Here is a 72,089-nt window from a genome sequence, read left to right on the forward strand (position 1 = left end):
ACATGTGTCTATATGCAGTACTTTTTTGCATCTCCTTCAAACATTTTCAGGTAGAGACGCAATCTAGGAGTAAATATTGCATAGAAATGAAATAGTTTTAGAAAGTTTTAATTAAGAACACAGAGGTACAAAAATAGCAAAAGCAAGCTATACAGAGAATCTACATTGAATGATATAAATAAAACAGTTATTTGCAAAAGCTACTAAATCCAATATCTAATCTGATATCAGATTTCATGAACACACTAAATTTGCGCTACACAATAATCCCATATCTAAGCTCTGATATCAGAGTTAATAAGCACACTAAATCTGATCCATGCAATCCTGCCACTTTTTTTGAACATTTCAAGCTGCTGAAGGGCACTGTGCACTTTTGGGTGGACTGAGGTTATCCTCCGGGACAACTGCCGGCTCCTTTCCTCTGGGTTCATCCCCACCAATTGCCTGAAAAGAAAAAGACACATTTAGAGGCTAGATCATCCTGCTTACACCTGCAGAATTTTAGGGCTAATCTAAATGCATAGCTGCCTCTTTTAGTACTGCCGTTAGGTTGAGTTTGATTCCCAACAGTCCAATGCTCTCTTAGCGCGACATCTGTGGAAATAACGGTGCATATTAACATCATTTACATGGTTATACCAGCATTTCAAGCAAAACAAAGCAACACAACAATAAAAGCACACAGATTAAGGCATGCTGTGATGCCAAGAGAGCAAATTACTCCAGTATTAGGCAGGCAACAGTAACTTGTTCCAGACACTGCAGTTACTCAGTGCATTCTGATTTGGAATTCTTTATACAACCAATTTCTCTCCCGAGAGATATGCCTTGTGCATAAGCCACAGCGCAGTTATTGCCATATGCCTCAGCTTCTAATTTTGGCAAAAAATTTTGAAATTTGTGACTTGCAAATGAAGAATCTGCAATATTCTGGAGGACGGCTCCCACACATTCACGTACACAGCCTCACACACAGCAATGGCTCGCATTCCATCGCTTCCTGTCTTAATGCTTCGCGGCTTGTACAGCACAGTTCTGTGCTTATTCAGAATTTTTTCGCTTCCCTACTACTCAAGGCTCTTTCAGCAGTTCTCTCTTCTTTCTCAGTAGTCTTCACGGTTTTCTTTCCGCGTTTCTGGTCATCAAAAAGTTCGCTTTTCCTCACAGCTCATGAGCCTGTCGTGTGAGCTCGCTGTGGGTGTATCAAAGTGAGAAAAAAAATTGCGCTCTATTCATACCTTGGCTCCAATAAACGCGAGGTGCTTTCTTAAGCATACGATTTTGAAAAAAAAAAAAAACTCGTTCGATTCATGCATATATGGTAGCGCTGCTTTTGGCAGGTGCCCGTACTGTAAATTTCTCATACAAATATGTGAGAGTGCTGCTGCCAGAGCCGCAGCACTTGTTGTGCTGGCTTGCATGAGCAGAAGAGTAGCAAACATATCAAGGCATCAGCAGAACTTTGTTCATTACCAGGTTGTACCCTTCCTAAAAATTCACATGAAAAACAATCACATTCGTATCGTTCTGTCATTGTACTGGTTTCTACAGACACATCGTCCAAAAAAGACAATGTGGCTGCTAGCGCACCATTGCACAAAAATGCTGAAATCATAGGTTTTTTTGAACTAGGGATCTTACGCATGACTAGACAATACAGTCAAGCTCTGATTTTATTACTCAGCCAAATGATTGAAAGAGCTGAAGAAAATTAATAACCGAGCCATACTCACATAAAAGCTAGCCTTCAAGACTTCTATAAAGCCATGAAGAACAGCCCAAAGAACAATACACAGTAAGCAGACAGGTTGAGCGCACGTGTGTGCATGTGTGAGGCATGATTGGTTTTAACACACGAAGTACCATTGAAGGATTTTATTAGGTTTTTAGATCTTTCGCTTCATTTCACTCCATCTCATGTTTGTTGGGCTTATGGACCCCGTGCTGTTAAGCCCATCATGCCGTTTTCATCAGCTCACTCCAAGCTGGTGAAGAGAGCAATTGTACATACCGTTTCCAGCAACACAGTGAACAAATCCTGCGAACACAGGTTGGAGCATAGCTTCAGCAACCAAGTAGACCGCCTGGCAAAGGCAGGCTACCCGTCTGAATTATTAGTTTCCGTGGCAGGAAAACTACAGGAAAAGTTAAACTCAAAGGCAAAAAGTGATTGTACGAAAGAGACGAAGAAAAGGAAGATTGTTGTGTTGCCATATCTTCACAAAGTGTCGCACAATCTAAAAAGAATCGGAAAAACATACAGTCGTTGATGTCGTCTTTTCGGCGCCCAAACGACTGTCCAGCCTGATTAAGAATGTAAATTCAGGGATTAAAGAATCGCGCAAGTGCCCGATAAAGCACGCAAAACAATTTGTGCCTTGCCAGGAAGGGGTGGTATATTCGCTGCCACTATCTTGTGGTAAGCGATACATCGGCCAAACCGGCCGATGTTTAAACGAAAGACTCAAATAGCATGAGTATAATGTCTCCCGTGTCGCTATCTCTGGCCACGTGGCGAAACATTGCAGGCACTGCAAAGGCAATGAAGATGACGATGATACCTACGTCTGTACGCCAAATTATCAGGAAAGTGCAGTGTTAGGAAAGAACCGTGACTCGTTAGCAAGGGAGATCATAGAAGCTCCCTTAATAGGTAGGCTCTCGGAAGAATGCATCAGTGCTTCATCTGTCGCGTTGTCAGAAAAAGAAAGACGATACCTTGATTGCGAATATTGACAAGTGCATGCTCACTGATTATATTGTATTCTCGCGCATGTGATTTGCTTGGTGGCACGTGGCTCGTATATTTGTAGGTCAGTCACGCATGTAAGTGTGGACTGCATTCTTTTCTGGCCGTCAGGGAGGTATTTATACCTGCTGGCATCCAATAAAACTTTAGTTGTGAGTCAGCGCTGTGTGGTGTCCCTTCTTCATCTCTGTCCTGTCGTTTGCGCTGTAGTTATGGATCATCGAAAACACCTACTCGCCCAACTAATGCTATTGTCGCCAGCTGATGCAAGGTGTGAAGGACCAATTCTTCGCTGCTTTGGTCCGAAATCCCCCGCAGACGGTAGCCGACTTCATCAAACAGGCGATCGCAATTGAGCGGGCCTTGCATCAGCGCTGCCACCGAAATGACTCCTTGTGCGGTGAGCCAAGTGCCAGTGCGGCTTCTTTGAGCGTGTCCACCGACAATGCGTCGCTGCGTGAGCTCATACGCGCGGTGGTCTGTGAAGAGCAGCAGAAACTGACCCTTGCCTCGTCTGATCCGACGGCTGCGGCTCTTACCGAGGTTGTGCGCGGCGAGATTCGGCAAGCATTTTCACCACCTCCTCCGGTCATGCCGGAGCCACGTCCCATGAGCTACGCCGCGGCTCTCCGTTCCGAGTTGCCACCTGTGCAACGCTTGCCGTACCACCCGCCGCCGCCAACCGCTCCGCCACCGTCATTCTACCAGCGGCCTCAGCGAGGACCTGCCATGCGTCCACCGGCCCGGAAGGCGGCTGTTTGGCGCACTTCTGACCAGCAGCCGCTCTGTTACCATTGCGGTGAAGCCGGCCACCTGTATCGCCGTTGCCCCTGCCGTGAAATCGGCCTCCGGGGTTTCCCACGTGACGCTCCCTGTCCCCGTTTCGGTGATCGACCCCACGAAATGGAGAGTATCTTTCTGCCCATGACACCACCTCTACCCGCCGATCCCGATCTCCGTATCCCGCACGCATCACGTCGCCCAGCCGCCAGGCTTTATCAGATGGACTGTGGGGCCGGTCTCCATGCCCGCGCCGGGGAAACTGAAAGCGGCGACCTCAGGGGGGAAGATTGCTTACAGCGGATATAATGAAGACCACCGAACGCCGCCGGAGCGTGATGCCGAGATCCCAATGCCGCCGCAGCTCGATTGTGGGACACCGAGTTTCCCTGACACCGATGCAGTTAGCGCCGACCTCCGCATTCACGTTGACGGGCACCCAGTGACTGCTTTAGTCGATTAAGGCGCGGACTTTTCGATAATAAGCAAGCACCTCGCGGATCGCCTCAGCAAGGTAAAGACAGAATGGGATGGACCTCAAATTCGTACTGCTGGCGGTCACCTCATGATGCCTGTCGGAAGATGCACTGCTCGAGTCACCATTGCCAATTCTGCTTTTGTTGGCACTTTTGTTGTTCTGCCGCACTGCTGCAAAGGCCTGATCCTCGGAATGGACTTCTTGCGCGAGCATGGTGCCATCATAAACCTTCCTGGTCGTCTGGTAACATTTTCGACCCATGGAACAATTTCAGCCGACACCGAACCACGCAGAGCGCCCCTGCGCATAATCGACGCCGATGTGACCGTGCCTCCGCGATCCTGTGCCCTCGTCACCGTCATTTGTGACGACCGGTGCAGTGATGACGGCGTAGCAGAACAGAACACTGCGCTTGCGCTTTCTCATGGGGTCTGCATCGCGAGGGGTATCGTTACGCTACGGAACTGCCTGGCAGATGTCCTTGTAACGAATTTCGGGACCTAACGGCAACACATCGCCAAGGCCACTGCGGTCGCATACTTCGAGGGCATCTCCGAAACTTACGACTGCCTTGCCCTCCAGAGGGAAACGTCCACTTGTTGCACACCTCAGTTGATCCTCGACGTGAACCCAGGCTTACCCCTAACCGATAGGGAAGGCCTAGTCGGCCTTCTGCATCAGTTCCAAGACTGTTTCTCGTCCACGTCGGTAGTCAAACAAACGCTTCTCGCTAAGCACCGCATCATTACGCACTACAGTACCCGACCAATTCGACAAAACCCATACCGTGTCTCATTGCGGGAGCGTGAAGTCATAGCTGAACAACTCCAAGAGATGCTGCAGGATAGTGTTATTCAGCCATCGAGGAGACCGTGGGCTTCGCCTGTGGTTTTGGTTAAGAAGAAGGTTGGTAGTCTGCGATTTTGCGTTGACTACCGGAAGCTTAACCAGGTTACCGAGAAAGATGTCTACCCTTTGCCACGCATTGACAACTCTCTTGACCGGCTGCGGCACGCGCGCTACTTTTCTTCGCTGGACTTAAAAAGTGGTTACTGGCAGATTGAAGTTGACGAGCGGGATCGCGAGAAGACAGCGTTCGTGGCGCCGGATGGCCTTTATGAGTTCAAGGTCCTTCCTTTCGGTTTGTGTTCGGCTCCGGCAAGATTTCAGAGAATGATGGATGCTGTTTTGTCGGGCCTGAAATGGCAGACGAGCTTGGTATACCTGGACGACGTTGTTGCATTTTCGCCAACGTTCGAAGAACACCTCCAGCGCCTCTTGATCGTGCTACAGGCTACAAGATCTGCCGGCCTTACGTTGAAGCCCGAGAAATGCCACTTTGGTTATGAGGAGCTCCTTTTCCTGGGCCATGTCGTCAGCCATCGTGGAGTCCGGCCGGATCCTGCTAAAACGGCTGCCGTCGCCAACTTTCCCACTCCTTCGGACAAGAAAATGGTCCGGCGTTGTTTGGGCCTTTGCGCGTATTACCGGCGGTTCATTGCCAACTTTTCCCCACTTGCTGCACCGTTGACGCCTCATACAAGAGAGGACGTCCCATTCGCGTGGACAGAACAGCAGCAGCAGCAGGCATTTGATGAATTACGCGACGCTTGCAAACCACGCCTGCCCTCGGTCATTTCGATTCTCGTGCGGAGACTGGTCCACACAGATGCCAGGAACGTGGGCCTCGGTGCTGTACTCGTCCAGGGGCAGGACGGCGCTGAGCGCGTGATAGCATACGCCAGCCGAACTTTGTCTCGTGCTGAATCTAATTATTCCACGACCGAAAAAGAATGCCTTGCCGTGGTATGGGCTGTGACGAAATTTCGACCCTACCTGTACGGCCGGCGCTTTCAAGTCGTCGTAGCCGACCACCACTATCTCTGCTGGTTGACGAACTTACGGGCCTCTGGCCGCCTTGCGCGTTGGAGCTTACGTCTTCAGGAGTTGGACATGTCCATCGTGTATAAATCAGGGCGCCAGCACAACGATGCCGACTGCTTGTCCAGATATCCAGTCGAGGCTGCGCGCGACGACGACGAACCGGACTTTCCTCTCATCGCAGCCGTACACGCAGCGACTATTTCCAGTAAGCAATGTGAGGACCCGGCGCTGAAACCTCTCATCGACTTCCTGGAAGCACGTACCACGAAGGTTCCCCAGTCCTTCGCAAAGAACCCAGTCCTCCTTTTGTCTGCGCAACAACGTGCTGTACAAAGCCAACTTTTCTCCAACCGGAAGCGACTACCTCCTCGTTGTTCCAGCGAATCTCCGTGAAGAAATCTTGCAGGCGTGTCATGACGAGCGCACCGCCGGTCACCTCGGCTACGCCCGCACTCTGGCTCGGATCAAAAAGAGCTATTACTGGCCTAAGCTCGCGGCGACTGTACGACGCTACGTGCGCACGTGCCGTAATTGTCAACGACGAAAAACGCCCCCTGTCAAGCCAGCTGGACCGCCGCCACAGACTGATGACGTTCGCCCCGGACGACAAAGTGTGGGTATGGACACCCATTCGACGCTGTGGTCTTTCCGAAAAACTGCTCAAGCAGTATTTCGGCCCCTACAGAGTTCTCCGTCAGCTAAGGGACGTAACCTATGAAGTTCGCCCGGATGGGGCTTCCCGGACTACTCGCCGTCAGCTGAGACCAGAGATTGTTCATGTGGTGCGGATGAAGCCCTATTTTTCGCGAGACATTTAGTGACTAAGTGCTACGCGTTACTTTGTTTTTTTTTTCTTTCACCCTCTTTTCTTCTTAAAGCATCAGGCCGATGCTTTTTTCCGAGAGGGCGGGTAATGCCGCGTCTGCAACAATAGCCGCTCGGCGGCTGTTCTGCACGCAGCTCGTGCGCCCCGCTGTACGCTGCTGATGAAGACGACACTGGGCGCTCCATCCTGGCCATCGCGGTGTACGTTCGCATCTTCTCGGTGTTGGCGTTCCTGTGCCGTCTAGACGCGGCGCTACCTGTACCAACTACTACGTGACAACATATAAGAGTTATTCTTAAACCATTATGACTCCCTGGCAGCCGTCATACCACTCCTCGCACAATGATGTAGCGATTAAGCGGTGCGCCAATGTCCTGGGTGGCAGGTGCTGCCTTCGGTGGGGCTTTCAGACCCAAGTTGGTGTTGCCAGCATTATTTGCACGACCCTTCATTATGTTAACTGCCACCTGCCACGGTGGCCAGTTTTCTCAGAATCCGGCGGGCAGGTTCTGGTCACGCCAAAAGGTGACGAGACCCCTGTGGCCCACCGAGTTGCTTCTCCGGAGATTTGTCGCTTACAAAGCTGACCATGACGACATCGTATATTCTGCAGAACGGGAGCCTTAGCTTTCGCGCTCTCGAGCGCATCGTCCTCTCTCCACGCGCGTCTTCCTCTGCACTTCAGAGGCGGAACAACGCACAGTGCGATCGCTGTGAAAACCGCACTGCTGCTCCAGTTGGATTAAGACGCAAAGATCGACCGCGATTGAACGACAAAGAAAATAAACCCAGAGGACGAATGCGCTACACGCATACACTGAGACATTATTCGTCATTGCGGAAGTAACCAAGACCTTTATACCCCGGAGACGAAGTTTTGTCAGCGAAAATCATAACTGCGGGCGAGGAAGCCATCTGCGCAGCTCAATTACTAAATCTTCAGCCGTCCGTAGCAAAGACAGCAGCGAACGGACGAACGACATAATTTTTACTGCCCCCTTTAATTGCTTTGCTCCATTGTAACTGACCAGCTTTGATGTCATGTTTGCTGCTGATGAAACAATGCACTTTTGTAGTCGATGTACGCGATAGTACTCAGCAAGTTAAAATAAAAATGAGATAAGGTTGTTGATGAACACGAGCACCTTCGCTGTAAGTGCGCAGGCCAAAACTGCTTCTTCAAGACAGGCTTAGGATATCGCAGGATCGGTAACTGAGAAAGCAGGAACATGTATCGGACGCTATTATAAATGTGTATGAAGGCGACTTGCGTGCTGCACGTAAAGGACAAACGGAATTCCCTTTCGTTCTAGTGAGTTTATGTTTTTTCCCTTTCCTCCCGAGCTTGGCCCAGAACCTTTCACTTTTCTATTGGGGAGAAATTTCAGAACGACGCTTAGCTTACACGATGTGCTTGCCTGAAATCAAGAGCCCTTCATGCTTCCGTAACTCAAGGAGGCACCGAAGGGAAAAAATTGAAATCAAGGTTTTTGAGGCAAAAAAATGGCGCCATAATTGCCTCACATCTCGGTGGGCACCCAAACCGTGGAGTATGGGAACGGAGGAAGGTGGGAGTGAAAGAAGAAAGAGAAAGTGGTGTCGTCGTGAAGGTCTCTGTAACCATTTCGATCACCAGGTGATATTTTGACGTGCGCTGACAATCAACAGCACATTGGGGACTTTTAGCGTTTCGCTTTCACCAAAACGCCGCCGTGAGGTCGGACCAAAGCCCTGGAGCTCCCGCTGAGCGGCCACATAATTTTCGTTCCGTCTGTAGCCGCACCTTGGGCAAGAAGGGACTCAAGCGACAAGTAGCCGTTCGTAAGCGTCTGCTATTGGGAATATGGACAAATAATAGAAAAATATCTAATTTGCAAAAAAAAAAGCAATAGCACTTGCCTAACATAGTATTTATTTTGAAAACGAGCCCGCATAGGGCTCGTTTTCCATTTTACGCGCATTGTTTCCGTGCTCTTGATAGCTTGCCAGTAAAATATGGCCTCAATATATTCGATTGTTTCCAGTACACCTGTGGTGTATAGAGGGAGCAGTGCAGCGGCAGTAGCGAATGTTGGCTCTTCCGTTGTGAATTCGGCGTCGCCGCATACACCAGAGACGCCGTACTGCGCATGAGTAGAACCAGTTGTGCAGTGATGCTCCTGCACGAACCTGAAATTTTGCTTTACTGTGCCTATATTGATCTCCCTCTTGATTAATATTTTTAAAAACAGGTAACGAGTCACACAGTTATTCGCGACGAGCTGGTCACTGTTGGAGGCTGCCTATTTAGCTCTCATTCACGGCCGCCGATACACAGCAGGACGTCGTTATGCCAGAAAGAAACTTTGGAGAAATATTGAAAACATTGCCACTCTGAGAAAAAAAAAAGTTTTGGTGTACCATATAGTGCCCTTCACAACTAGGCACAAAACCTTCCTTTCGTCAGTAGTTGCTACGCAAAAATCCTCGCTACGTGCCTGCAAATAGTGCAGGTGTATAGTGAATTTGCATCGCCCGACCCTGTACGCAACAATTACTCGGAACAGTCCTAATGCATGGACAAACACGCTCACACCTATACACGGTCTCTTGTGTACATAAATGGAAGCTCAAAGAGCGTCAGAGCTATCTAGGGTGGAGTTAGCGCTCTAAAGAAGTGCCTCTTATTATTGTCTAAGCTGGAGACAACTTGTAGTGGGTACGCAGTACACGCTACCATTATGTGGCAATGGCTTCTGAACTAACCTGATTCACGCGGGGTGCTAAACTTCCGGTGGAAGCCGTTGCCCCGTCCTTGTAGCGTTTACAACATAAACACGCAAATTTATCCTGATGTCTGAACATCTCGATATGTACAAATTCAGGTGAAAAAAAAAAGACAGCATTAATACTTCGCTGTTATTTGAGGGAAATCCACACAGATGTCGCCTAAATGAACTCCCTGACACAACCCAGTGACGAGCGGCGCAGCTACGATCCTCTTTCTGCCAATAACCTCCAAAAGAGCGCAGAGTACTTTGAACAGCACACGTGCGCTTCAGTATAGAGTGGCTAATTTCTAAACAGACGGATGGACCCAAGTGCACCATGACCCACAATATTTTCGTGCTCTGACTTTGCGTAGCAGGAATATATATTGTACTTCCATGTGAGGCTGTCGGTGCCCGAATGGCTATTAAAAGTGTTCATGAAATATCAAATAAACCAATAACTGACGGAAAACACGGAATAAACATCTCGTATTGCTCACGGTTCACATTTTTAAAGGTTTAGACAGAGACGAGTTCAGCACAGCATCCATGGCCTAATCCGTAAATAAATGACACGAGAGGGAAAACAAGAGGAAGGCATTTCATAAATGCGCCATCACTTACGGGAAATGACTACCGGAGTAGTCAGCTTATGAAGGAAAATAATGCATTTGGCGGAAGCGTAGCTTATTGGTCACGGACCAACGACATATGCACCAAGGTTCTAACTTTTCTAACCATGAATAAACGAAGACAAAGAACGCACTTGCACTAAAGACGAAGCATGCTCAATTCCTTCTGAAATGCGTTGCAACAACTTGGTCATATTTTAAGTCAACGTTGGCACCTCCTTAGAACTGTCATCTTCATTAGCGCGATCAAGCAGCAGTATTCATTCCGTGGCCTCCTAATCGAATCCGCGGAAGCTCATGGGCTGGCGCAGAAATTTAAGAGTGGTACAATCCCCTTTTTTAGGCTGCTGTTTCTCGCATCGATTGCGGTTTAAGGACTAAACTGGAGCAAGTGGGCTCTTAAGGTGGTCATGGGTTACGTGAGCTCAGACTGGCCGCTCTCTTCAGTCGTGTGTGCAATATGTGCTCTGTGGGATGTGGGATCATGAGGGATGTGGCTTTCGGAGTTGATAGTGCTTCCATACCCCTAATTCCTAATATGTTTTGCTTGAAATGAACTGCAGGCAATGTCCAGAACGCGGTCTTCTGTACTGTGGTCCAGGGGCCGTAATTTGAAAGGATTTCGTTTTCCAGTCATTTGAATGTGCCATTTCTCGTACAGTTCCTGGTGAGTTAGGAATTATCGACTCCCATCGAAGCCATTGCCAAGCGCAGCTACTCTACGATTTTTAGCAAGCAGTGTTATCAAATACATTTTGAGTTGATGAAGGGTAAGAAGTCTAAAAGAATAGAAAATAGCAAGATTCCTTCCCTCACCGCCGACCGGCGCGGAAATGACCGGCCCAACGATGAATTTCGCATCCCAAGTTGTTCCTTCCGGCGCCACTTCTATTTAAAGAAATCAGAGCGTTGTTGTGCAATGAAATGGTTGAGTTAATATTAAAACCTGGGCAAGTGTCATCCGTTTTCAGCCTATAGACTAGGACTTTCTTTTATAGAGTAGTCCATTTAGTGTCGAAGACAGGCCTCCCCACCAGAGAGACGTGGTATTTAACGCTGCAGAAGTGTTTCGCATTTTCAACAAGTTCACTGAAGAGAGTCGTGGGTTAAGCAGCTACCGTCACAGATTCTTGGACACACATGCATGACCACTGTGCTTTGCGGACATCATTACAAGAAAAACCAACAGTTCAAGCCGGAAAAAAGCATACTAAGAGGGGAATTTTTTTATTATTGATGATTTATTGTTTATGGGAGCTTAACGTCCTAAAGCGACTGAGGCTATGAGGAACGCCATAGTAAAGACCTCAGGAAATTTCGACCACCTAGGGTTCGTTAACGTGCACTTACATCGCACAGCACAAGGGCCTCTAGCATTTTTCCTCCATCGAAACGCAACGGCCGCGGCCAGGATCGAACCCGTGTCTTTCGGGTCAGTAGCCAATCACCATAACCACTGAGCCACCGCGGTGGCCCTTATTGAAGGCGCAGTCAAGAACTCAGTAATAAAACAGCGGACGAGTGTTCAAGATCAAGTGTTCGAGAGCAAGCCAGTGTTCAAGATCACTTGCTAAACGCTAACGTCCTCCAGCATGGTCCACGCGGTGGTCCATACCTTGGTCTTTATTTGCCGGCTCACAGCGAAGAATAGAAAACAGCTCTTTCTTCTCCATTAGAAGCGGAAGTTCAAGAGAGATATACTAAAGCCACGATACCAAGGTGTGGCGGCGCCGTCGTGTTCGGGAGCGAAGTGTCTGAATGAGACCAGCTTGTGAAATCTAAGCATTTTCTTTCCTTTGTCGTTTTCCCTCTTCCGTAGAACTGAAATTCTAGGAATGAATGCGGAAGTATCCATAGCAGTGGACAAGGCTCTCGGCAAATTTTGGCAATGTTCGAGAACGGAGAATTCCATGCGCTACTCATACAGTACTTGCGCTCATTCACTCAATAACTAGTGGCGACTTTCTGTGAAGAAATTGTCGTAGGTGTAGCTTTGTTTGCAAATAAAACACTTTTATGAGAACTTTTTTCTCGGCAGGTTCGGATCAAAGCTCTCAAATGTACTTTGATGTTGTGTTGCCGCAACCAGGATGGTCTCAAAAAAATGGGGATGAAATATATTGACGCTGTTGTATTAAAACGCGGCTACTATATCTCCACAAAATGCCCTTACATCCTTGAATAAAAGCACAAATGCTGTTTATGCCAGATCACACAGATTTTATTCGCTTAGGTTACCATTCGAAACTAACATTTTTTAACAAATAACCAAAATTAATGAAAGAAGGCGCCCAGAGTACCGCCTTCACCCAAGGCGCCAGTCCAGGGCCCGTCGGGAACGCTGAGAACGGCCAGCCCATCCACCTCCTGCGCAGTACACATAGAAGAAAGGAGAATACTTTTTTCTGTATTAACGACTCGCCCTACACAGGTCGCAGTAGGCGGACACTGGCCGCTCAGGTTACAAAGGCTGCCGGAGTACCGTCAAGAATGGCGCCTGCATGGTTAAACGTACAGTCAATGCCCCTGTGGTTACTCAAACAGCTTTATCAATATCACCTGCGGAAATAACACTCTGCCGCCCTTGGAACACCCGCAGTAGTCGATAAGGCTTGCTCCTGAACATTGCAGCCGGCGGGTTGTATTTTTCATCCGCGGCAGCCACGGTGGTTGCGCTCCGTAGAAGTGCGAGTGCTCATTTAGGTAAATTTTGTTCTGCGGTTATAATTCATAAGTGTGCCTTGAAGGAAAACGAACCCTTTGCGGAATATTTACTCAGGAAATTTAGGGTTTGAGGGGGTTCCTCCCAAAGCGATCCGAGCTATGAGGGACGCCGTAGTGAAGGGAAGCGGAAGTTACGACTGTCTGTGGTTCTTTAACGTGCACCGACATAACACGCAGAAGAAAGAGTCAAAGCAGGGTTTAACATCAGAATTAAGGCAAGGGCTGTGAAGGCCACGATGGTGCAAATGTTCCTGGGCTGATAGAATTTGTAGATTTGAGAAATTGTAGATTTAAGGCTCCCTTTCTGCGGGAGCAGGCCACGTCTGTGCCGTGACGAGTAACGCATGTCATATGTTCAACTTTGAGATCAAAACACTATAGAAGCGAATTTTTAACGTGAATTAGAGGGCGCGGCGCATGCCTCGATCGACAGATGTTCAGAACGTAATTGGTTTTGGGTAAAAAAATAAATCTTCGTATATTTTAGTCCGGATTCGAATCAACCACTTCCGTCGCCACTAAAGCACGCTACCGACTTGGCCAAAAAGAAATATTTCCACAGCTTGGGTACAAGCGCGATTTATATATATATCGTGTGGCCTTTAATGTAAAGTGACACCTTACGACTATGGCCATCAGTATGTGCGTATGTGTGCAAGCTTTAATTACGGAAGTAGTAATTAATCTAGCAGCAAAGTGCTTGTTAACTTTTCAAAGCCTCTTCGCTTCACGTGCCATAGTTGTGCCTGCATGCACCAGCCACCGGAAAACCCTCGCTAAATGATTTGCGCCGCCTCCCCAAATGATGGTGCACGTGCGGCGAAAAACCTGCGTCCATGTAGAACCCTGTCTTGTGGCCTCGTAACTGCCAGTGTAGTGCAGTCAGTACTAATCGATGTGTGTGTCTACAGAAGGAACATCGTGCGCATAAATTGCACAGTGGAATAGTTCTAGGAAAAACAATGGTTAGTTTAGGTGGGCTTAATGTCCCAAAGCGGCTGGCTCAGGCTATGAGAGACGCCGTAGTGAAGGGTTCCGGAAATTTTCACCCCTTAAGGTTCTTTAACGCGCACTGACATCGCACAGGACAGGAGCCTCTAGAATTTCGCCTCCAACGGACATCGACCACCGCTTCCGCGATCGAACCTGCGTCTTTCGGGTGAGCAGAAGAGCGCCATATTCTCTGAGCCACAACTGAGGCGCTAAGAAAAGAACGTGAAGTTTTTATAATCGGGACAAATGCGCGAATCCGACCAAAAATAGTGACCGCGTGTGAAGAGATACCGCTGTAGGGAGCCATCAACGTTATCGCTTCGTGCCTTTATATAGGCGGAGCTTAACGCAAGCACTCCTCTATTTTTTTTTACACGTACCCTGTGCTGCATGTTCAATCTCTAACTACGGTACCCCTCGGTGCCCCTCATTCTTCAGGCATGACTATGAAAAAAAAATATTGCACTATATATTAGTCTTCCACAGGCTTATTTTTATGCGCTGCGATTTGTCCTGGACAGAGCACTTGTTCTGGGCGATTTTTCTGTTTCTGTTCCCGAAAAACTCGGGCCGGAGCCATAACAAGGAAAGCGAATTTGTGAGAGCGCATTTCGCGACAAACTAGTGCCTAGACTACAGTAACGTGCGGCACCGAAGTCTAACTGGTTACTCTGCTTTCTAGAGGGCGCCCTAGACCACACGAATAAAATGCTGCATTGCCAACAGCTCAGGAACTCTGTGTGGAAGGGAAAAAGTGAACATACTCATTCAAATCATACGGACATCACTAACACGAACCTGATGCTGTGTAATAAACATTCAGCAGCAGCCTCAGCGTTTTAGGGTGTCCGTCGGAAAGTTCGCATTCTCTTCAAGCAGTCTATCTTAATGAAATTGAAAATACCTATCCTTCGTGCTGCTCGCCTATCTAAGCAAGATGCCAGCGTATACTAACATATACGCGATCTACAAGCAATACAGATGCTCTGCCGTATGACTAACGTCAGCGGAGTAGAGTCGACAACGTAATGCTCCCCTTGGCTGCACGCGTCGCAGGAAAGAGCGGGTTGAGATGCGCGTGGTATTCGAGCGCCTCTAATATTGTCACGTTGTAGTGACGGCAGTCCAGTGGTCAGGAAGACACTAGCCAGTCTTGGAAACGAAGCTCTTTATTTGGGCTGACTTGCGCCCGCAAAATAACTGAATCACTCGGCGGCAGCGTAAGCAACAAGCGTGCTCGTCAATCGTCGATCTACGAATGTCCGCCGCTCGCGGCATCGCTCAATTTAAAGCCGGCAAGGAACTTTCCAGATAACAGGTCAAGATCATCTACGGTAATCTGGAAAAACCTAGATGCAGCCTTTCATGGCTGCGAACAATCGAGATTAGTCTGGTCGCTTCTCGCGCCACGAACAAAAGTGATAACGACCCTTTCCTGCTGTCTTGAGCGTGAACGAACAAACACTGCAATGATACGTGGCATTACCCCCCTTCCAAAGAAGCATCGTCTCGATGCTTTAAAATGAAAATAAACACGGACAATGAAAACTTCCAGTCCTTTAGCGTTCATAATATGGCTTCAGGCGTACGACATGTACGACTTCCGGGCGTGTGCGGCGTCGCTGAGATGCTGTCGTGCCGTCGGGGATGACTTCGTAGTCGAGGTCACCGATGCGACGGAGAACCTTGTACGGGCCAAAGTAGCGTCGCAACAACTTTTCACTCAATCCACGGCGGCGAACTGGCGTCCATATCCAAACACGATCACCTGGCTTGTAATGCGTGTCTCGTCGGCGCAGATTGTAGCGTCGGGCGTCGGTGTGCTGCTGGTCTTGAATGCGAAGCCGCGCAAGTCTTCGGGCTTCCTCGGCGCGATGAAGGTAGGCGGCGACGTCGAGGTTGTCTTCGTCAGAAACGTGCGGGAGCATTGCGTCGAGTGTTGTCGTGGGCTTCCTGCCGTATACCAGCTCGAATGGGGTAAACCTGGTTGTCTCCTGGACGGCAGTATTATAAGCGAAGATCACGTAGGGCAGAATGGAGTCCCACGTCTTGTGTTCGGCGTCGATGTACATGGAGAGCATGTCTGCGATGGTCTTGTTCAGACGCTCTGTGAGTCCGTTGGTTTGTGGATGATAGGCAGTGGTCCTCCGATGGCTTGTCTGGCTGTAGTTTAAAATGGCTTGCGTCAGCTCCGCTGTAAACGCCGTTCCTCTGTCTGTGATGAGCACTTCCGGGGCGCCGTGTCGCAGCAGAATTTGTTCGACAAAAAATTTTGCGACTTCTGTTGCGGTACCACTAGGCAACGCTTTTGCTTCGGCGTAGCGGGTCATGTAGTCGGTGGCCACGATGATCCACTTGTTTCCTGATGAAGAGGTCGGAAAGGGGCCGAGGAGATCCATCCCTATTTGCTGAAAGGGCTTAGTTGGCGGTGGTATGGGGTTCAGGAGTCCGGCTGGTCTGGTCGGAGGCGTTTTGCGTCGCTGACACTCACGGCACGTTTTCACGTAGTGGGAAACGTCGGTAGCTAGCCGTGGCCAATAGTACTTCTCCTGGATGCGGTGCAACGTGCGAGCAATCCCGAGATGCCCTGCAGTCGGCTCATCATGACATGCCTGCATAATTTCTTGCCTAAGATTCTTGGGCACGACAAGAAGATGTACTGTCCTGTTGGGAGCGAAGTTCTTCTTCAGGAGGACATTATTGTTAAGGACGAAGGACGACAGTTGGCGCTTGAACCCCCGGGGAGGCGAGGCGGTCTTGCCTTTCAAATAATCAACTAGGCTTTGCAACTCAGGATCCGAGCGCTGCTGCTGCGCGAAACTGCTGGCGCTTACCGGTCCTAGGAAAGCATCGTCGTCTTCCTCTTCCGGTGCTGCGTCTACGGGGGCTCGCGATAGGCAGTCAGCATCGGTATGTTTGCGGCCAGATTTGTAGACTACAGTTATGTCGAATTCTTGAAGACGCAGGCTCCAACGAGCAAGGCGGCCGGAGGGATCTTTCAAATTGGCCAGCCAGCACAGAGCATGGTGATCGCTCACAACCTTGAATGGTCGTCCGTATAGGTAGGGGCGAAATTTGGACGTGGCCCAAATAATGGCGAGACATTCTTTCTCTGTCGTCGAATAGTTGGCTTCGGCTCTCGACAGTGAACGGCTAGCGTACGCGATAACTTTCTCCTGTCTGCCATTTTTCTGAACGAGGACCGCTCCTAAGCCCACCCCGCTTGCATCGGTATGAACTTCGGTTTCGGCGTTTTCATCAAAGTGCCCGAGCACAGGAGGGGACTGTAAGCGGCGCTTCAGCTCGTTGAAAGCTTCCTCTTGTGGCCTTTCCCATTTAAAAGGCACGTCAGCCTTGGTAAGTTGAGTCAAAGGTTCAGCGATGCGCGAAAAGTTCTTGACGAATCGTCGGTAGTAAGCGCACAATCCAAGGAATCTGCGTATAGCCTTCTTGTCATTAGGCTGTGGAAACTCTGCGATCGCAGCCGTCTTCTGGGGGTCGGGGCGAACTCCATCCTTGCTTACGACGTGACCAAGGAACAGCAGCTCCTCGTAGGCGAAGTGGCACTTCTCTGGTTTCAGTGTCAGGCCTGAAGACTTGATCGTTTCCAGCACTATCCGAAGCCTTCTGAGGTGGTCTTCAAAGCTTGAGGAGAAGACAACAACGTCATCTAAGTAGACTAGGCAAATCTGCCACTTCAAGCCTGCGAGCACCGTATCCATTACTCGCTGGAACGTCGCTGGGGCAGAGCAGAGGCCGAATGGCATCACCTTGAACTCGAAGAGTCCGTCTGGCGTGATGAACGCAGTCTTTTCGCGATCTCTTTCGTCGACTTCAATTTGCCAGTAGCCGCTCTTCAGGTCCATCGATGAGAAGTACTTAGCGTTGCACAGCCGGTCCAATGTATCGTCGATGCGGGGGAGGGGGTAGACATCCTTCTTCGTAATTCTGTTCAAGCGGCGGTAATCGACGCAAAAGCGAAGGGTGCCGTCTTTCTTTTTCACTAGGACGACTGGTGCTGCCCAGGGGCTCCTTGATGGCTGGATAACGTCGTCACGAAGCATTTCCTCAACTTGCTTACGGATAGCTTGGCGTTCTAGCGGCGATACGCGGTAGGGGCTCTGTCGCAGTGGTCGGGCGTGTTCGTCTGTGACAATTCGGTGCTTGGCAAGCCTCGTTCGTCGCACATTCGATGCTGATGAGAAGCAATCGCTGTACTCTTGAAGAAGACTGCGTATTTGGTCTTGTCTGCTCCGTGGTAATGCTGGGTTGATATCAAACGTTGGTTGATGGCATTGGTCAGATGGTTCTACGGGTTGGTCGGGTAGGGCAAATATGTCTCTGATGTCTGCCAGCTCGTCGAGGAAAGCGATCGTCGTACCTTTGTTTAGATGCCGGTATTCTTCGGTGAAGTTGGTTAGCAAGACCTGGGCTTGGCCATTTCGGATTTGGGCGACTCCCCTTGCGACGGCCAGTCCTCGATCCAGGAGTAGCTGGGTGTTCCCCTCGATGACGCCTTCGGCAGTTTCGATGTCTCCAGTACCTATGCAGGCGACGACACTTGATCGGGGCGGCACGCTCAATGCTTCGTCGAGGACGTTCAAGGCAACGGGATGAGTCGCTGTCGTCGCTGCAGATATGGCTTTGTCCGTGGAAAGCTTGATCGACTTAGATCGAAGGTCGATGATCGCTCGATGTTCATTCAGGAAGTCCATTCCCAAAATCACGTCTCGCGAGCATTGCTGTAGGATCAGGAAGGTTGTCGCATAGGTTCTCCCGTTTACACTAACTCTCGCGGTGCAGCGTCCAGACGGCGTAATCAGGTTGCCACCTGCGGTGCGGATCAGCGGGCCATCCCAAGTTGTTGTTACCTTCCTGAGTCGGACAGCGAGTGGCCCACTCATGACGGAGTAGTCAGCTCCGGTGTCCACCAAGGCAGTAACCGCGTGATCGTCGATCATAACTTTAAGGTCACTTGTTCGCGTTTTCGCATTGCACGTTGTCTTCGGTGTACGATCTCGGCTTCGTCGAGTAGTGGGGCTGCGGTGGGCGTACTGCGACGTTACTTCACTGGGCAACGGTAAAAGCTTCAAGTCTGGCCGCGTCGTCGTCGTCGTCGTCGGTGTCGTCGTCGTCGGTGTTGTCGTCGTCGGTGTTGTCGTCGTCGGTGTTGTCGTCGTCGGTGTTGTCGTCGTCGGTGTTATCGTCGTAGTTGAGGCATGGTCTTGAGTACTCGTCGATGGAGGATCTTTATCAATGCGCTTAGAAGCAACCTCACCTCCAGAGGCTGCTTTATTTAGTTTAACCTTCGGGGGCTGGGGGAGCGTCCACGCATGGCGTAACCTCGGCTAGGAGAAACAAAGCGCGGGGACGATGGCGACGGGGAACGTGATAGGCGGCTCGGCGATGAGTATTCTTCCCGACGCAAAAACTCCTCGATTTCGGCTGGTCGCTGGCCGGGTCGGGGTCGTGGAGCGTCGTAAGAGAACCCTCGGATGCCCAGTCTCCTGTATGGGCAGTGCCGGAGGACGTGACCGGCTTCGCCACAGTGGAAGCATAGTGGGCGGCGCTGGTCGGGAGTTCTCCACTCGTCGCATTTCCTCGGCTGCGCGCGTCGCTCGTAGGATGGGCGGGTTGGGGCGAGTGGGCGGCGGTCCAACGCAGCTGGCTGAGGGCGATAGGGGCTTGGGTCCCGTCGTCGAGGTGCAGGACGGCGCACAGCTGCGGCGTAAGTCATGGCTGGGGGCTGCAGAGGCTGCGTGGGTGTCGGCGTCACACCCAAGGCCTGTTGAACTTCGTCCCGGATTACGTCAGTAAGTGGTGAAACCTGCGGCTGCGTCCCATTTGGCAGCAATCGTCGGAGCTCTTCTCGTACTACTTGGCGTATAACCTCCCGCAGGTTATCGTTGTTAGCGGCGTCCAGGCAGTTTGCTGAAAAAACGCGCTGCTGGCGCTCATATTGGCGGGCTCGGGCGTCAAGTGTTTTTTCCATCGTGGAGGCCTCTTCTATGAATTCCGCCACGGTTTTCGGTGGGTTCCGTACGAGACCGGCAAAGAGTTGTTCTTTAACTCCTCGCATAAGCAGCTTGACCTTTTCTTCTTCCTTCATGTTCGAGTCGGCACGCCGGAAGAGACGCTTCATCTCCTCAGTGTACACTGCAACGGTCTCGTTTGGGTGTTGTATGCGAGACTGTAGCAGCTGCTGGGCTCTCTCCTTTCTCACGACCTTTGTGAAAGTCTTGAGAAGCTGCTCTTTGAAGGTTGCCCAATTCGCGAGGCTGGCTTCCTCATTCTCAAACCAGACTCTTGCTGGTCCCTCCAGGGCAAAGAAGACGTACCTAAATTTCATGGCATCGTCCCAGTTGTTAAAGACAGCCACTCGGTCGAACTGCTCCAGCCATTCTTCGGGGTCGGCGCCAGGCGAAGCGTCGAAGGTTGGTGGCACCCGGGGCTGCTGCAGAATGATTGGAGTGGTCGTCTGGGGCAAGGTCATGATGGACGTTGGTACTTGCTTTCGCTTCCGGGTAGGGTCCGGCAGGGTCCCGAACTCAGGTGCGTCCCCTTGCAGGCGTCGGCTTGCGCGGTGGACTGGACTCAGGTCCTGCGGTAGATGACTCAGAGGGCTGGCGTCACGACTTGTTGGGGGTGTCCGGAACATGAAAGGCTACCCCGCACCTCCACCAGATGTCACGTTGTAGTGACGGCAGTCCAGTGGTCAGGAAGACACTAGCCAGTCTTGGAAACGAAGCTCTTTATTTGGGCTGACTTGCGCCCGCAAAATAACTGAATCACTCGGCGGCAGCGTAAGCAACAAGCGTGCTCGTCAATCGTCGATCTACGAATGTCCGCCGCTCGCGGCATCGCTCAATTTAAAGCCGGCAAGGAACTTTCCAGATAACAGGTCAAGATCATCTACGGTAATCTGGAAAAACCTAGATGCAGCCTTTCATGGCTGCGAACAATCGAGATTAGTCTGGTCGCTTCTCGCGCCACGAACAAAAGTGATAACGACCCTTTCCTGCTGTCTTGAGCGTGAACGAACAAACACTGCAATGATACGTGGCAATATGGTGCACGTGTTTCAGACCTCTCTACGCATCAACCTGAAAGCAAAAGAAGCGCATCATACTTTCTCTACCCCCGCGCACGCAACTGCGAAAAAAAAAAGTTAACGCACGAAAGGAAAACAAAACAGGCCGGCATGGAGCACCACAACGATAACTAGAGAGATATCGATAACTAGACAGCCCATTTCCTTCGCAATGACGGCCATATTCAAGCAGCCTGAGTGACGTCATAAACCGACAGCGCAGTCGTCTGCTGCAGAACTGCGCGTGCACGGTCGGTGCGGTGACCGTTCGTGACACATTTTGGTGAAGCCACCGAAATCAGGCAAAAACTGGACAGAAATGGAAGGGCATGGCCCTTTTTTGCCTTTGTCCCGCTGCTGTGACTACCCCTCACCCCTCCGCACCCCTATAGCTCGAACAACGAACCCACTCCCCTTTGCTTCGCTAACTACGCGCCGTGAGCAGTTCAGTTGTTCAGTCCTCCGTCGCGAGCAAGCATGCGACCCTCATGGAATGCGAGCAAGCTAGTGTTGCCCGACTACTACACGTTCAGGGGAACTTTTAATAGTTTTGTTATTAATTACTCGCTGCTCTAAATGAGGTATTTTGCCCAGTTGCTCTCAGTTACATAGCGAACAAAATTCCATAAACAACTTGAGTACAAAAAATAGTGTTACTCCCCCTTTAGTTTCTGCCAACATTGTTTTTAAGAAACTGCATATTTAGCCGCAGGCCTGCTGTTGGCTGAATCATTTTCTTCCTAGCCATCTTCATTTTTGCTGAGTCATCCTACATACGGCGCCTCCCTCCTCTCCCCTGCAATTGGCAGTGGGGAAGGGTAGAGGGGCAGGAGAAGAGGGAGACGGTTGACAGGTGGAAGGTGGAGAGAGAAAAATCCCCCCAAGCACACACTAGTAGGTGGATGCCTCCTACAGTGGCCGCCGCACAGGACACAGCCGGACAATGTTAACCTCCATGATTCTACTTAGCAATGGCATTACAAAACTAAAGGAGCTATGTATTCGTGAAAACTGACTTTATTTAGCCAAAGGGCTCTAAATTTAAGCCATTTGCACTGGAGCCCAATGCTTGAACTTTGTGTGGTTTTGTGACAAACGTTAGGTGAGGCATGAAGACGACGCTGCTTCTAAGACGTATTGGAGATCACGAATAACATGAATTCTCAGCAAAACCCATTTTTTATTTCTTCGAACAGCATTTGAGAGAAGGCTTCGATGCTCAAGGCAAAACCACAAACAAAATGCAGGAGGGTGAGCGACGGCCAAAGAAAAATCTTATGTGCAGAAAGCCTAAGGAAGATTCGCTGAAAAGGGTGGACTACTAAGCAGATGTGCGGTGTATCACATAGGAGGAAAAACACTTACCAGTAATTCTGCAGGAAACCAGGATGGGATGCGCAAGAAGGTTAAACGCAGAATCTGAATGGGAGGGGGCACCAAGTGTGTAAATCCTACCCGAAAGGTGTTGGATTTGAAGAGCCATAGAATTGGGAAGGAATTGAACCATGCATGAAGAGATGCCTTCCTCAAAAAATTGAAGTCGTCCCCTGTTGTCTGGCAAATGATCAGCGTTCCATGAAACACACGACCGATCTGCACCTTAAGGCTAAGAGAAATGTGCTCAAAAGATAGAGAAATTGCTAAGTACGATAAACCATCCGGCTTCATCTGGGATGCCCTCACGATGCACACACTCACTCGCTGTGCCTTCATGGGAACGGAATCACGGAAGAGCTACACTGTATGCTCCCTATAAAATACGCAGGCTGCAAGGGACCGCATTCTGTCGGGTTGCTCCCTGTCACTATTCCTGCGAGTGTCTATCAAAACAATGGGAAGCAGTATCCATTTAGGTGAGCGTACGAGATGCTAAGCTCACCGAGGCTCAGGTGAGCAGCGGCAGCAGCAGGGTAGCCGCGAGCCGCGGACGCGGTTCCGCGTGCTGCATCCGAGCGTTCTCAGTGCACGTGCACCTCCAGGCGTGAGGTGCACGTTGTCGTCGGCTGAGCCGACGCTGCTTTCTGCGGAACCACCACGCCGCAGGTGGAGATCCGTGCGGCGGCGCAGTTCAGACGCCTGACTCCCCGTACACCGGTGAGCAGAGCCTGGGCCGCTGGCTGCATGAGACACGTTACGCGACCACGTGTATAGTTACACTGGGAAGACGGAAACGATGCCCGTGTAGCTAACACCCGCTTCGTAAAAGCGGAACTTCAGTTTCGCGGCAAAAAATAGGGTGCAGGCAGTAGTGATGCAAAACTATCGATAGTGCTATCGATACTATCGATAGTTGATTTACTATCGAACAATCGATGGTAAAAAAGACTATCGATAGTACTATCGGTAATGCGCTATCGATAGTACTATCGATAGTTAGTACTTTCGATAGTAGTATCGATAGTACTATCGATAGTACTTTCGATAGTTCTGTTGATAGTACAATCGATAGCCGTATCGGTACCCCTTGTTATATATAGTTCTATTGATTCTATAAAATGAACCACGCGTACCCACTGCATCCTAAACTTGGTTTCCCGAGTGTGTGGTATGGAGGGGATGGTATGAGTATCTGACAGGACTCGCCAATTTTCGCGGCCTACTCGTCACCGAACTCTGGAGACGTTCCGTACACAAAGTTGCTGGATAAAATGCTAGCGTGCGAATGTCCTAGTTGCAAAGCATGCGTTCTAAAAGCATTCTGCAGGGGCTACGTCAACAAGACGACATCTGCTGTGCACGATAGTGTCGTGCAAGCCAGCACAACTTGTGCTGTTTGTTCTTTCATCGGATGCAGTTCCAGGCATTTTTCCGAACTGTCCGTGAGCATGTTAAAAAACCAAAGCTGGTCGAAATTTACCCGGAGACCGCCACTACGGCATCCCTCATAGCATGAGTCGCTTAGGACCGTTAATACTCATGAGACCGTGAAACCAATCAGCTATCGCAAATGTTTTGGTTATATCGCTGGCCAACAAATGCATAATATCAATATTGTTACTATTGATAGTGTTACTAGAGATAGTGTTACTAGCGATAGTACCGCTATCGAAAGCAAGACTATCGATAGCGGTACTATCGCGAGTAATACTATCGATAGCAACATTATCGATAGTAATACTATCGATAGTGATACTATCGATAGTTATACCATCGGTAGTAGAATCGATAGTATTACTATCGATAGTAGACTAACGATAATACTATCGATAGTCTATCGATAGTAGCACTATAGATAGTTAAAAAAAAACTATCGATACTATCGATAGTCAAAATTCCGATAGTTTTGCATCACTAGCAGGCAGTCGTCATTTCCTCAATTATCAGAAATGTGCTGTTCGAGGACATGCATTAATAGAGGAAGAAAAGTACACATTTAACAATAATCAGCTAATGTTGCACATTACTCTTCCCTGTCCTACCCGATAGAAGAGCTTACAAAACCTTTCAAGAGAAAGTAAAAAGAATTGCGGGAATGCTCTCTCCCGTCTTTACATGGAAGCGATTGTGATTCAGCTCGGGACTGAAGTGATCACTTTGATGTGACGTCATCACTCTAAATTTGCGTCATGTAACGTGACTTTGGCGTCACATCATAAGTCTAAATTTTGCAAGTCGTATCACGCGACTTACGTGTGACGTCATTAGCTTGACACATAATTCATTTTTGCAAGTAATCTAATCATGATGCTTTCGTATAACGTAATCACCTTGACTCTGTGAGTATCATTTTTGAAAGTAATCTTTTCCTGTCGCCCTCCCATTACTTCATTTAATTGGTGACGCTAATTAGTAATGACGTCGTTGTTTTTCGTTTAGTTATTTTCAACCTAGCTAAACGTCTCATTTTTACTAATTACATTGTATCTTAACTGTTTTTACTGATTAACAGTGTAACGAGGTCATTATTCATCACGGCATATAACACCAGTAACTTATTACTTGTTTTCGTTAAACTTTCACACATTTTGCGCAAACGTTTTGCGGACAAGTTCTACGGGCAAGATCAGGGAATGCAACTGAGCTATACAATGTTTTCGCGTTAATATATGTAAAGAAGCACGGTCCATGGTCTTGATGTATTGCATCGCAACGCAGGAGAAGCAGCCATAGGAGTTGTGGATCGCCACTGACACACGCGCGTGATCTGTCTCGAGCTCAAGAAAGCTTTCGAATGTGCACAGCTGGCACTCCTGTGCGAATCCCTCGTTTTTAGATGCTTTCCGTAATAAGTACTGAGCACGTTCGGGTTCATTGAATTTCATCTGGAACCATGGCAAAATTTTTTATACGTGAGCCACTGGCTGAACCAGCGGGAGTCCGTGATTTTGTTTCTTCACGCAGAAACCACCTTTGCGGAATGAATCCAGGATAAGGTTGCAGGAGGTTGATGATAGACTGCTTGCTAAGGCTTAGAATGGCGAAATTCCGGACATGCTTTACGCATGTTGAAGGGCCAAGCGGCAGCTCCATGGCGAAGTCTTGACGGCGGAAAGGCATCTCCAAAGAGCATGGCTTCTTAATTGGTTGTGAATAGTGCATATGCGAGACGTCCATTTGCATGTGTTTGCACATGCCACATACTACTCAAGCAAACCACATTAATAAATAATAATAATAATAAATACTTTATTCACACCAAAGAAACAATACAAGACGCGGACGCGCCAAAGCCTCAATTGGGCTTGTAGGGCGCCGTCCGGCAGCAGCAACAACCTGTGTTACCAAATCAATTCATTGTTTTGTGTACTACATTAAAACATATGCACTAGAGCTGTTCAAGCTCGGCAATAGCATCACGTAACTGTCTGCGAGTGTTCAAGTTGAAAACATTATCAGGCATCTCATTGAATATACATGGGATATAATATGACCTCATAGACATACCAAAATGAGTTCGCACTGCAGGGACAATATATCGAGAAACTTTTCTTAATGGGATTGGTTTAACGTTGTGGAACCGAAATTCAGAGTTCCAGAAATATCTGAGTACAGTGACTTGTTTGAACACAATGTCAAAGGAAGGCAGACCTGAAGAAAGGAATACACTTTGCTGTTTATGGGGTATTGAATAGATGACACTCTTAGCCATATTCTTGAGAATACGGTTTATCCTATTTTTCCATGTTGCAGAACAGTTGAAGAAACAGCACATGCCATATCTCAGCAGAGAATACCCCAAAGACTGTGCAATTAAACGTCTTATGGCAAATGGCAGGTAGGCCCTTAGAGCATAGAGCAAGCATGCGACGCCTCTAAGCTTCTTACTGAGGTGTGCCATGTGCGTGTTCCAGGATAAATCACTGTCAAAGTAAATGCCAAGGTATTTCACGGACGGAACACATGTAATGGGGTAGCAAGAACATGCAGTGCAACTGGAGCTGTGCAAAAAAAACCGCAGCGTTTTTCGGGATTGGCTTGTGTGCATTTTTAAAGCACACTAGATGAGTTTTTTGGGCTTATTACTACTAATAAGCCAGGCTGGAGAAAAGTTGCCACAAGTCAAGCTTCAGTTCAAAGCATTAGCAACGGCCGCATTGGGTTCTGGTGTGTAGCAAGCAATATTCACCCATAGACGGCCAGTGCAGTGAAAAATCTGAGTAGAGATCAGGGTAGATGGAGCTGCCGGGTGAGAAGGACGCTGCGTTTTGTCGGGTTTGTTTCGCCCAACAGCTTCAAGTCGGGAGGAGCGCACTAAGGGAACGAAGGTTAGACCATGCTACAAAAATCAGAGCAAATCTCGATATTTGTCGACGTTCGTGACTGTCGGCAAAACTAACCAGAGAAGCTTTCGACGTCAGGTCGCCGTGGTGGTAGCTGGAAGGACACCTTGCAGCGTTGCCAAGTAGGGTGCACTTCCCGTGCATGCGGCCTCGGTGGCCGGCAACATGAAGGGCTGAGCAGGCGGCCGTCTTGTTCTCCGAGATTGCTGTCCTAGCGCCTGACCACGATGACGGAGCGATGGGCGAGCTCGACGACCGGCGCCCTTCCAGGTGAACGATTCGCCCAGGCTGCAGCATGGCCTCTCTTGCCGTGTGAGCACCCCACTTCCTGTAAAAACGCGCGAAGCCACGCACGTTGCAGTCGGTAGCCATGGCAGTGCCTATGTCGTAGCGGGTGGAGGGCCACTCAGGATGGCTATGCGAGAAACGCAGGGCATGACCGCTCATCGCAAAAGAAGGGATCTCCGCCGTGCGCGTGCCGGAACGAAAGCCACGGGGCTATTCTTCGTTTTTTCTTCTCTTCTTTCCTCGTGCAGAAGGAACAAAGCTGGATGGACTTGCGAAGGCCCAGCATTTTTTAGCGGCTGTATAAACGCAGCGCCCCAGGCAGAAAATACTGCGGGGACAAGGTATCAGCCAGCAGAGACTACCAGTAACAAAACTTTGATTTTTAAATGTGTCCGCGTTCATTTTAAATTCTTAGCACAAATCGTGAACATTTCAAGCATGTACTGCAAATGGTTGGCAAAATGCCTCGAACCTACCACAAGCGATGAGAAAGGCTAGCTTAATGCGCACATGTTTCCCCTGGGCGCCTATTGCCGCTTTCTTTATCATTGTGTTCAAGATGCGAATCTCCCTAACATTGTATCGATTGATTCCTTGATTCACAAAAAAGAAACAGGTACAGGCCGTGGAATTTGTCCCAGTTGTTTGGGCGCCAAAATTTTAATATTCTTCGCCGCATACTATGCAAGCCGTAATAAATGGTGTGCCAAACTGCGATCTCATCGCATCGCCAGTTCTCGTTCTACCTTTTAGCCGATATAACAGCATGACCACAGAGCACACAACGTGCGGTTACGCTGTACCTGCAGGTCAATGAGAGTTAAAAGGAAGTACGGCTTTAAATTCACTTGCAAAAAATCTTGCATTACACATACGACTTCGGGAAACGTCTTTGTGCGGGCCGTGTACTTATGATTTGTGCGCGTGCTGTCCGCGTGGTAATTTAACTTCTTCGCGTCAAAGTATCAAGTGGCTTCTAACCCAGAAAATCGCCTCGTCGTTAATACGTGCCCACAAGTGTGAGCACGTGTAATTTTGCGCCAGTGTGAACTTTGCCAATACTCTCTCCTCAACAAGCCACGCCTCCCTCGGTGGACTCGTAAGACACCCACTCTTTAAAGCGCCATTGAATGATGTGGGAACTTCCAGATCCTTCTCTTAAATCATAATTATCTGCAAGACGTAAATAAACCGATTACTCCAGACCATAAACCTCCTTCACACACCGGCAGCCCTGGTAGGACGCTCAACGACCTGGCCGCAGGATGCGCCCAGCCACGCCCGAATCCTACTTCTAACAAAGTACATGTGCGCTGAGTACTTTTATTTGCAATATGAACTTTCAGCAGCTACAAAAACAGTCCTGCTGAAACGCTGGCCAAAGCATTTCTTAACTGCTATAATGTCTTCATCTTACATATATATTACAATGTATGAGAGGTCCAGTCTAATGCTAGAATTAGCCTTGAAATGAGGTGACTTACTCGCCTCATTATGAACAACACACGGCAGCTCGACCAGCTAGGCCTATATCATGTCTGAATCATGGTGCTCTCATTTTTTATCCAGAAATTAAACGTTTACCTGCAGAGATGCAGGCTAACGCTCCCTTTGAGTGGCTACTTGCTGCATAACCTTCAGACTTCTCTCCTTTCTCCGTTTCCTCCTCCGGTCTGTGGTTGTTCTGAATTACGCTAAACTACACGGCGTAATTTTTATCACTCAGATTGCATGTTTGTTTGGTGTTGTCATCTCAACAAAGAGACAGGGAAATCACATGCGCCTAACAGATTTTTTTTCTCCTGGTATTCCGACAACTACCTTGCTAATGTTTTACTTTATTCTTGTATATAAACTTAATGGCCCCTTGTCAGCTATTGTCTTGTTACTGATACGTCCTCGAAGCCGTCTGCGCCTATTTCATTACTGGTCTATCCCCCTAAAATTAATTATTTTGTAGTTAATTAAGCCATCTCCCCTCCACCCTATCCGTGGTAAATTCTTCATGCAGGGAAAAAGGAATTTTCACTTCTTTGGCAGACAAGACTATCGTGTAGTCTTCTTCTGTATCATCGTGCACTCTTGGTTTGGTTTTCTGGTTTATTGGGGCTTAACGTCCCAAAGCGACTCAGGCTATGAGGGGCTCCGGAAGTTTCGACAACCTGGGGTTCTTTAGACGTAATCACTTTTACTTTACACGCCACGGTGGCTCAGTGGTTACGGCGCTCGGCTGCTGTCCCGAAAGAAGCGGGTTTTGATTCCGGCAGCTGCGGCCGAATTTAGATGGAGGCGAAATTCAAGGGCCCATGTGCTCTGCGATGTCAGTATACGTTAAAGACTCTCAGGTGGTCAAAATTTCCGGAGTACTTCACTACGGCGTCCCTCATAGCCTGAGTTGCTTTGGGATGTTAAACTTCCAATAAACCAATGAGACAATCACGTTTATGTGCGACTGATTACCGAGCTCTGTTCCACAAATCCGTGCCAAACCAAACCGGTGACACATTGAACAGAAGAGAAAGGACTCGCTCTTTACCGCTTTTTTGGCGCAGCAGTCCACGAGACCTGGAAAATAACGGAGCAGATGGAGATGTCCTCCAAAAGAGGCGGCCACTTCGCGCTTGACTGCTAAAGGCATCACTTAGAGTTACTATCTTCAATCATGAGCGCTCCTGCCACAGCTAAACGGCGCAGTACGCTGCCAAGGAACTGTGAGCTGGATATGCTGCCACAGGACGCGCAGCAAGTGCCGGCACTCCACCCCTGCGCAGTATATACCCCCGCACCGTGGCACACTGCTCTCTGAACAGAATTCCATGCACGTGGAATTTCTGAGTGTCGAACTGTCATGCGGCTCTTCACAACCATGGCATAATTCGTGGCGGCAGTTGGGAGACCATCGTACAAATGTCCCTTTTTCACGAAGCCCCATTTTGAAACGTAAAGTTGACGCAATAAATTTAAAACAGAAAGTCTTTGCAGTCGCTTGAACGCATATCAGTTGCACTCGCTTTAATACTCTGTTGTCCAGGAAGGAGAGGCAAGGCTGCCAATTCATCAGTACAGGAAACAACTTTTCAATCAGAATTTTTCTCATCAATCTTCAGGATAGACTGGTTAGGAATTCTAAGGAAAACCGTACAGTAAGGAAATGGAATGTGAATGTATGATTTGTTGTTGTAAAAAAGTAAAACCTTGGAGCAATCTGATGAACAAAGAATTTCTGAAGACCAGCTCCACAAGCCTCCACAGGGAGAAACAAATTGCCTCGTCGTATAGGTTCTCGTTGAGAGCGCCTCACAAAAGTCGCAAAAATTCTATGAATTGCCTGTACTTCTTCTCTTGCGCAATGCAACACCTGCATGACATATATAAACTTCGAAACCAAGAAGATATTGCAAACTTATGCTCGTGCATATAGAGGCACCTCCGTGCCCATGCAAACCTGAAATTGTCGCCTAAGTAAGGAGATCCGAGAATGCCAATGAGGCCGACTATTCAGATACTGACGCAAAAGAACCCCCAAGTACTGCAAAGTTTGGAGTCCCACCTGCTGCGGTGCAAAAAATGTTGGTTTTGTTCCCCAGTGGCCTACACACAACCCCTTTCATTTATTTAGGTTATGAGACGCACCTAAACTCTAAAAAATGCTCTGTTACACGCAGAACTTTTAGCACACTCTTTTATCAGAAGCATAAGCTACCATCTTAATTTCAGAGTGCGGTAGAGAGAAGCCCCAATTTGCTGTGTTCTTGAGAATACTACGCGCCTAACTCTGCCGCTCTGTGAAGAGAGCGATCACCGAGGAGGTTAAGCGCAGAGTTAACACTGCAACTGGCAACATTCTTGAATGCCAATCGAAGTACAGCCACACGAACTGGAACGCGTACAAAAAATTTAAGTTCAAACTCCCGACTGGTTCGCCTGTATCTTGTGTCTGGCTGAAGTGGACTGAAATATTAACGGTGCTTGGTGAGTGGTACGAGGTTATTGAAAAAGCACAGTTTTTTACAAAAGGAACGCTGGCAATAGACCGACTTCACTGAAGAGACATCGGAGCGCTTTCTCTGTAGGCGTTGTTTTATGGGATCGTATTTAAGGATCGTTTTGTCGGCCACCGCTTCCGGTCTGCTTCATATACACGTATCCCAGGGTATTTTCACCGTGGACGCATGCGCTCATGCGAGCATTCACGCCGCCGTCATCGCCGGCGTCGAAGTTCATCCGAATAGAGTTTGGGGCAAACTAGCAATGGTCAATCAACCCAGCTTGCCGGCGCCGCTGTTACCGAGCAAACACAGAGGGAGGAAAATTTTTGCGTTTGTCGCCCACCTCCCTTTCTATCATCGTTGTCCGTGGGTGTGTGCAGCAACCTGGCGGTCAAGTAATTGCGATCCCGAAAGGCGGAGGACTCCGGTGCGGTCGGGATAACCGCCCATCTCACCAAAACCTGTCCCTGAGGTGGGCATTTTTCTGTTACTTTCGCTTATGGATGCGCTCACGTCCTTACCAACTTGAAGAAATTAAACAATTGAAGAACAACGCAGGGTACCTGTCGTCCTATATCACTCCGATTCTTAGTAGCAGATCAATTGTATAACGGGATCGTCGTAACCGGCATGCGAGCAGCGCGTCGAGGAATAGGTTGCACGATAAAGCTCAGCCCAAGCACCGTGCCGGTTTACACTGGACCCCTGCATGCGTTGATGAGAGGCATTCATAGCGGTGGCGTTTTCAAGATACTGAACAATCGGCCTTCTTAAATTGCATTCTTTGGCTCTAGGATCGCCGCTGCGCCTAAGCTCCTTTCAACTGTGTACAAAAGACTTATTTCATTACATTTTTCTGTTACACCTGTTGTGTAATCGCAAGAAGAAAATAGTTTCGACTCCATTTTAAGTCCCTACCACTAGTCGCTCAAACTTATTCCTGCCTCTAAGAGCAAACAACATGTGAATTCACTAGTGGCTGCTTAATTGCCGATTTTACCATGCTGGTGTTTTCAGCGGCCAGTGCCCGTACACATTCATCGCACACATCGACGGTGCTACTCGCAAAAAGCAGGCACAGGCAGACGCTGCCGCCTGCCTAAGTAAAACAAAAGACCGTGTAAACTAATAAAGGCGGATATGAATAGAATCCTAAATATTTTAAGGCATCCACATCAATGATACATGAGTACAGCGTGTCTTTGCTTACCGGAGTGCTCAAAAACTACAGTGCACTGCAGCTTCCGTGCACCTTGAAGAACCTCGGGCTGTGAACATGAATTTTACGCTTCAACCACGAAATTTATCAGTTAATGTCGCATTTAAAACGAAAAAAAAACCGTTCAAGTGATATTCATTTCATTTTACTCCTTACATGAGGCGTAATTATGACACAGATGCAGCCCGTTGTGTTAATCATTATTTACGCTCATTCATTCGAACACATCTTTAATATTGTGCGTCCGATATACTCTAGTTGATCAGAAATACTTTTGTTTTGTAAAATCTGCCCCGCCGCGGTAGCTGAGTGGTTACGGTGCTGGCTGCTGATCCGAAAGACGCGGGTTCGATCCTGGCCGCGGCGGCAGTATTTATATGTAGGAGAAATTGTACAGGCCGGTGCACTGTGAGATGACAGCGCACGTTGAAAAATCGGTGGTGGTCGATATTTCCGTAGCCCTTCACTACGGCGTCTCCAATAGCTCATGTTGAATTGGGCCGTTAAACCCATATCATCCAATTTTATACACTTTGGAAGCTCTGCTTTGCAGTGCGACCTCAGGAGAGCGATGAATAACCCCTTTTTGTGTTTTTTCAGAATGCATGCTGTGGGTGATCCCCGAAGCGAAGGATACGGTGCCCGAAATATGACAAGAGAAGTTAAAACACAAATTTACGAGCGATTCAAATGTTTTTTAAGACAAAGGAATTTGCAAATAGCAAGTGTCCAGCAATATTTCGAACGACAGAAACGTCGTCTTTCCAGCATCAAGATTTATTTCGCCAATATGATGGGCGCTTCCATGGCTCATATTTGTTGCACAATAAATGTGCCTAATGCACTCGTCCTTCCATAGTACACTAAGATTAGTCCGCGTTCAGTGAAAGTAGTGAGAACGGCGTGTAACTGTACAATGCGTCTCTAAATACTTCTACATGCGGAAAACTTACGTTTAGTTCGTTTGAGAGCCCGCCGTGCCAGGAGTGGTATCGGTACTTCCTTCGAACGACACGTCCTGTAGTGGGTGCGCATGTACAAGCTTGCACCCCAAATTCTGCCACACTCTTAAAAACAACAGGGTTCATGCCAGATTAGGCGAATGATAGAGATATATTTTCCTAATTACACTCTAGACGCAGCGATGTCTGGCGATGGTTAGCGGTTGTCGTGAGAGTAAAGAGCACAAATACGGAATAGAGCAAGGAAGAACCAGATCTACACGCCAATTGTTGTTGTCCGAATCGCTTCTTCCAGCCACCGTCTGACATGAGACCAGAATATGCGACTAAGATGAACGAAAAAAAAAAAACTAGTAGGACACAGTGCCGTAATGAGGACAGCCTACGGAAGCGGAGGTCTCTTCAAGTGTGGTCCGCGTTCCTCTTTTTCTGACCAGGGCTACAAAAGTTGGCGGCGCCTGACGGCCGGCACTCTGTCCTGGCCAACAGAGTGCACCACGTGCTCCCCGCAAGGAGTCAACTTTCTCCCTTGTGTCATTTATGACTTCTGCGAAACTGCGCGGCGTTCGAGCGAACTGTTACACATCACTTTTCATCACTTTTCTTTTTTCGCAGGGTGTAATTAGCGTTTATGACCTCTTGGTAACGTAGACTGATCTAAGGCAGGTGCAGCAACAGTGCAAAGCGGCGGGCGTCGATTGCTTCCGGACAACTGCGCGCCATGTGGCACGTTGCGTTGTCATGGATTAGCATGCGCCCAGGCTGCGTGTTTCCAAGACATTGTATTTAAGTCGTGGCGGTTAACACCCGAAATGCTGTTAGTGATAACCAGAATTTCATCTGCCGTTTTGAATGTAGGCGGCTATCAGTTTTAACGCGACAGGGTTACGAAGCTCGTATCGCAGAAAGGCGATGCCGGTGGGGTTGGCGTTGGCGTCTTAACACGTGAACCTCCGAATAATTAATCGTTTTGAGATACTGGGAATTGAACCCAGATCTTTAAGACTGCGTGATGCGCACGCATTGAATACGCTACGATTGATTGTAAAACATTTTATTCGCCGGGAAGAGCTTGGCAAGAGGTCGCGTTAAGTGGTCGAGAGTACATAGCCCTCGACGACTTTGTCAGCCCACTCCACCGCCAAAACTTGCGTTCTGGGGTCAGAGCTAGCCAGCACGGTCTCCCACCGCTCGAGAGAAGGAGCTGTAACTAGATCACCCGGAGGTGGCTCTATTTTGCAGTCCCACAGGATGTGATCGTAGGTAGCACGTTGGCCACAGTGTTTGCAGTTTGGGTTGTAAAGATCTGGATAAATGTGCGCGAGGAGTGAAGGCTTGTTGGTACGGAGTGAATGAAAATGCCGCCACCGTCTGGAAGACGTTGAAGTAACGAGCGTTAGCTGTTCGGTAGCGCCATCTATTATCCATGTGATGTATTGCCGCGTGATTAGGCTACTTTTCCATTCCTTACAGCGAGCGGGCGCCTATCACCTTGAAGACGGATATTTCTGACCAATTTCGCCTGAAAAAGTTTTTCGACTCTTTGGAGGGCTATTTTTCCTTACCTCAAGGCGGTAGGTGCCCGGTCGGCATTAGGTATGGAATTGTGAGCTGCCGAGTGCTGACGGCATGGCCGCCATGCTATGCCTAACCTTAAGTAAATATTAACCTAATTAGACAATATTAGTGTCTAACAGGTCCTACTCATCGATCCCCTTACGAATATCCATTAGGTAGACCATGACGTTGTCGATTGGTTAATTATAAGCAATTTAATATAAGCATAACCTAAAGAAAATGTTAACTTCATTAGTTAATTTTGATGTCTAACCTGTTCTAATCATATAGAGGATTCCAAATATCTTATTCATTTTATGATCCCTCATTAGTTACTGAGTTAAAATCGATTAAACATGGTCATGTGACTAGCTAATTATGACGCTACAAAAACAGTAACATCAATAATCCCCAATTCGATGTACTAATGACGTCCCCAAACAATCACCAATTGGGTTGCTATATCGATTTAGTATTGGGGCCGCCGTCTTAAATTCCTCGGACAGAGTATTTCACACGGAAAGGAAATGGTAGCAGACCCCAAGAAATCGAGAAACGTGATGAATACGAGCTAACGCTCATAAAAATGAACTTACTGAATGCGTTGTGGTCTTTGACTTCGTAAAGTCTGTTTGTGCACTGATGCTTACATGAGTGATTATGTGTATCCGAGCTTTGAAACTACACCCGATAACAGTCGCGTTCTACTCGATAAAGATTTTAAACTTGCTGCCACGTTGTAGAAATTAAAATAAACGCGAATAGCTTGCGCTCAGGTACGATAGGGGGTATTGTGACCGTATTCTGTTTGAGTTTGGGTTTATTGAGTTTTACGTTCCTACTTGGCTCAGGCTATCATGGAGGGACGACGTAGTTGAGGGATTCGGTGTTTTCGGTGACCTGGGGTTCTCTAACCTGCACTAAGCCCCCACAGAGGTTGTGGATTTGAATTTACAATATCGGAAGGAAACCTTTGAAGACGTGAACTGGTTCGAGCGCGGAGCCCGGTGATAACACGACGGTTCCGTCCCAGCGGGCGTCAGCCTGGGTGCAACCCTTCACGACCCATAGGGGCTTCAGACGGGCAGGCAGCGGCGACCGGACCTGTGTGCGTCATTTTTGTGCGGATGTCAACCACTGCGATGTCATGGAACCCGTGCTGCCCCAGCGCATGTGACGTACGCGTCTGTGCGCTGTTGTGGCCAAGGAATGCGAAGCCAGGAGAGACGTAGATGTCCATTACGGCCTCTACTTCTCTTTTTTTCTCTGTCACTCCAAACTTCCTCCCTTCTCTTAGAGCGTGGTTGACGCGTCCATCTATATGTGAGATAGTTACTGCGCCTTTCCTTTCCTCTAAAGTCACAATCCCAACGGAGATACACAGCGGCCAATTCAGGAAAGAGCGTCACTGCATCCCGTTCGAGATCTCTTCGGGCGGCGAATGGGCTGCTTTAAGAGGTCTTCTAGAGACTCCGAATGATTTTACCAACGGGCAAGGCGTCGCGCCGAGCGGGCGCGACGCCTTGCGCGACGCCTCACGCTTAATGGTGAAGCTGAAGCGTGCTCCGATTTTTTTTTACATGTGACTCAAAAGACAGAAGATGGCTGTTGTCGCAGCATTTTTCGGCGAAGCTGCTACTAGCCCTTTTGGGGGTTGTGCGGCGGTGACGGTGGCGGAGGAAGTGGCGCCGTAGTTCCGCGAGTAGCCGAAGCTACTCGCGCCTGTCACCGAACAACGCATTCGGTTGTGATGCGACGCGATATCCCCAACAGTTCTCATAACACTACTGGCGCACTGGTGCAGCGGTTAAGCGATGCGCCAATGTCCTGCGGTGGAAGGTTGTGCCATTCGGCGGGGCTTCCAGACCAGAGTTGCTGCTGCGAATACAGTTTTCACGACTCTTCATTAAATTAAGTGCCATCCGCCACGGTGGTCAGTTTTCTCAGAATATGGCGGGCAGGTTCTCATGACGCCAATAGGTGACAAGACCCCTGTGGCCCACCCAGGTTGTTTCTCAGGAGAATTTTCGCTCACAAAAATGACGATGACGACGCTGCATATTCTCCTGAACCGGAGCCTTAGCGTTCACACTCTCAAGCGCATCGTACCCTCTCTACGCGCGTCTTCCTCTTCCCTTCATATGTGGAAGAACGCGCACTGCGATCACTGTGAAAAGCGCACTGCTGCTCCAGTTGGATTAAGACGCTGATGATCGACCGCGATTGAACGACAAAGAAAATAAACTCAGAGGGCGAATGCCATAGACGGCATACACTGAGACATTTTTCGTCATTGCGGAAGTAACCGCGACCTATAGACCTCGGAGACGAAGTTTTATCAGCGAAAATACTAACTCCGGGCGAGTAAGCCATCTGCGCAGCCCAGTTACTAAATGTTCAGCCGTCCGTAGCAAAGACCGAAACGAACGGACGAACGACATCATTTTTACTGCCCGCTTTCTTGCTCTGCTCCCCTCTAACTAACCAACTTTGATGTCATGTTTGCTAATGACGACATTATGCACTTTTCTAATCGAAGCACTTGAGAGTACTCAGCTACTGAAAATAATAATGATATAAGAGAAAAAAAAATGAAAATTGCTTTTCGAGGCAAGGAAATGGCGCAGTAGTTTTCTCTCATCCGGTGGACATCCGAACCGCGGAGTATGGGAAGAGAGGAAGGTGGGAGTGAAAGAAAAAAAAGAGAGGAATAGGTTTCGCTGTGGAGGGCTCCGGAATAATTTTGGCCACCTGACGAGATTTAACGTGCAACTGACGCGCGTTTCTGAGTTTCGCTTTCCCCGAAACAGGGCCGTCACGGTCGGACTCAAACATTGGAACTCCTGCTGAGGAGCCATATAATTTTCGTTCCATCCCTAGGCGCACATTGAGAAAGAAGTGACTCTAGCCAGAAGGAGCCGCTTGTAAGCTTCTGCTATCGGGAACATGGAAAACTGTTTGTCTAAGTTACAAAAAAAAAGCAATTTCATGTGCATAGCTTTGTATTGCTTTTGAGGTACAGGCGCCTATGCGGGCTCGTTTTGCATTTTACGTGTATTTTTTAAGTGCTCTAGATAGCTTCATTAAAACAGGGTCTGACAACATTCGATTGTTTACAGAGCACCTGTGGCGTATCGAGGCAAAAGTGAAGCTCCAGAAGCGAATGTTGGCTCTTCCATTGTGAACTCGGCTTCACCGCATACACCGGAGACGACGCACTGCGCAAGCATAGAGCAAGTTGTGCACTGATGCTCTTGCACAAACCTGCAACTTTCTTTTACTGTTCCTATGTGGGTCTCCCTCTCTCTTAACATCTTCAAAAGCAGGTAACGAATGACAGAGTGATTGGCGACGATGTTCCAACTGCTGGAGGCTGCCATTTTGGCTGTCATTACGGCCGCCGATACACAACTGGACGTCCTCATGGCAGATAGATACTTTGCAGGATGCAGGAATATTGAAAACGTTGCCACTCTGCGAAAAAAAAAGTATTTGTTGTTCCATACTGTTTCGTTCACAACTAGGCAGAAGACTTCTTTTCATCAGTACTGCATAATCCAAAATCCTCGGTACCTGCCTGTAGGTACTACGGGTGGAGTAAATTGCCATCGCCCGGCACTTACACGCAACAATTACTCGAAACAGCCCTATTACATGGACAAACACGCCCACACCTACACTCGGTCTGTTGCGTACATACAAGCAGCTTCAAAGAACGTCAGAGCTAACTTGGGTGGTGTTAGCTTTTTAAAGAGGTGCCTCTTCTTGCCGTCTATGCTAGAGGCAACTTTCTGTGGCTACGGAGTCGAAGCTATCATTATGTGGGAATGACTTCTGAACTGACCTGATTCGCGCGGGGTGCTAGGCTTCCAACGTAAGTCGTTGCCCCGCCCTTGTAGCCCTTACTCCATGAACACGATACGTTATCCCGGTGTATGAACATCTCGATATGTGGAAGTCCAGGTGAAAAAAAAACAGCCCTCATACGCTGGTGTTATTTGTTTGAGATTCGCAGAGATGTCGCTCGGAATAAACTGATTGAGACAACCCAATGACGAAAAGCGCAGCTAAGTTCCTCTTTATGCTCATAACCTCATACATTGCGCACAGTACTTTGAACACCACACGTGCCCTTCAGTATAGGACCATTAATTTCAAAACAGATGAATGGACCGGATTGCACTATAAACACGCTGTTTTTCCGCTCTGACTTCGCCTACTTTCATGTGCAGCTGTGGGTGTCTGCATGGATATTATGAGTTCACGAAATATATATTAAGCGAATAACTGAGGCTAACACTGACTAAAATTTTCGTATTGCTCACTGTTCACTTCTTTAAAGGTTTACATAGCAACAGGTTCAGCGCAGCATCAGTGGTCCAAAGCGTAGATAAAGGAAAGAATGGCGGAAATAATTTCAGAAATTTGCCAAGACTTAAGGGAAAAATCTGCTGCATTTGGCGGAAGCGTAGTGTATTAGTCACGGACCATAGACATATGTACTCAATCTTCATACATATGAAATGTGAATAAACGATAACCAAGAACGCACTTGCACAAATTGCGAAGCATACGCAGTGGCTTATTGTAAAAGAAACGAAAACTGAAAAGGAAACTTCAGTCTGGAAATGCGTTTCACCAACTTGGTCCTCTTTGAACACAGCGTTGACGCATCCTTGGAACTGTCATCTCCATTACCGCGATCACGCAGCAAGTACTCGAATCAGCGGAAGCTGATGAGATAGCCCCGATATTTTGAGAGGCGTATAAACCTCTTTTTGAGGCTGCTGTTGCTCACAATGATTGCCGGTTATAGGACTCAACTGGAGCAAGTGGACTCTTTAGTTGGGCCTGGGTTACGTGAGCTCAGACTGGCTGCTCTCTTCGGCCATGTATACCTTCTATGTTGATGGGATCCACATGCATCTGTGACTTACTATGGATATGACTTTAGGGCTAGATAACACTTCAATACTCTTTATTCCTAATGTTTCTTCCCTTAAATTAATTGCAGGCAACTTCTGGAATGCGCAGGCTGTATTATTGTACTCCAGACGCTGTAGTTTGAAAGGATTTTGTATTCCAATCATTCGACTTTTTTCCATTAATCGGCCAGTTCCTGATAAGTTACGAAACGCCAACTGCCGTCCCAGCCGCTGCCATAAACTAAACTACGCTACCATTTTTAGCAAGCAGTGTTATCGAATACCTTTTGGGTGATGAGGGGTAACTCATACAAAAAAAGAACATAGCGTAGTTGTTTCCTCCACAGCCGATCGGCGCCGAAATAACCAGCGCAACGACGCATTTTACATACCAAACTTTTCTTTCGGCGGCACTTCTATTTGGTATAATCAGCCCGTGGTTGTGCGATGAAATGGTTGAATTATTGTTGAAAGCTGGGTAAGTGTTATCCGTTTTCAGACTATGTAACTCGACTTTCTCTTTTAGAACATTTCTGTGTTGACGACATCCCTCCCCACCATGCAGACCTGACATTTAAAAATGGAGAAGTGTTTCACACGTTCAACACCAGTTCACGGAGATGACTCGTGGGTGAAGCATCTAACGGCCTAGATTACAGGGAACATATGCGTGACGAGCGCGCTTTTCGGACAATATTACAAGAAAAACCAACAGCGCAAGCCGGAATAAGCCTACTACGTGGGCAATGTTTGATTATTGATGGTTTGTGGGGGTTTAACGTCCCGGATTTACTCAGTCTGTGAGGGATGCCGTTGTGAAGGCGTCAAGTAATTCAACCACCTGGAGTTCTTTAACGCACACTGATATCGCTCAGTACACAAGCCTCTAGCATTTTGCTTCCATCTAAATGCAACTGCCGCGCCCGGGATCGAACCCGCGTGTTTCAGGTCTGCAGCTAAGCACCATTACCACTGAGCCACCGCGGTGGCCCTTTATTTTTTACTATTATTGAAGGTGAAGTGAGGAACTCAATAATAAAACAGCTGACGGACACAATTGAGTGCTGAGTCCTCGAAAACGAGTAGTTCCAAGCCAGCTTTCAAGATCACTTGCTACACGTTAACGACTAGCTGCATAGGCCAAGCGATGGTGCGAACCTTGATGTTTATGAGCCGCCTTACAGCAGGGAAAAGCCAGCAGCTTTTTCTTTTACGTTGCAAGCACAAGCTGAAAAGAGATAAACTGAAGCCATAAATTCAAGGTGTGGCGGCGCCATCGTGCTCGGGAGCGAAGCGTTTGAAAGAGACCAGCTTGTGAAGTCTAGGTATTTTCTTTCCTTTGTCGCTTTCCCACTTTCGCAGAAATCACTTTCTCGGAATAGATGTGGAGGTCTCCATAGCAGTGGAGAAGGCTCTCGGCAGATGGCAGCAATGCTCTACGGCGGGGAATTTCATGCCCTACACATACACACATACAGTATTTGCGGTCAGTAGCTCAATAACCAATGGCGGCATTCGGTGGAGAAATTGGCGTAGGTGCTGTTTTCTTTTCAAGCGAAACACTTTTTTCTGAACTGTTTTATCGGCAGGGTGGGATCGAAGCTCTTAAATGTAGTTTGCTTTTCTTTTACCGCAGAGATGATGGTTTGGAAAAATAGGGTCAAAATATATTGACGCTATTCCAATAAAACACGGTTACTATATCTCCACAAAATACCCTTACGTCCTTGAATAAAAGCACAAAAGCTGTTAATGCCTGATCACATCGATTTTATTCGCTTAGGTTCGCATTGAAAACTCATAATCTTTTACGTATAACAAAAATTAATGGAAGAAAATGCCCAGAGTACCGCCTTCACCCAAGGCGCCAGTATACGACCCGTCGGGAACGATCAGAACGGCCAGGCGATCGACCTCGTGCACAGTAGACACAGAAGAACGAGGAGTACTGGTTGGTGAATTAGCAACTTGTCTTACACAGGTCGCAGCAGTCGGACACAGGCCGCTCAGGTTACAAATGCTGCCGGAGTACCGTCAAGAATGGTGCCTGCATAGTTACATGCACAGTCATTGCCCCTGTGGTTACTCAAATAACATTCTGAAACGACCTGCGGAAATAACGCCATGCGACCCTTGGAGCGCCCGCCGTAGACGATCAGGCTTGCTCCTGAACATTGCTGCTCAATGGTTGCATTCTTCATCCACGGCAGCCAAAGTGGCTGCGGTCCTTAGAGGAACGAGTGCTCATCAATGTAAAATTCGGTTTGCGGCCAAAAATCATAAGCGGCTGGACGCAGAAAAAACCCTTTCCGCAACAGCTCCTGAAAAACTTTCATGGTTGATTGGGTTTTAACGCCTCAAAAGGATTCAGCCTCTGAGGGACGCCGTAGTTAAGCCCTAAGGAAATTTTTATCGCCTGGTGTCCTTTAACGTGCACTAACATCGCTCAGTACTGAAACACTTATCAGTAGCAGGTATTAACATCACGAAGCGACACACTGGCTATGAGGGACACGATGGTGCAAATGTGTCGAAGATTGTACAATTTGTAAGATTTGCGTTAGAAGCGATAGACTTAGGGATCCCGCTCAGCGGAAGAAGGCAGCGTCTACGTCTTATCAAGGAACAGACGTCAAATGTGGATGTCTGGGATGAAAAGTGTTTACTAGAGAACTTTGCCTCAAGCCACGGAATGCCTGAAACTACAGAATTTGGAACATAAAGGGTTTTGCGCAAATTAAGATCTCGGTAGGATTTTTTGGGGATACGAACACTTAACTCTTTCGCCGCTAGTAATGCTCGCTGTCGATTAGGCCTCAAAGGCACGTTTTTACGGCTGAGATATAAAGGCCATTGATATTTACGTCATGTGGCCTTTCAGATGAAGTGAAATCTTACGGCTGTGTACTAATAAGTGTGTGCGTGATTAGGAAAGCTCTAATTATGGCAGTAATAATTAAGCGAGCAGCAAAGTGCATGTTACCGTTTTATATCATCTGTGTTTGACGTGCCATAGTGGCGCCGGCATGCAGCAGCCAGAGGAAAAATCCCGCTGTGTGGTGGGTGCCGCCGCCAGAAAAGATGGTGCGAGCCGCGTGGAACCTGCGTCCGTTTGGAACACTGTTTTGTGGCCTTCTAACGGCCTCTGTAGTGAAGTCAGCACTAGTCAATGTGTCTGTCTGCAGAAGGAACATTGTTCGCATAAATTACAGAGTTGAAAAGATTTAAGAAAAGAAATTTTACTAAAGTTTAGCTGGGTTTAACGTCCCAAAGAGACTCAAGATATGAGGGACAGCGTAGAGAAGGGCTGCAGAAATTTCGACCACCTGGGGTTCTTTAACGTACACTGACATCGCACAGCACACGGGGCTCTAGTGTTCGTCTCCGTCGAAATTCGACCGCCATGGCCGCGATAGAACCCGCGTCTTTCGGGTCAGCAGCAGAGCGCCATAAACACTGAGGCACTGCAGCGGCTCTAAGAAAAGAACGTGGAGTTGTGATAATTGTGACAATTGTGTGAACCGGAAGAAAAAATAGTGACTGTGTGTGAAGAGAAACAGGTGTAGGGAGACATCAACGCTATTGCTTCGTGCTCTTACAGGCGCAGCTTAAGCCTCGGATCCCTCTTTTTTTTTTTTACACGTAGCGTCTGCCACACGTTCAACCTCTAAATACAGTGCCCCTGTTGACTGAACGCTTGAATGGTATGCCGGCGATAGTTATGAAAAAAAAAGGAATATTGCAGCAGGTATTAGTTTTCCGCAGCCTTACGCTTATGTGCTCTGGTCTCTCCTGGACGCATACTTATTGGGGGCGATTTCGCGGACTGTTTCGATTGCAAAACTCTTGGGCCGGAGCCCTAACAAGGAAAGGGTGCGTGTCACAGCGCATCTAGCGGCAATGTAATGCCTAGAGACAACTAACGTGTGGCATCGAAGTTTAATTGGTTAGACATGTTGGGGAGGAGGGATAACCGCAAACTTGACAGGACTGAAGATCGAGAAGAGGACAGGACGAGCGGTCTCGATCTTCAGTCCTGTCAAGTTTGCGGTTATCCCTCCTCCCCAACATGTCTGACCAACTGGCCCAAAGCTTCCCCTTGTTTAATTGGTTACTCTGCTTTCTAGAGAGTGCTTTGAACCGCATAAATAAAATGCTGCATCGCCAACAGCTCCGGAACTCTGCGCGGCAGAGTGGAGTAGTACTTGCCATTTCTTATCATACTGGCGTCGCTAGCACCACGCAGATCCTTGTATACTGAACATTCACCAGCAGCCACGGGGATTTAAGGTGTCCTGCGGGAAGTGCTCATTCTCTTCAAACAGTCCACGATCATGAAATTTAATACACCTTAACCTTCGTGCTCCTCGCCTTGCTAAACAAGATGTCTACTTGAAGCGGAGTTATACCGTGAAGTGGAGTTGTACCAACGACATAAGGCTGCCATTTGCAGCACGTGGCCCAAGGAATAGTGGGCTGAAACGCGTGCGGTATAATAGCGCTTCACGTGTGGTGCGCCCTTCTCAGACCTTTCCGTGCATCAACCTGATAGCAAATGAAGCGCTTCGTACTTTCTTTGCCCCCACGAACGAACTGCAAAAAAAAAAACAAATGGAAGCGTTCGCAAGAAAGAAAATAATATGCCGGCACTGGGCTTCACACCAAGAACTAGCCAGATAGCCTGCCATATAGCCCAGCAGCGCAAGCGTAGTCAACCATGTTGTGAAAATGAGAATTTGGGCAATTTTTATCTTTGTAAAGACAAAACACAGCAACAAATATATATAGCACAGTCACTATTCTATGTGAATACGCTAGGAAAAAAATTACGGGCGATGAATTGGATTGGTGCGAAGCAAATGCGATACCATGCTTTTTTCACTTGCCAATCTGTTACAGTTCTTATTATATTTAACTTCTGAGTTCTCTCTTGTTAACTTCGCAGTCTATTGCAATTCTAATTTTATTCCAATTCCGATTATGCTATTAGAATTCATGATACCACTACCTGTGCATTGGCGCAGCGGTGAAGCGACGCACCACTGCACAGGCTGGTGGTTGTTTAAAAACGCAGCCACCGGTGGGGCTTGTGACACCCAGGTTGCTCTTTTGGAGCAATGTGAAAAGGAATGGCTCGCTCAAATTAAAGGGATCATGACATGACCCCCCAGCAAATCGTTGTTTTACGTTCCGGATAGCAGCCACCACGTTGTTATGCCTACTTTAAAAAAGGCGCAGGGCTCTTTGTACGCATACATTTGAGCAAGACATTGCAGTTAGAAGTTATCCGCTCTAAGCCCCTCGAAATGTAAGAGACGGTCATTATGAAGCAGCCCGAGTGGCGTCGTAAAACGACAGCACCATCGTCTCCTGCAAAGTTGCCGCGCAATTCTGTCGGTGCGATGGCCGGCCGTGACAAACTTTAGTGAAGGCGCCAAGATCGGGCAGACAATAGACAGAAAAAGGAAGGACACGGGCCTTTGTTGCCTTTGTCCCCCTGTCGTGACTACCCCCTTGAACCCTCCGCACAACTAGCTAGAACAATCAACAACCCATTCCCTTAGGCTGACTACGTGACTACGCGCTGTGCGCATTTCAGTCCGTCAGTCCTTACGCGACCGCTATGGAACGCGAGCGCGCTAGTGTTGCTTGCCTGCCACACGGTTCAGAGAAACTTTTAAAAATTTAATTACCAATTGCTCGCTGCATCAATAGAGGTGATATTTTGCCGAGTTTCTCTGAGATACATACCGAAAAAATGCGATAAACAGCTCGAGTCTTGAAAATAGTCTCACCACCCTTTCAATTTCTGTCCGGACAGTTCTTCAAGAGACAGGATGTTTTGCACGAAGTCCAGCTGTTGGTTGTGTCATTTTATGTTTAGTCATTCGTAAAGTGATTTTATTTTTAGTCAAATTCATTTTTGCTGAATCATTTTTCATGAAGCGGCTCCCTTCCCTCCCCTACAAGTGGCGATGGGGAAGGGCACAGCGGCAGCAGGAGAGGGAGACGATTGGTAGCTGGAAGGTGGAGAGAGAAAAATCCCTCCTAAGCACCTCCTAGGAAGTTTAACCTTCATACCGATGCCGACTCTGAGGACACCGACGCACAATGTTCGGCTCCATGACCCTACTAAGCAATCACATTGCAAAACGTTTGAAGCTATGTGTTCTTGAAAAATTCTCTTTTGAAGCCAAACGCGTCACTAGGCTACTCAACACCGCGCTTCGCGTGAGGCGGAGGCCGGATTTGCCACTTCTGCGCATGCGCGAAACCGAGCGACGTCACGAACGGAGCAGGTGGCCGCCGTCGCCGCCGCCGCCGCAGACTCCGTCGCCTGACCTTTCGCCGCCGCCGCACGCTACTGCTCATGTGCGCCCCCGCTTCTCCTCCTTGCCACCATTTGACCTTTCGCCGCAGCCGTGCGCAGTGCGCATTTGAAAGCAGGGGTATGTAAGGCGCGCTTGCCCATAGAACAGGCGCAGACACTTGCCATGGATGGAGAAGCAGCAGTCGGACGGCACTGAAACAACGATCCAGAAGTGGTAGCTTGGGAGCTGGCTGAAAAGCAGCAAGAGCTTTTCGCTTCGAGATATCCAGGCTTAACCTTAGCTAAGCCGAATCCATTTTTTTCTAACCCAATGGTCTTTAAATTTCCGCCGTTTAACAGGAGTCCTATGTTTAAGCTTTGAAGGGTTTTGGAATATACGTTAAGTGAGGCATGGAGACGACGCTGACTCTAACGCGTGCTGGAAATCAACTATAAGCTGAATTCCGACCAAAATCCGTTTTCTTAATTGCGCGACCAGTTGTACCAAATGCGCAAATTTTCTCTTGAAGCCGCATGGGCTGCAAGGCTTAGCGTAGCTAGGTACCAGTTGTCTCAGTTTCCAGATAACGAGTGCAGATTATCTGGGAACGAGTAGTGGTGCATGGGCTGCAAGGCTTAGCATAGCTAGCTACCAGTTGTCTCAGTTTCCAGATAACGAGTGCAGATTATCTGGGAAGGAGTAGTGGTGTCAGGGCTTACTTTTGAGGACGAGATATTTCGCTCAAGGAAAGAAGTGCTATTGTAGTAAAAATAATTCTAGAAGTCATGCTTAGGTGCTCAACGCGAAACTACAAACAACAGTGCAGGAAGTGTGGGACGGACGCTTGTTGAAGGAAGCTGACCGCAACGAAAAATATTCTGGGAAAAAGCCTGCCGAAGATGGGTTGAAAGCGGTGAACCTGTTAAAAAGATGTGCGGTAAATTGCAGAGGAGGAAAAGAACTAAATAACTTGCAGGTAAGTCTGCAGGAGACCAGAATGCAATATGCCACTAGGTTACACATAGCGTCTAAAAGGGAGGGGGTACCAGCTAATTAAATTCAATACGAAAGGTATTGAATTTCAACAAAAGGCATGTAATTGCGAAGGAAAAGAAAAAATGGCTGAGGCTTAACTTGGTTAAGCCTGGAGAATGCGAAGCATCATCGTGTCGCGTAATTTGGAGGCGCACAACCACAGCGACGGCGCGAGGTGGGCCCCCGTTTCTCCACTGCCGTGACGTCAACAAGTCACGTGGTGTGGCATCATCGTGTCACGTGATTTGGAGGCGCACAACCACAGCGACTGCGCGAGGTGGGCCCCCGTTTCTCCACTGTCGTGACGTCATCGTGTCACGTGGTGTGACGTCATGTATCACGTTATTTGGAGGCGCACAACCACACCGACGGCGCGAGGTGGGCCCCCGTTTCTCCACTGTCGTGACGTCATCGTGCCACGTGGTGTGCCGTCATGTATCACGTGATTTGGAGGCGCACAACCACAGCGACGGCGCGAGGTGGGCCCCCGTTTCTCTACTGTCGTGACGTCATCGTTTCACGTGGTGTGACGTCATGTATCACGTGATTTGGAGGCGCATAACCACGGTGAAGGGCTGAAGTGGTAGCTAAAGTAGTATGCTTCGCATAAAAAAATTGCTGAGGCTCAGCTTGGCTAAGCCTGGGGAATGCGAAGCATATTAGTGGCTAGGCTTGGTAATACATGGCTTTCCTTGGTTGAATACTTGGTCATTTTAATACAACCCCTAGAAGCCTTCGTCGTGGGGGAAGACAACGGCATGGCTACAGCGGAACGCCGACTAACCCCGAGACACGCGTTGGGTGAGCGCCTGGATTGCCACGGAAGCCGCGTCTGCCTGCCCGGTGGAGCGAGCGTTTCACCTACACCGAGTGTGAACGCGCGTTCGAAATGCGCGGGAATGCGCGGGTGTGACGGCTAGGGGTCCCACGGCGACGGCGCGAGGTGGAGGCCGGCTCTCTCATCCGATGTCACGTGGTGTGACGTCACGGTGTCACGTGGCGTGACGGCTAGGGGTCCCACGGCGACGGCGCGAGGTGGAGGCCGGCTCTCTCATCCGATGTCACGTGGTGTGACGTCACGGTGTCACGTGGGGGTCCCACGGCGACGGCGTGAGTGGTAGCTCTAGCAATATGCTTCGCATAAAAATGGCTGAGGCTTAACTTGGTTAAGCCTGGAGAATGCGAAGCATCATCGTGTCGCGTAATTTGGAGGCGCACAACCACAGCGACGGCGCGAGGTGGGCCCCCGTTTCTCCACTGTCGTGACGTCATCGTGTCACGTGGTGTGACGTCATGTATGGCGTGATTTGGAGGCGCACAACCACAGCGACGGCGCGAGGTGGGCCCCCGTTTCTCTACTGTCGTGACGTCATCGTGTCACGTGGTGTGACGTCACGTATCACGTGATTTGGAGGCGCATAACCACGGTGAATGGCTGAAGTGGTAGCTAAAGTAGTATGCTTCGCATAAAAGGAAGAAATCACATAATGGTAAATACGAAGAAGTGCACTACTGTCTAGAAAATGATCAAGGTGCCTTAAATCACGAAGCGACCTGCACCTTGAGGTTAAGAAAAAACTGTTCAAAGGATAGAAAAGGGGTTAAGTGTGATAAACCACCCGCCTGAACTGCGATGCGCTCAAGATGCGCGCATTCACTTCCTGTGCTTTCGTGGGAACGGAATCAAGCTAGAGTACTCCGTATGCTCCCTACAGGTTTTGCAGGCTGCATGTGGCCGCACATTGCCGGGTTGTTCTCTGTCACGATTCCTGCGTGTGTGTATTGAAACAATGAGAAGCAGTATCCAGTAAGGTGAGCGTACGTGACGCTAAGCTCACCGAGGCGCAGGTGAGCAGCAGCAGCAGTAGGGCAGCCGCGGACGCGGGTCCGCGCGCTGCGTCCGAGCGTCCTCAGTGCCCGTGCACCTCCAGGAGTGAGGTGCACGTTTTCGTCGGCTGAGCCAACGCTGCTTTCTGCGGAACCACCACGCAGCAGGTGGAGATCTGTGCGGCGGCGCAGTGCAGACGCCTTACTCCCCGTGCACCGGTGAGCAAAGCCTGGGCCGCTGGCGGCACGAGACATATCACGAGACCCCGTGTATTGAAAAAACTGCGAAGACACAAGCAATGCCCGGATAGACAACACCCGCTTCCTAAAGGTGGAACTTCAGTTTTGCGGTAAAAATATGGTGCAGGCTGTCGTCATTTTCTGAATTATCAGAAAGGTACTGATCGGATGTGCAATATTAGAGTAAGAAAAGCATACACTTATCAATAATCAGCAAATATTGCATATGTTTCTTCGGTGTGCTGGCTAGTGTAACTCACAAAATTTTTCAGAGGAAAGTAAAAGAAATTGCAGTGCGTCGATGAGCGGAATTCCAATGCAAAACCGGAACTAAGCCTGAGTCGCAAATTTTTCGCCTCGATTACGCACTGCAATGCTGAACAAAATTGCGTCGTATGTTCCGTTTGACAGAGTAGAAGTAAACTTGATCTCACTACAATTGCTTACGGGCTGCTCTGTTCGTGATGCTAGACTGTTATTAAGAGTTTGCACATTTTTTTTCCTTTTTTCTCTGAACGCTCACAGGTGGTCATTATTGTGGTATTCAACCTTTTATTTCCAGACACATGTTTTGGTACTGTGTTGAACGTCCTTTGTTTGCAATGTTTCCACCTCTCACCAAGAAATACCGCTGATTATTTGCACCTTTCTTGCTTCCAGAAATAAAACTGGGCACTATAGCTTCCGCACTTGGTGCACTACAAAAGCTACATTTCCTACTACAAAATCAGGATGACAGCTTCGTTGTCGTCGTACGCAAAGACACCTTCCGCTATAGTACTGGGCCACCCCTGGTCCACCTAGGGCCGCGCGATACTTCTTAAGAATTGGCCGGGTGTGTACGCTAACGGCACGTAGCTGAGTTTAACTATCCTGCGTCACAAGCTGGACAGTAAGCACTAGTGCTTAAACATCAGAATGGGAGCCGACGGTGCCTTCCTTCGCGTTAAAGGCAGAAAAAAATTACACTCAAGTCTGATTACGCGGAGGAATGCGAAGGCACGGGTTTTGAGGAAAGGAACGGTTTTTGAGGGGAGGAAAGGGCGCAGTAGCTGCCAAGTCTTGACATGTCGGTGGACACTTCAACCGCGCCTTAAAGCATGCAACTGAAGCTGTATATGTCATCGTTGCGAACCCCTGCCGCTAGTTAACCTGCAATTTCACATCTCTACAACTTGGTGAACACCTCAACCGCACCCTAAGGGAAAATGAAGTATCAGAAAACATCCAATTGAAGGTGCGTATGCGAATGGTCCGAACCACTGTCGCAAGATTGCCCTCAACTTGACATGTAAGCCATATGCAAAGAGAAATGCTATGTCGCCACCCAGAATGCTGTAAGGCGAACGGTAGCTCACAATTTTGGTGAATGCATTCGGGAATACTGCCGCCACATTAAGGTCAACCATTGAAGACAGCACTGGGATTTCGTCGGTACCTGCGATATCTGTAGCATATACTAACGTCGTCCCTTCGGTGGACGCATTTTTGCGCTGCGCGTCCCTTTCCATCATTCTTCCTCGCTCCTGTCTGCACGTAGCAGCGATTGGGACTAAATTTGCCTGTGACTTCATCCCTTTGGTGCGACGTCACCACTATCTAAATTTGCCTGGTCCTGTAACGTGGCTTTGGCGTGAAGTAATAACTCCAAATTTTGCGTTATGCCTCGAGACTTTGGTGTGACGTCATTATCTTGACACATAACTCATTTTTTTTGCAAGTAATTCCTGTCACGCGACTTTTGTATCACGTAATCACCTTGACAACTGACTTTCAATTTGAAAGTGGTCGTGCCAAGGGACCCACTAATTACCCAATTAGTCTCGCTAAATAGTGATGACATCTTGGATTCTAATTTCCTTGATTTCTACTTAATAAATCAATTTTCCTTAATTGCATTAATTTCTTAATTCGTTACTAATTAACAATGTGACATCATTCTTCATCACGGCGTATAACACTATCCATTTATTCCTCAAGATTAATAACCTTTTACCCATTCATTCATCTCGAGGGACGTCATCGTGAGGACACATTTTACGGACAAGTTCTGCGGAAGAGACCTGCAGGCAAAACTGAGCTATATAATGCTTTCTCATCAATATATGTCAAGGAGCACGGTCCACGATCTTGATGTAGTGCATGAAAACGCATGAAAAGCAGCCGTGGGGCTTGTAGATTGGCACTGACAGGCGCGCGCGATCTGTCTCGCGCCCAAGAAAGCGTTCGAATGTGCACAGTTCGAACTCCTGTGCAAATTCCTCGCTCTCGGGTCCCTTCCCTACGAACCACGGAGCACGTTCGGGTTCATTGGCTTTAAGCTTCAACCACGGGAACAATTTTGGTACCGTGAGGCACTGGCTGAAGCTGCGCGCATCCGTGATTTAGTTCTTGACGCAGAAAGGACCTCTGCTGAATCCAGTGTAAGCTTGCATGAGGTTGACAAGAGAATGCTTGCTAAGGCACAGAAGGGTGAAATGACCGAAATACTTTATGCTTGTTGAACAACTAAGCGGCGGCTTCATGGTCAAGTCTTGACGGTGGAAAGGCATCTCAACAGAGCGTGGCTTGTTACTTGGTTTTGAGTAACGTATAGGCGAGACCTCCATTTGCAAACTGGTATTCAAGGCGCGTTTGCATATGCTACATACTGCTAAAGTGAACCCTATAACAACTAATTTGCCAAACTGGGGAACGTCTGCCACAAGCGAAGCTTCCCTTCAAAGCGTAAGCGATGGCCTGATTGACTTCTGGTGTGCAGCAAGCAATAGCCATCCAAAGACGGCCTTGTTCTTTGTTGCGAATTTTGGCGCAGTGAAAAATCTGAGTACAAATCAGGGTAGCTGGCGCCACCCAGTTAAGAAGACGTTCCTTTAAGTCGGTTTTTTCCGCCCAACAGCTTCAAGTCGTGAGGCGCGCACTAAGGGAAAGAAAGTTGGGACCATGCTAAAAAATCGAAACAAATCTCGATATTAGTCGACGTTCGTGACTGCCGGCAAAACTCACCAGAGAACCTTTCGACGTCACATCGCCGTGGTGGTGGCTGGAAGGGCGCCTTACAGCACTGCCAAGTGGGTTGCACTTCCCGTGCATACGGCCTCGGTGGACGTCAACCTGGAAGGCTGTGCAGGCGGCCATCTTGTTCTCCGAGTTTGTTGTCCTAGCGCCGGACCACGGTGACGTCGCGATGGGCGAGCTCGACGACCGGCGTCGTTCCAGGTGAACGATTCGCTCAGGCTGCAGCATGGCCTCTCTTGCCGTGGGAGCACCCCACTTCCTGTAAAAACTCGCCAAGACACGCACTTTGCAGTCGGTAGCCACTGCAGTGCCTCTGTCGTAGCGGGCGGAGGGCCACTCAGGATGTCTATGAGAGAAGTTGTTGTTGTTGTTGTAGCCTACGACAGAATGGCACATACCCACTCTGGGGGATCGGCCAAGAATCGGGTGGAAAAGGTTGGTATTCACCAACCTATTCTATGAGAGAAACGCAGGGAATAGCCGCTCATCGCAAAAAGACGGGATCTGCACCGTGCGCGTGCCGGAACGAAAGCCACGGGGCTGTTCTTCGTTTTTCTTTCTCCCCTTTCTTCCTCGTGCGGAAGGAACGATTCTGTCTGGACTTGGGAAAGCCCTGTACACTCGAGCAGCTGTATAAAAGCAGTGCCCCAGGCAGCCAATTTTTTTTTGTGGAGAAGGTATTGAGCCTGCAGAGACTACAAGTAACAAATATATTTGATTTTTAAATGTTTCAGAGTTTATTTTGTTATTTGGGCACGAAACCTTAACACTTCAGGCATGTGGAGCCAGCCAAATCCTTAGCTGGCGTGCGCGACGCCCGTGTTTTCTGTGCTCCTGCAGCTTGTGACTGCGCAAACTTGCTATGATCTCAAATTTAAGCAGAGGCTCACTAAACTCCTGCTTAAAAAAGAGCTTTCCCCAAGATTGCTTCGTCTCAAAGTGCACGAGTGCGGAAAAAGCAGCCGTCGCGCACGCCAGCTAAAGATTTCGCTGGCTGTACCACAAAATGTCTTGCTAAATGCCTCGAACCCACCACAAGCGACTAGAAAGGCAAGCTTAATGGCACCTGTTTCCTTTTGACACCTATTACCCCTATCTTTCTCATTGTTATTTAAGCAGGGTTTCTCCTAACATTTATCGACGCAATCCTGGCTCCACACACAAAAAAAAAAAGACACAGGTCCAGGCCGTAGAACCTGTCGCTGTCTTTTGTGCTCCACAATTCAAAAATTCTTCGCTGCATACTATTCAAGCGGTAAAAAATGGTGTGCTAAACTTCAATCGCATCGCATCGTCAGTTCTCGTTCTGCCTATTAGCCGATATAATTGCTTGGGCACACAGTTAAGAATGCAGGGTTACGCTATACCTGTAGGTCAATGAGAGTTAAAAGGAAATACGGGACTACTTTCACTTAAACAGAAAAAAAAATCTGGCATGTGTCATCTGTCTGTGGGTAACATCTTTGTGCGGGCCATGTTCTAATCATTTGTACGCGTGTTCTTCGCGTGGGAAATTTACGTTTTCGCGTACATTTATCGTGGCGCTTCTAACCCAGAAGCTCGCCTCCTCGTTACCCCTTGCAAAAATGAGCGTTCGGTTTCTGGTGTGATGTTCATGTATTCCTTGTGACACATTAGAAGGTCACCACGAAGGCAGGTACTCATGTCTTTCGACAATAAAAACTCAGCAGAGACTCTTTGACGTTAAAACAGAAGATTTCCTTATGTTATTAGCCATCAGCCACTCAAGTGAGTTTTCTCGTCGTTAACCTCCATGCAGAGATATAGCACAACATATTCAGATGTTATTTCACACGAAGTGTCCAGATTAGTGGCGTTACCTCTGATCGTTATTCAATGCGATGAACGTATCGCTCGGTGGCGTTAATATGAGTGACCAAAAAACGTGCTACCAGCAAGTGTGAAAGAAAGAACTTCTTTTTGTCTGCAAAGTGTAAAATATAGGCTCGAAGACATTGATACAGCAACGAACAACGTAATATCAAAGGCTCACTCAGTCGGAGGCTCCATATAGTGCGTCACGTTGCAAGCGTAAGCGCGCTGTTGTCAATATAACTCCGAACAGTGCAGAAAGGAACGCAACAAGAAAAAAAACCCGTGACAAGCATACGATGTACCAGTGTACAAGATAAAAAAGAAGACAGCGCAGTCTCTCGATTTTCAGTCACCTCATCATGTGTGTTTATATTATTCAAACGTTTGGATGGATTAGAAAGATGTGTGTCGCTACCATGCTCGCAGGTTTTGAAGCTACCTAGCGCATTATTCTAGTAATTTATGCCCCGGAATGCAGTTTTGCACAACGCTGTGGTCTGTACCAAGGATTAGGAGCGCTAAGACAGTAAAACGGACAGCTGTCGTTCTGAGACTTGTAGTTTCCCAAGTGGTTTGATAGGGCCAATGCGCTGTATGTCAAGGCTCGGAATACGTTGGTACCCCCAAGAGGCCTGAAAGGACCTTCTGAACAACGTTGTTTTCCCGTGCGTGCATGTAAGATGCTGCTGCTATATTTACACGCAATGGAAAGAACAGGAAACAACTGTGGCTGCACATATCACGCCACATAAGTTGACTAGTTAACGTATGGTCGCGTGGTGTAAGGCAACACTTGCACTGACACGGAAGGTTAATTTTTTTTTCAGTTCAACCAAGTCATCCAACACATTTAATCATCCAACACATTTAGCATTGATTCAATTAAATCTTTATACAGATTTTTTCTAGTGACATTGGAGAGGTACTGCATTGCAAATCGCAACATTCTGTACGCAAGCACAACTTCACGCAGATAACCTCTCACGGTACCACGCATGTTTTCAACAGAGCATACAACAACTCTTGGTAGCAATCGACATAAATGAACTTGCATAACTGTGCGAAGAAAAATATCGTTCTGGTCGCGAAGAAACATAAAGCGGGACACGATTTGTCACTCAAATAAATGAACAAGACCGAGACCTCCTCTCTACACGGGCAAGAATAAGTTTGTTCGACTAGTTTTTTCCCATGTTGACGCCGAAATAAATACAAAAAAAAACCCGATGGATCCTTTGAATATTGATCCGCGAGGCGCTCAACACATTCATGACATACCGTATCTTGGAGAAGAGGAACAGGGTACACACTGACATGTTTTACTTCTTTTGTACCCGTTGTGAAAATGCAATAAAGGAAAAAAAAGTGGCGTGGTGTAGTGGTTAGCGTGGTAAAACAAGGTGTCTAAGGTTGGCGGTTCGAATCCGCGTTCAGTTGTTCTTTTTTTTCTTTTTTGTTTTTGCTCTATTTTTTTGTTTTGCCTGTTATTTTGCATTACTGATCCCCATAATTGGATCGGGTTTTGAAACGGCACGTAATACATGAGATAGTCAAGAACAAATCATCAGAAGAGCATACATTAAGAACACACCAGAACCACGGTGGCCAATTCGTTTTTGAAAGCCATTAGGAATTCATTAGGAAAATCACCAGAAAGTCATAAGAAAGGCATAAGATCCTATTGTCAAAAGTCACTAGACTTTCTAAAGGAAGTCATTAGATTTTTTCTTAAGGGACGATATGTGCACAGGTGTGAGTACGTGTGATTCTAAGCCACTCTGTATTTTACGAAATACCCTCTCATCAACATGCAACGCCTCCCTATGCGGACTGTCAAGATGGCCACTCTTTAAGACTCCATTGAAAGTTGCGGGAACTTGTAGGTCCTTATAGTAAGCAAAACTTATGTACATGATGTACAGCCCCCATCAAAAGTATACAGCCCAAGGTGTTTGCTTACGGGGCCTGCAGCGTGCCCAGTTATGCATCCTAAGCGACCGTAATCTGTCGAACCATAAATGCATTCGAGTCCTCAATCCTGCGAAGCTTTGGACTGCTAGCTGCTGAGGAGCCGCGCTAAACTGTTTAGAAGCAAACCCCTTGTGCTGTATACTTTTTACGGGGACTGTACATAAACCGGTTACCCCTAGATCATAAACCTCCTTCTCATGACGGCAGCCATGGCTGGATGGTCACCGACCTGAGCGCAGGATGAGCCCTGCCACGCCCGAACCCTGCTTCCAACACCGTAGATGTGCGCTGAGTTCTTTGATTTAGAGTATCAACGTACGGAAGTTTCTAAAATGGTCCTGCTGAAATGCTGTCTAACGCATTTCTCAACTGCTCTAATGTCTCCATCTTACTCTCTATGGCAATGTATCCGAGGTCCGGGCTAATGCTGCGGTTAGCCTTAATCTAAGCTGACTTTCCCGCCTAATTATCAACAACACATGGCAGCTCAGCTCGCCCAACTAAGCCTACATCATGTCTCATCCATGGCGCTCTCCTTTTGTATTCCGAAATTAAAAGTTTATCTGCAAATATGAAGGCCAACTCTCCATTTGAGTGGCTACTTGGTGCGTAACCTTCAGTCTTTTCTCCTTTTTCCATTTCCTCTTTCAGTGTGGTGATTCGCCGCTGTCTGCTTGTTCTGAATTTATTTTGAAGACACGGCGTAATTGTCATCACTTGGGGTGCTTCCTTGGTTAAGGGGCTGTCATCTCAGCATAGTGACAGGAAAATACCCTGCTCCTGTGAGATTTTTTTTAATTAAAACAACTACGGCGCTTATGTTTTACATTGTTGTTGTGCATAAACTTAATGCCCCCTTATCAGCCCTTGTCTTGTTCTTGTTACGTACTCAAAGCCGTGTGCTCTTTTTTAATTACTGGTCTATCGCAAAAATTTATTTTAATTTTGGATCTGATAAAGCCACCCCCACCCCACCCTATACGCGTTAAATTCTTCACGCCGGGAAAAAGCAATTTTCACTCCATTGGCAATCAAGAAGTCTCTCATGTAGTCTTCTTGTGTCTCGTGTGCAGCCTTGAGACATAATCACTTTTATTAGCGACTGATTATCGAACTCTGTTCCACAAATCTGCGCCAAACCAAACCGGTGACACATTGAGCAGAAGAGAAAAAACTGGCTCTTTTCCGATTTTATGCTGTAGAAGTCCGCAGAATCTTGAAAATAACGGGGCAGATGGAGCTGTCGTCCAAACGAGGCGACCACTTCGCGCTTGACTGCGAATTGGATCATAGTTATTGTCTTTACGCATGGGTGCTACTGCCAAATCTGCACGAAGCAGTGCGCTGCCAAGGAACTGTGATCTGGATGCTGCCACGAGACACGCAGCAAGTGCAGCAAGAAAAACCTTGCAAGAAGTTGACGAAGAAACAAATGCTGAAGACCACCTCCAGCAGCATCCAGAGGGAGAAACTACTTGTCTCAACGCATAGATTCCCGTTGAGAGCTCCACACAAAAGTCGAAAAAATTTTATGAATTGCCTGTACTTTTTTTTGGACAATGCAACACCTGCATGAAATATATAAGCTTGGAAACCATGAAGATATTGCAAACATGTGCTCGTGCGAATAGAGACAAATCCCTGTCCAATCAAACCTAGGTCTGTCGGCTAACTAACGAGATCTGAGAATCTCACTGAGACGCAATAGTACGATGCTGATGCAAGTGAATCCCAAAACACTCTAAAGCTTTGGAGCCCCATCTGATGCCGTCTAAAATATCTTGGTTTTGTTCCCCAGTTACCTACTCAGAACCCCTTTCATTTATTAAGGTTAAGAGACGCACCTGAGCTGAAAAAAATGTTCAGTTACACGCAAAGCCTCCAGACCTCGCCTTTTATCAGGAAAGAATAGGGCAACGTCATCATCTTTAGGAAAATTTGTAATGTCATATTGCGATAGTGAGAAGCCCCAGGTTGCTTTGTTCTTGATGATAGTACAAGCCTAACTCTGCCGCTCTCTAATGACAGTGACCACCGAGTATGTTAAGCGCAGAGTTAACGCTGCAATTCGCACCATCCTTGAACGCCAATCGAAGAACAGCCACACAAATTGGAACGGTTTACAAAAAACATTCGAGATCACTGCGGTAAGCAGCTTTGCAGTATTGCGAAAGCATTGGAGCTTGCTCGGCATTAGACGCCCCTCTTTGCCTCTCGTTGCTACTTTTTGCCACCGATAATTCGCCGCTATCACATTTTAATTCCCCTTTACTTCATCCTTAATTCTTTTTAATTCGCCCTAAATCACACTTAATTCATCTTACTTCACTTTTAATCTATCATAATTCTCCTTATCTCACTTCAGTTAACTCTTAAATCATCTTACTCCACCCGTAATCCGTCGCTTGTTTCATTTCTATTCTTAAGTTCTGTAATTTCGGGCTTTCAAATTTGGCGCCAGGGTTTGGCTACGCTCACACATCCGGGCACATGCTCTCACACTTCCGCGTGTTCAAATTTGGCGCCACAAGCTGGCCTAACTCCGTCTACTTTTTGGATATTTTCGGCTGTAATTTATGAACCATTCATCTGATTTCAAAAATTCTTGTTTTTCGTAGCAAGCGCGCATCATCCTCTTTAGAATAAAGCCACTCGTTTGAATTTATCTCTTCAGAGTTTCTACAGTTACTGCCGACACGTTTTGATGACACGCTTTGGAAACACGAGCCCACGAACATAGACTAGTAACGCTTTCGCATTAAAAATTGACGTTCAAACTCCCGATTGGTTCGCTTCTCTCTTGTGCCTGGGTGAAGTGGACTGAAGTGATTCACGGTTCTCGATGAGTGGCACGAGGTGATTGTAGCTGCACAATTTGGTTGCGAACGAAACACTGGGAATGGAAGGAGTTATCACTGTACTCACACCGGAGCGCCTCTGCGGACGTTCTTTTACGGGATCGTATTTCAGGATCGCTTTGTCGGCCACCGCTTCCCATCTGCTTCGTAGACAGGTATCCCAAAGTATTTTATGCGAAGCATATTACTAGAGCTACACTACAGCCCGTCGAGCGCGGCGGTGGAGCTACCATTGACCTTTAGCGTGACCACGTGACACCACGTGACAGCATGACGTCACAGCAGAGGAGAGATGGGCTGCCGGCTCGCGCGGTCGGCCGCGGCGGTGGAGGCTCCACATCAGAGGCGCTGCAGCTGACCACGTGACGCTACATCAGCGGTATAAAGCTGAGCTTGCCTCGCTCTCCGGGCACTTACGAGGCGGCCAGGTGTTGGGATGCCGCCTAGAAGCAGGGCTGATTGAACGCAGGATTGAAGCAGGATTGAACGAGAAGCGAAAGCTTCAGCGTGCCACAGAGACCGATGAAGAGCGGGATGAACGTCAACCAAGGAAAGCCATGTATTACCAAGCCTAGCCATCAATATGCTTCGCATCTGACTAGGCTTAACCTTAGCTAAGCCTCAGCCATTTTTTTCCGTGGACGCACGCGCTCACGGGCACATTCGCGCCTACGTCATTGCCGGCATCGAAGCTCATCCGAGTAGAGTTTGGGGCGAACTATCGACTGTCAATCTACCCACCTTGCAGGCGCTGCTGTTACCGAGCCAACTCATAGGGAGGCTCATATTTGCCTTTGTCGCGCACCTTCCCTTGTATCATCGTCGTCTGTGTGCGTGTGCAGTAATTTAGCGGTGACGTAATAACGAACTCGAAAAGCGGAGAACTCCGACGCGGTCGGCATAAGCGCTCATCCCACCAGAATGTAGCACTGCAAAGCTGAGTGAGAAAAAATGCTTGACTACGTGTAGGTATCCACGCATGTATTATGTAAGCAGCGCATGCAAGTATGCATATATCTACGGGCTTCCGCTAGCGAAATGGAGATACTGAACATGTTTCAAACGTCACTTGCGTCACGAGGTGCAAACGATTATGCTTGTTTTGACTTTAGGCTCAAAAAACAAATTTGAAGTTAAAGTTGGCTCTAAGCACATAAAAACATCACTTGCTTGGTCAGCTCGATCGTTACCGAACGTATCTCCTGAGGTGAGTATGTTTCTGTTGTTTTCGCTTAAGGATGCACTCACGTAACTACTAACGTGAACAAATTGTACAATTGAAGGGCAATATCGAGTAAATATTGCCTTATATTACTGCGACTCTTAGTACCAGATCAATGGTATGATGGGATTGTCGTAACTGGCATGCGCGGCGGTCCGTCGAGGAAAAAGTCGGAGAAAAAGGCAGAGCGCCAGCACCTTGCTGGTTTACACTGGACCGCCGCGTGCGTTGATCAGAGGCATTCATAGCGGTGGTTTTTTTTTTGAGGTACAGAATAATCGGCCGACATCAATTGCATTCTTTGGCAGCAGGATCGCTGCCGCACCTAAGCGCCTTTGAACTATGTACAAAAGACGTATTTCATTTCATGTTTTCTGTTACAGCCGGCGTGTAATCGTAAGAAGAAAGTGGTTTCGACTCTATTTTAAGTCCCTACCACACGGCGCTACAACCCATGCCTGGCCCCAAGGGCAAACATTATTTCATTTCACTAGCGGCTGCATAATTATCGATTTTACCATGCTGGTGTTTTCAGCGGCCAGTGCCCGTACACAATTATAGCACATATCGACGGTACTATTCGCAGAGAGCAGCCGCAGGCAAACGCCGCTTCCTGCCTATGTAAAACAAAAGACCCTGGAAACTAATAAAGGCAGATATGAATAGAATCCTAAATATTTCAAGGCATCCACATCTATGATACATGAGTACAGCGTGTCTTTGCTTACCGGAGTGTGCAAAAACTCCAGTGCGCTGCAGCTTCCGTTCACCTTAAAGAAACTCGGGCTGTGAACATAAATTTTAAGCTTCACCCGCGAAATTTATCATTCGTTGTCGCATTTGAAAAAAAAAACCTTGAAGTGACACGGACTTCATTTTATTCCTTACATGTTGTATCGGGAATGACGCACGTGCCATGCCTTGTGCGGCGATTCAACGTGCTCGCCTAGATTAGATATGCGCATTGGTTGCCACATCCCTTCGGCTATAAAAGCATTGTATGTTCAGCAATAAAGAACATTTGTTAGCTGGCCACCTCGACTGATACACATGTGGGGTAAGTATGACACAGATGCAGATCGTTGTGTTAAGCCCGTTTCGAATATCCATTAGTTAGATCACGACGTTATCGGTTGGTGAATTATAAGCTAGTAAATATAAGCACAACCATAACAAAATATTAACTTATTACTCAAGTTTGGTGTCTAACATGTTCTACTCATGTAGAGGATTCCAAGTATCTAATTCGTTTTATGATCCCTCATTAATTACTGAGTGTAAAGTGATTTAACATAGTCGTGACAAGTTAATTATGACGCCACAAAACAAGTGACGTCACCAATCGGATATTCGAATGACGTCACCAATAAATCACCAATTGGGTTACTATGTTGATTAACTATGGGTGCCGTCCTCTTAAATTCCTCGGACACAATATTTCACACCGAAGGGAGGTGGTAGCAGACCTCAAGAAATCGAGAAACGCGATGTAGACGAGCGAACGCTTTTAAAAATGAACTTAGTGAATGCGTTGTGGTCTGTGACTTCGTAAAGTGTCTTTGTGCACTGAGCCGCCGCGGTGGCTCAGTGGCTATGGTGCTCGGCTGCTGACCCAAAAGACGCGGGTTCGATCCCGGCCGCGGCGGCTAGAATTTCTTTGGAGGAGAAATTCTAGAGGCCCGTGTACTGTGCGATGTCAGTGCACGTTAAAGAACCCCAGGTGGTCGAAATTTCCGGAGCCCTTCACTACGGCGTCTCTCATGGCCTTAGTCGCTTTGGGACGTTAAACCCCACAAAACCAAACAAAACCAATCTTTGTGCACTGATGCGTACATGAGTAATTATGAGTATGCGAACTTTGAAACGGCACCCGATAACAATCGCGTTCTACTCAATAAAGTTTTGCTTCGAAAGCAACACTACACGAGTCGCCGAGCCATTTCGAGGAGCTGAAGAAAGGCCATACTGCGCATGCGCGAGGAGCAGCTACATCACAAGGCGCACAGCTGGCGCGCCGCCGCCGTCGCTGCGCGGGTGACTCAGGACATGGCCGGGCTAGAGGGGTGACGCGCGAGAGAGAGCGCGCGCGTCACCCGTCTAGAGCGCGCGCGTCACCCCTCTAGCCCGGTCATGCTCAGGAGTGCCGCCGCCGGGCTCGCCAGTTGCGCATGCGCAGTAGCGGCGCACAGCAAGCGTGCGGGGACCGCCGCCACTGCCGCGCGCTCTCTATCGCCTCTCTCTCTCTCCTCGTTGCTTTCGCAATACTCAAGGTTTAACCAGAGCTAAACCACTGCCAATATTTTAAAGTGGCTGCCGCGTTGCAGAAATTAAAATAAATACGAATAACTTGCGCTCAGGTACGGCAGGTGGTATTGTGGCCGTGTTCTGATTGAGTTTGGTTTTATGGAGTTCTACGTTCCTACACGCTGTTGGGACGCCGTAGTGGAGGGCTTCGGTAATTTCGGTGACCACTGGTTCTTTAACCTGGTCTAAACCCGCACAGGGGTTGTGGATTTGAATTTGCAGCACCGGCAGGTAATCTTAGAAGACGTGAACTGGTTCGAGCACGGAGCCTTGTGATAACACGACTGTTCCGTCCCAGCGGGCGGCAGCCTGGGTGCAACCCTTCGCGACCCATAGGGGCTTCAGACGGGCAGGCAGCGGCGGCCGGACCTGTGTGCGTCATATTTGTACGGATGTCAACAAGTGCGATGTCATGGAACCCGTGGCGCCCAAGCGCATGTGACGCATGTGACGTACGCGTTTGTGCGCTGTTGTGGTGATGGAATGCGAAGCCAACGGACAAGCAGATCTCTATTACTGCCTCTATTTCAGTTTTTTTTTTCTCTCTCACTCCAAACTTCCTCCCTTCTCTTAGGGCGTGGTTGAGGCGTCCATCTATGTGTGAGGCAGTTACTGTGCCTTTCTTTTCCTCTAAATTCACAATCCCAACGGAGATACACAACGGCCACTTCAGGAAGGGGCGTCCCTGCATCTGGTTCGGGATCTCCTCGGGTGGCGAATGGGCTGTTTTAAGAGGCCTTCTAGACACGCCAAGCGAATTGGCCAACGGGTAAGGCGTCGCGCCGAGCGTGTGATGGGGTTTAGTGGACTTCCTGGCAGCGCTGCAACACGCTGCCGTGTTCCGCGCTTAATGGCGAAGCTGAAGCGTGCTCCTTTATTTTTCTATTTGACTCAGAAGACAGAAGACGCCTGTTGTCGCAGCATTTTTCGGCGAAACTGCTACCAGCCCATTTGTGGGTTGAGCGGCGATGACGATGGCGGAGGGGGTGGCGCCACCAGATCTCATGACCGGACAGAAAGCCGAAGCTAGTCGCGACTGTCATCGAACAACGCGCTCGGTTGTGGAGAAGACAAAGACAATACAAGTACAGAGGACACAAGAGCTACTCTTTAAGGTAGCGAAGCGATAGCGTTAATGTGTTAACGCTCATAAATGCGTAATGGGTCATTCTACATACATTCACTGATCTCTGGCAGTTCTCATTCCAATCCTGGCGCACTGATGCCGCGGCTAAGCGATGCGCTAATGTCCTGCGGTGGAAGGTTCTGCCATCGGTTGAAATTGAAGACCAGAGTTGGTCTTGCCAAGATGCCTTTCTCGAGCAGTTAGTGCGGAGGCCAAAACTGCCGCTTGAAGGCAGGCTTACATGCATCGGAGAATCGGAAACTAAGAATAAGGGGATATGTATATGACGGTTTTCTAAAAATGTATGGAGGTGACTTGCGTGCCGCACATAAAAGATAAACAGAATTCCCTTTCGTTCTAGTAGGTATATGTTTTTTTCTTTTCCTCTTTAACTTGACCCAGCAACTCAGTTTTCTATTGGGGAGAAATTTCAGACCGTCGCGGTCGGACTCAAAGAATGGAAGTCCTGCTGAGGAGCCACATAATGTTCGTTCCGTCTCTATCCGCACCTTGGGCAAGAAGGGACTCTAGCGACAAGGAGCCGCTTGTAAGCGTCTGCTATCGAGAATATAGAAAAATATTTGTGTAAATTGCAAAAAAAAAAGCAGTCACACGTGCATAACTTTGCATTTCTTTTGAGGTACACGCGCCTACGCGGGCTCGTTTTGCATTTTAACCGTATTCTTTCAGTGCTCTAGATACCTGTAGTAAAATAGGGTCTGTCAGCAAGGGATTATTTACACTGCACCTGTGGTGTGTAGAGGTTGCAGTGCAGCGGAAGAACCGAATGTTGGCTCTTCTATTGTGAATTGGGCGTCGCCGCATATACCGGAGACGCCGTACTTCGCAAGCGTAGAGCAAGTTGTGCAGTGATGCTCCTGCACAAACCTGATATTTTATTTTACTGTTCCTATATTGATCTCTCTCTCCCTCATCATCTTTAAAAACATGTAACGAATGACAGAGTGATTCGGGACGAGGTTGTAGCTGCTAGAGGCTGCCATTTTGGCTGTCATTAAGGCCGCCGATACACAGCTGGACGTTGTCATGGCAGATAGAAACATTGCAGGAATACTGAAAACATTGCCAATCTGCTAAAGAAAAGTTTTGTTTTTCCATATTGTTTCCGTCACAACTAGGCACAATACTTTTCTTTCATCAGTAGTTTATACTCCAAAATCTTCCCAAACTGCCTGCAGATAGTACAGGTGGAGTAAATTATACGCAACAATTGCTGGAAACAGCCCTATTACATGGAAGAACTCGCGCATGCCTATACTCGATCTCTTGCGTACAGAAAGGGAAGCTCAAAGAACGTCAGAGCCAACTTGTGTGGAGTAATTGCTCTAAAAACCTGCCTCCTCTTATTCTCTATGATAGAGAAAACTTCCAGTGGCAGTGCAGTACAAGCTATCATTATACGGCAATGACTTCTCAATTGACCTGATTCGCACGTGACGCCAGCTTTCCTGTGGAAGTCCTTGCCTTGCCCTGCACTTGTATCTCGTACTGCATAAACACGGAACGTTATCCTGGTCTAGGAACATCTCGATATGTCGATAATAAGGAGAAAAAAAACTACCGAATTCACACGCTGCTGTTGTTTACCTGAAATCCGCACAGATGCCGCCCGAAAGGAACTCTTTCAGACAACTCAATGACGAAGGGCCCAGCTATGTTCCTCTTTCTGCCGATAACCTCATAAATATGGCACAGTACTTTGAACACCACACGTGCCCTCCCGTATAGAACGATTAATTTCTAACCACATAAATGGACTGAATTGCACCAAGAAACAACATTTGTTCATGCTCTGACTTCGCCTACTTCTATGTGCAGCTGTGGGTCCCTGCAAGGTTATAATGTGTTCACAAAATATAAATTATGCGGATAACTGAGGCAAACACGGAATAAAAATGTCGTGTTGCTCACAGTTCACTTCTTTAAAGCTTTAGACAGCAACGTATTCAGCACAGAATCAGTGGCCCAAAGAGTAAATAAAGGAAAGAGGGACGGAAATAATTTTGTAAATTTGCCAAGACTTAAGGGAAAAATCTACTAGAGTACTAACTTATCAACGGATATGCCCTGCTGGCTACATTTGGCGGAAGCGTAGCGTATTAGTCACAGACCATCGACTTATGTACTCAATAGCCTCGGTTATATGAATGCGACCGAAGTCGACTACAGTCAACTTTTCGAGGGCAAGAGCAGGTTTTGAGAAGGAAAAGTACGACTCATCCTCTACTCTCCTCCTCGACGTTTTTGCACTTTCCCTCAAAAAGTGAACTGGAGTCGACTTTTGTCGCATTCATGTAAACGCGGCTAATGTTCATACTTTTCGAAATGGTAATAAACAATAACCGAGAACGCACTTGCACAAATGGCGAAGCATACCCAGTGGCTTATTGTTAAAGAAACGAGAACAAAAACGATAAACTTCATACTGAAATGCGTTGCACCAACTTGGTCCTGTTTGAAATCAACGTTGACGCAACCTTCGAACTGTCATCTCCATTAGCGCGATCACGCAGCCAGTACTTGTTCCGTGGCCTTCTCGAATCAATGGAAGCTTAAGTGGATAGCACCGAAATTTTGAGAGGCGCATGAACCTCTTTTTGAGGCTTCTGTTTCTCACAATGATTTGCCGTTTCTAGGACTTAACGGGAGCTAGTGGACTTATAAGTTGTGTGTTACGTGAGCTCAGATTAGCTGCTCTCTTCCGTCATGTATGCCATCTGTGTTGATGTGATCCACGTGGACCTTTGACTAACTATGGATGTGACTTTCGGAATACATAATGCTTCAATACCCTTTATTCCTAATGTTCTTTCCCTTAAATTAATTGCAGGCAACGTCCGGAATGTGCAGGCTGTATTATTGTACTCCAGGCCCCGTAGTTTGAAAGGATTTCGTTTGCCAATCATTCGACTCTTTGCTATTTATCGGCCAGTTCCTGTAAGTTACGAAACGTCAACTGCCACCCCAGCCGCTTCCATAAATTAAACTACGCTGTCATTTTTAGCAAGCAGTGTTATCGAATATCTTTTGGGTGATGAGGGGTAACTCATACAAAAAAAGAACATAGCGTAGTTGTTTCCTCCACTGCCGATCGGCGCCGAAATAACCAGCGCAACGACGCATTTTACATACCAAACTTTTCTTTCGGCGGCACTTCTATTTGGTATAATCAGCCCGTGGTTGTGCGATGAAATGGTTGAATTATTGTTGAAAGCTGGGTAAGTGTTATCCGTTTTCAGACTATGTAACTCGACTTTCTCTTTTAGAACATTTCTGTGTTGACGACATCCCTCCCCACCATGCAGACCTGACATTTAAAAATGGAGAAGTGTTTCACACGTTCAACACCAGTTCACGGAGATGACTCGTGGGTGAAGCATCTAACGGCCTAGATTACAGGGAACATATGCGTGACGAGCGCGCTTTTCGGACAATATTACAAGAAAAACCAACAGCGCAAGCCGGAATAAGCCTTCTACGTGGGCAATGTTTGATTATTGATGGTTTGTGGGGGTTTAACGTCCCGGATTTACTCAGTCTGTGAGGGATGCCGTTGTGAAGGCGTCAAGTAATTCAACCACCTGGAGTTCTTTAACGCACACTGATATCGCTCCGTACACAAGCCTCTAGCATTTTGCTTCCATCTAAATGCAACTGCCGCGCCCGGGATCGAACCCGCGTGTTTCAGGTCTGCAGCTAAGCACCATTACCACTGAGCCACCGCGGCGGCCCTTTATTTTTTACTATTATTGAAGCCGAAGTGAGGAACTCAATAATAAAACAGCTGACGGACACAATTGAGTGCTGAGTCCTCGAAAACGAGTAGTTCCAAGCCAGCTTTCAAGATCACTTGCTACACGTTAACGACTAGCTGCATAGGCCAAGCGGTAGTGCGAACCTTAGTGTTCATGACCCGGCTCACAGCAGGGAATAGCCAGCAGCTCTTTCTTTTACACTAGAAGCGCAAGCTCCAATGAGATATACTGAAGTCACGAATTCAAGGTTTGGCGGCGCTATCGTGCTCGGGAGCGAAGCGTTTGAATGAGACCAGCTTCTGACGTCTTGGTATTTTCTTTCCTTTGTAGCTTTCCCTTTTTCATAGAAATCGCATTCTCGGAATGGATGTGGAGCACTGCATAGGCGTGGAGAAGACTCTTTGCAAATGGTAGTAATGTTCTATGGCTAGCAATTTTATGCCTTACATATAGAGTATTTACGCTCAGTAGCTCAATAACCAATGGCAGTGTTGTTTTGAGAAATTGGCGTAGGTCTAGTTTTCTTACAAGTGAAACACTTTTTTCGGAACTTTTTTATCGACAGGTTCGGATCGAAGCTCTCAAACGTACTCTAAAAAGAAAGTAGTGGAGGTTACTACATTTTGGGGTAGCAACAACCGTCAAATATAAATACTACCTAGGTACTAACTGTACGTAGTAACTGCACTATAGTAACATTTACTACCTCTATAGAGGCAGAAACAGTAACTACCTCCAGTAACCACAGGGTAGTAAGAATGGTAGATATTCTAATGTAGTAACGGCAACAACTTCTAGCAATGTTTACTACCTCTAGATGGTGGTAACAGCAACCACATTTAGCAAAAAGCTGTGGTTTGTCGGTCAGGCAACGATTAACTTCGATAACACGTTAGAAGCACTATGAAGCAGAGTGCTTACATGGCTTTCAAAAAAACAAATACAACACAAGTGTTGCTCACAAGATTCAACTTTATTTCTGAGCTCCAACATTCTGGATTAAAGTGATGGCCGCGTCACTAGGGGTGCTTTGGCCACTGAGTGCAGGCCACAGAAATGCTCAATCAAGGCAAAGGTATTCTTGTTCCTGCTGGAATAGTGAGTATTCATAATCCAGTATAGTTTCATCAAGGCACTTGTTCCTGCTATGAGGTCAACGACGTCCACCTTGAAAGTCTCAAAAATTGCACACATCTCAGTGGCAATCTGTGCAGTGTAGTTCAGGACAAGGGGAGTGTAGACGTCCTGTAAATAAATGCAATGTGTAAAAAATGAGACATTTTCAAGGAAACAACAACAAAATTGAACAGTATAATCTTACCGGTCCTCTCAGATAAAACAGCTGTTCCTTTACTGAATATGGCAAAAGCTGCAGGACTACAACTGCAAAGTACTGTGCACAAAGAGAATTAAAAGAACGACCAGTCAATCAAAAACATAAAAATAAAGAAATTGGAACTAAGAGATAAAGCTCTGAACGCGTACATTTCTTCCATCACCTTCTGCTTCTGAAATTGCCTGCTCTGCTTCGGCGAGGGCCTTTTTTGCTGTGCGTGACGATTTCAACAGTTGAAGGCATCTTCGCGAGCATTTCTCTAGGACCGGGAAGGTTGTAGCATAGGTTCGCCCATTTACAGTAACTCTCGCGGTGCAGCGTCCTGACGGCGTAATAAGGTTACCACCTGCGGTGCGGATCAGCGGGCCATCCCAAGTTGTTGTCACTTTCCTGAGTCGGACAGCCCGCTCATGACGGAGTAGTCAGCTCCCGTGTCGACCAAGGCAGTAACCGCGTGACTGTCGACCGTAACTTCAAGGTCACTTGTTCGCGTTTTCGTGCTACACGTGGTCTTCGGTGTACGATCTCGGCTTCGTCGGGTAGTGAGGCTGCGGTGGGCGTACTCCGACGTTACTTCTATGGGCAGCAGTAAAGGCGTCAAGTCTGGCCGCGTCGTCGTCGGAGGTGTCGTCGGAGGTGTCGTCGGAGGTGTCGTCGGAGTTGTCGTCGGAGGTGTCGTCGGAGTTATCGTCGGAGTTATCGTCGGAGTTATCGTCGGAGTTATCGTCGGAGTTATCGTCGGAGTTATCGTCGGAGTTATCGTCGGAGTTATCGTCGGAGTTATCGTCGGAGTTATCGTCGGAGTTATCGTCGGAGTTATCGTCGGAGTTATCGTCGGAGTTATCGTCGGTGGAGGATCTTTGTCCTTGCGCTTAGAAGCAACCTCACCTCCAGAGGCTGCTTTATACAGTTTAACCTTCGGGGGCTGGGGGAGCGTCCACGCACGGCGTAACCTCGGTTAGGAGATACAAAGCGTGGTGACGATGGCGACGGGGAACGTGATAGGCGGCCCGGCGATGAGCATTCTTCCTGCCGCAAAAACTCTTCGATTTCGACTCGTCGCTGGCCGGGTCGGGGTCGTGGGGCGTCGTAAGAGAACCCTCGGATGCCCAGTCTTCTGTATGGGCAGTGCCGGAGGACGTGACCGGCTTCGCCACAGTGGAAGCATAGTGGACGGCGCTGGTCGGGAGTTCTCCACTCGTCGCATTTCCTCGTTTGTGTGCGGCGCTCGTAGGACGGGCGGGTTGGTGCGAGAGGGCGGCGGTCCAACGCAGCTGGCTGAGGGCGATAGGGGCTTGGGTCCCGTCGTCGAGGTGCAGGATGGCGCACTGCTGCGGCGTAAGTCATGGCTGGAGGCTCCAGAGGCTGGGTGGTGGTCGCTGTCACACCCAAGGCCTGTTTCACCTCGTCCCGGATGACGTCGGTGAGCAAAGTGAGCTGCGGCTGCGTTCCTGTTGGCAGCAATCGTCGGAGCTCTTATCGCACAATTTCACGTATAACCTCGCGCAGGTTATCGTTGCTAGCGTTGTCCATGCAGCCTGCTGACAAAAAGCGCTGCTGGCGGTCATACTGGCGGGCTCTGGCATCAAGGGGTTTTTCCATGGTGGATGCCTCTTCGACGAATTCCACGACGGTTTTGGGTGGGTTCCGTACGAGGCCCGCAAAGAGTTGCTCTTTAACTCCTCGCATAAGCAGCTTGACCTTTTCATCTTCCTTCATGTTCGAGTCGGCACGCCGGAAGAGACGCTTCATCTCCTCAGTGTACATTGCAACGGTCTCGTTTGGATGTTGTATGTGAGACTGTAGCAGCTGCTGGGCTCTCTCCTTTCGCACGACGTTCGTGAAGATCTTCAGAAGCTGCTCCTTGAAGGTTTCCCAGTTCGTTAGGCTAGCTTCCTCATTCTATAACCAGATTCTTGCTGGTCCCTCCAAGGCGAAGAAGACGTACCTAAGTTTCGTAGCATCATCCCAGTTGTTGAAGACAGCCACACGGTCGAACTGTTCCAGCCATTCTTCGGGGTCGGCGCCAGGCGAAGCGTCGAAGGTTGGTGGCACCCGGGGCTGCTGAAGAATGATTGGAGTCGTCGCCTGGGGCAGGCTCATGTTGGACTTTGCTACTGGTTTTCGCTTCCGGGTAGGGTCCGGCAGAATCCCGAACTCAGGTGCGTCCCCTAGCAGACGTCGGCTTGCGCGGTGGACTGGGCTCAGGTCCTGCGGCGAATGACTCAGAGGGCTGGCGTCACGACTTGTAGGGGGTGTCCGGAACATGGAAGGCTACCCAGCACCTCCACCAGATGTCACGTTGTAGTGACGGCAGTCCAGCGGTCAGGAAGACACCAGAAAGACTTGCAAACGAAGCTCTTTATTTGGGCTGACTTGAGCCCGCAATAGAACTGAATCACTCGGTGGCGGTGTAAGCAACAAGCGTGCTCGTCAATCGTCGAACTAAGAATGCCCGCTGCTCGCGGCATCGTTAAATTTAAAGCCGGCAAGGAAACTTCGAGATAACAGGTCGAGATGATCTAGAGTAATCTAGAAACAAGTAGATGCAGCTGTTCATGGCTGTGAACAATCGAGATTAGTCCGGTCGCTTCTCGCGTCACGAACAAAAATGATAACACACCTTTTGTGCGGCTTTGCGCGAACGAACGGACGCTACAATGATACGTGGCAATATGTATTGATAAAATTAAGCAGCTTTGGCTCAAATTACACTTTCGTGATAGTCATGAACTCTTGGCGAAGCTCAAAATGGACAAAACGTTGATCATGAGTTAAATCACAGTATATTTTCGATAGATTGAAAATTCAAAGCAAGCAGACCGAGCCAAAGGAAATAAAACTCTGGCACCATAAGATTAAACACTTGGATATTTTGTCACTATAAAAATACAACACCTTTACAACACTATTACCGTAGTATAATCATTAAGCTATGTCCATTGCAGAATGAAGTTGCTTGCCACTAATCATGCCAGTGGCGACTTTTGTTCCACCTGTTCTCTTTTTAAAATTGATGCTATCATATTTTTTTAGCAATTCAATTTTCCTCACTTTGATTCTAGTCCTTTTCATTAGCCTCAAAGTATCTTCAACTGAAGATAAATTCTTCAGTCGGGACCCTTAAACAAATTTGTTGGGTCGCTGAAGTTGTGTGTTTGTATTTCATGCTTGATGCTAAATAAATACTTTCTTTCTTTGAAAAAAAATAAATGTTGTCTATCAAGCGAAGTTTTTCCCTTGCTTGTTTATTTCGTTTTATGTTGTCAGAAATGCAATCTTTCTGTTTTACCTTCTGCAGTGGATCTCCACATTCTGATTTTGCCAACACTGCGGATGTTTCAATTGAATAGAGTAATTTCTCATAACCTATCGAGCCACTTACAGCAGGGTGGATGTTCGGTCGAGTTGGTTCATCGTCATGGAAATACAGCGCTTTTGAGAGAAGGACAAATAAAAGAGTGGATAGCACATGCGCAACTTCCAAGTCAGTTTTATTAAATTCATTACAGGCTTTTGTAGACTGTAGGAGCATAGTCAAAACATAAACCTAGCTTGCTATTGCGACGAACCTCACCATATATCGCACAATTTAATGTTCCTATTTTTCCAAGAGTGTGGAAGCGATCCTTCGATATCACTCTCGACGAAAGAGAAGGA

The 72,089-nt window shown here is 47.9% G+C and overlaps 1 pseudogene; it reads right to left on the minus strand.

Annotated features, from left to right (window-relative positions):
- Nucleotides 1–348: 348 nt before the first annotated feature.
- On the minus strand, nucleotides 349–52,488 carry LOC149357884 (uncharacterized; annotated as a pseudogene).
- Nucleotides 52,489–72,089: the final 19,601 nt, after the last annotated feature.

This window comes from Amblyomma mixtum, chromosome 3 (genome assembly GCF_055824585.1).
Source record: "Amblyomma mixtum isolate Tamu chromosome 3, ASM5582458v1, whole genome shotgun sequence".
In the NCBI taxonomy this organism is placed as follows: domain Eukaryota; kingdom Metazoa; phylum Arthropoda; class Arachnida; order Ixodida; family Ixodidae; genus Amblyomma; species Amblyomma mixtum.